Source organism: Chroicocephalus ridibundus, chromosome 6 (assembly GCF_963924245.1).
Source record: "Chroicocephalus ridibundus chromosome 6, bChrRid1.1, whole genome shotgun sequence".
Classification (NCBI taxonomy): domain Eukaryota; kingdom Metazoa; phylum Chordata; class Aves; order Charadriiformes; family Laridae; genus Chroicocephalus; species Chroicocephalus ridibundus.
The window spans coordinates 45,132,914-45,203,679 of NC_086289.1; the positions used below are offsets into that span (position 1 = coordinate 45,132,914).

At 47.6% G+C, this 70,766-nt stretch overlaps 1 protein-coding gene across 4 annotated transcripts; it reads left to right on the plus strand.

Annotated features, from left to right (window-relative positions):
* The first annotated feature begins 9,217 nt into the window (after nt 1-9,217).
* On the plus strand, nt 9,218-59,069 carry IL1RAP (interleukin 1 receptor accessory protein). 4 transcript variants are annotated; one of them, XM_063338549.1, is made up of 11 exons: nt 9,218-9,306; nt 25,570-25,637; nt 38,523-38,808; nt 39,568-39,760; nt 41,580-41,745; nt 42,723-42,794; nt 43,950-44,079; nt 45,031-45,179; nt 47,517-47,666; nt 48,624-48,767; nt 58,059-59,069. In XM_063338549.1, exons 2-11 carry the CDS (start codon nt 25,571-25,573, stop codon nt 58,781-58,783), a joined length of 2,082 nt encoding a protein of 693 aa, XP_063194619.1. In that variant the 5' UTR covers nt 9,218-9,306; nt 25,570; the 3' UTR covers nt 58,784-59,069. The 4 variants fall into 4 exon arrangements, with proteins under 4 accessions (XP_063194619.1, XP_063194618.1, XP_063194617.1 ...); XM_063338548.1 differs by having other exon boundaries at nt 9,223-9,292; XM_063338547.1 differs by lacking the exon at nt 9,218-9,306 and adding an exon at nt 9,495-9,674.
* The last annotated feature ends 11,697 nt before the right edge of the window (nt 59,070-70,766 follow it).

Genomic DNA, 70,766 nt, shown 5'->3' on the forward strand with positions numbered 1-70,766 from the left:
GCTCATGTTTAAACAACAAGTAATTTTTTTTTCTTTTAATTAAGATTTATACAGGTTCCTATCTGTAGACTAAGCAATGAAGTCCTAATGAGCAGAGAGCCTAATTATGATCATTCTGTAATTGAAATAATGGCGTGCCTCAGAATAAGGCTATTATGTTGACAGATAATGGACTAATGAGCTCCAAAGAAGGTCTAACAGAGGTCTGTAAAAGCAGCTGTTATGAGGAGATGCCTACTTGCAAACACCTCCATGTAGTATTCAAACATGTATAATGTGATATATAGCATGACATGTTCAAAGATGTATATCAAGGTGTTGGTAATGGATGAAGTACAAGGGCATGCCTAAAAGCAGTAGAATTATTAATGCAAGATAGAAGAAAATAAGCCAGAGAAGGCTGCATGAAGGAGACAGATTAAAAGTATAAAAAGGGAAGTCAGTGGGAGTCAGGACCGTGAAAACAATCAACATCCGCCACAATATTGGTCGCATCGGCTGAAACCAGCTCCCTCCACACTCTGATTGATGAAATACACTTGAATCCGATATTTTTTCTTGCCTAAATGACCAGCTCTAATCACGAGCTGCACACATTGCCGCTTTCTTCATCGTTCAGCTGGTCAGGAAAGAAAAGATAATTACAGAATGTTTGTTTAGTAATTGTCTGGTTCTATTTTGGAGTTTGCTTCTGGTGCTAACGAATGCGACTCCATTATGTCATTTATCATGTGAACAGTCAGGTTGAGGAACATTTTAAATCAGGAACTATTTTGGTTTGCATGAGAAATAACCCCACAGAACAACTGACAGCATGTGCGAGCAGAAAAATTCCATGCCCGAAAATGATAGGTTAGGTGATTTCACCGGATAGAAACCTTAAGGAAATCTCTTTCCACCAGCAGAGCAGAACGTTCATGGGAAGGGAAGAGTTGCAGCCCCATATTTATCCTCACGAGGACGTCCAGATTGCAAGTGATTTAACTGGCTTGCTAGGAGACATTTGTTTTCTGCTACCTTTTCTAGTATTGCATGGGGGAACTTCTATTTAGATCTTGGCCGTGCTAAAAATTATACTCTAAACCTGACGTAAGTACAGATGAAATAGGTTGGAATTATATCTCAGGTGTGGCAAGAGCAGGAAAGTGGAGCTAACGGGAGGCACCAGACAGATATTATGCAGAGATACATCTGGAAAGTGACAGGGAATCACAGCTCTTGTCCAAACAGCTCCCTCCCCATAAACCCACGTTTGCATCAGAAACATGAAATTCCCCATGTTCTACTGTAGCACCAGGTGCACGACTTTTTCCTGACTTAGTATGGCCCAACTCAATGCACTTCTCTGTTAGGGTGGGATCTCACACATATCCCCCGTCCTATGGACCGGCGTCATTCTTGGGGAACCCAGACATGGTGATTTGGGCTCAGCTGAGATAAATGCGACTGGGAGCACAAAACCATGTGAGAACACACTGGAAATTTCCTCTAAGGGTACTTTCAACCTCAAAATAATTTGCTAAGTGATTGCACAACTGTAGGTTGAGAAACCTGTCTGAAGTGAGTGGTCAAAGAAAAAACATCCATTTAATAGGGTGCCCTCCCAGTAATAGTGGAACAGAAGTTGTTTGACAATACTTTGGGTGCTAACTTGAAGACTGTAGGTGACTAATAATAGCACTGCTTTTTTTCCAGATATATGAAAGTCATAAAAATGATGCTTTAGAGGGACCAAAACTATTTATAAACTGAAGAAGAATTCAGTGAAGAGTTTTGACTAAAAAGGAGTGGAGGGGAGAATTTTAATGTGCTTGAAATAGAAGTCAAATCTTAAAGGAAAAAAAAAAGCAATTTAAAGTATTTTAAATGTTTTTTTAAAAAGTTGAGTGGCTTAAAGATGAAAGGACACCTTTTGTTCCAGATCAGATGAAGATTTTATGTTTCCCAGGATGAGCAACCTTGCTTTGAATCGTCCTCTAACTTCAGCCTTCTGAGGATGGGCAGAAGACTTCAGTTCACCCAGGATCTTTCATCCGTGCTATACACAGAGAAATAATAATACAGAGAAATTTAACTGAAAAAAACAATAAAAGTTCCCAGGAGCATTGACTTCCATCATAGGGTTTATTGTTCATTTCCTTTTGGCCAATTACTCTCTTCAGAAGTTTCCCTGGCATATTACGAAGACTAAGTGTTAAACCTGGGAGGTCGTTTAACTTGCAGCCTGTCGAGCACATCTTTACATTGCTGGTTAACGGCTTGTGAACTTCATTGTCAGATGCTGCTTTGCGACTTTGCATCTCCCAGTTGATGGCTCTCTGCCACGAGCCGAGCAACTGCCGGGGTTCGAGGGTGCCTCTCGCCCTTGTGAAATTCAAGTTCATTCTTTTTCTGCTCCCCTCGCTTTCTCCTTGCAAATTTATGACTTGCTAACAAATGTGTTGCTCTTGATTCCCTCCTCTTCAGTGATCTTTAAGATCTCTCATTTCATAAGGAAGAGGCAGGTGGGTGATCTGCTTCCAAAAAAAAAAGAGTTTCCATAAGCTTGGCTTGTGTCTTAAGGCTGCCTATACATCTACCCAATTTCCGCTGACTTAATTCAGTCTTTTTTTGTCAAACTACATGGCAGTAATTAACTGCCCTAACCAAAGTGTTTTCCTCAAGGTGCCCACATTCCTGTGAGAGCTGTGGGTTGTTGTACCCACACACGCAGGCAGCATCCTTTCATCATTCTTCATACAAATTGAATACTTCCTCTGCCGGCTTTACAGCTGTTCTCCGAATACCAACTGCAATTAATGAAATATTCCTGTGGCTCACTCATTCCTTCAAAAACCTTTGTCCAAGCTTGTTATGCCCTAGGAGGCCAATAAAATTTATTGCACCTTTGCAAATTTTGGCTCGATCCCTCTTCCTGCTACAGGAAAGAAAATAGTCTTAAGGGCTTCTGATTTTCCCTTTAAGATAGATGTGGAAACCCGGGACTAGATGCTACCACGAACACCCCTGAGTCCTGCCCTCTGCTTTCACAGAACTCGTATAAACAATGACATTTATAATCATACTGATTTCCATGTAAAAACTGATCGATCTGTTAGGCTATTTCACCCTTCCTGCATCTGTCAGGAGGCTGCTCCAGGAACTTTCCTCCCTGGTTCTTCAGGAGATAACGATAACGGGGTGGGGCGGACCTTTAGCAGAAGTCACCCGCATCCAAGGAGCACCTCTGCTGCCACAGAGTGCCAGCAAGGCCAGCACATCCCCGTGCTCCTGCCACAGGAGCTGGACCACCGCAGCTGCACGGGGCTGCCTTGCGCTGCTCCGGCACCCGGGAAATCAATAGCCGTCGGGGTGGGAGGAATTAGAGCAGGTTCCTAGTAATTGGGCAGATGCAAATTTATTACTCCAAAGTCTTCTCTGATGTAAATCCAGTGAGGTCAATGGAGTTAGAGCAAAGCCGGCCATTCTGCTTTCTCTGTTATGCTCATTTTTATAATGATGGATAGCAGCTATTGAGAGAAAGGAACTTTCAAATGCCTGGAAATACACTAACCTGGGAAATGAGCTGCAAGGATGCCAGGAATCCCTCCTTGTGCAGATGGGTGTTCTGCCTAACCACAGCGCTCGACATATTGCCAAAAACCTCCACCAGCGCGAACTGCTTCAGCTCCATCAGCGCGAACTGCGACAGCTCCATCAGCAGCGCTGATTAACAGGAGCAGAAGGTCCAGCCCTTTCATTAAAACACACCAGCCTGTTCCGGAGGAATTCCCGATTTTGGCAAGAAACAGCATCTCCCTACATCAAGGCCTTGCTAACCTGCAGCTGCCCTCTCCAAGGATTGTGTAAGGCTTTCTGCAGTTTCTTGAGTTTGCTCCTAAAATCTTCTGTTGCTTGTGTAACCTTTCTAGGAGTTACACAAAAGGATTGTTTTCCTTAAGAAATCCTTAACTTATGCACAGATAAACCGAGAGTCTAAAGGTTAATGTTGCTTCATCACTGATGAAGTGAAATCAAAGATTTAAAAGACCATTCTGCAGAATGATCCTGCACTTTTGGGGAAAACGTAAACTGTTATCGATTAGAGCAATAAGCTTTCGGAATGTGCTAATGGAATTTTTTTTGTTCAACAGACCTGATGTTCTCTTTTCTCCACAACTATTGCAGTTCATCATTGGAGAGATACTCAGAAAAGCTGGATTTTTTCAGAAAAAAAGACTATTGAAAAGACTATTAAAGCATCACAACACCTGTATAAACTTATGTCAAGACAGGGAGAGCTCTTATAATTGGCTAGAATAAAACCATGATGTGTTAAGGCTTTTCCTACTTCCTTAAGATCTTCTAATTGCCTTCATTTACCCAGGAAAGACAGTGTGTTACTTTGGTGCCTTTTCCCTTTTGCAATGGTGTCAGTGAACCATCAGCCGGAGAGGCAAAGTGTCTGAAAACAACTCCAGAGACCACTCCGTGTAGAAATACCCAGCAGCAGGGAATTGCCTGGGTGACCAAGGCTGTACTCAGACTATCCGGCTTTATTAATCCGCTGACAGCCTGCCGCTTCTCCCTGGCATCAGTGAGCAAGCGAGGTACGCTGCAGCTAATTAATGCCCAGGCTAGATGCTTTCTTCAAAGACTGTTTGAGACAGATGCTGGTCTTGCCCAACCTGAACGCCAACCCAATTTGAGCGTCCCAGCAAGCCCCCCGGTCAGGCAGTTTATACAAATTCGGTTTGTTGGAATGTGCTGTGCAGAAGGATGTTCAGGCATCCTAAACGCAACCCGTGTCCAACCTGTGTGTATTTGTGGGTCAGATACCTGCCAGAAGTCGAAGCCTTTAGCAGGATGGGAAGCCATTCCTCTCCATCGCCGATTTGAAATAGTTTCAGCTTTTATGAAACACAAACTCATAGGACTGGAAAATATCTCCAGCCTTAGGCTGTATCAAAACCTTTGTGACAGAGATTTGAATAGACTTAGGTGCAAGTCATGTAAGGTCAAGTTTCCATTTGAGAACTGTTTGCATTAGCAGCCCTACCACCACGGTAACACGGAGGAAGAGACGCTAACGATATTTAGCACATGAACATGGACAACAGCTATTTGCTGCATCCTCAGGAATAAACGTAGATGCACTCACAACGAAGCTGTGCTCCCAATCCCTCCTCGTTCTGCAGGGTTTTTATAGAGGTTCACACAACATGCCGCACCGGGGAGTGAGATGATTTGAGATCTACTTTTGGACATAGTCAACGTGGCAAAGAAGACACGATCTGTGCTGGTCAAGCTCACCTGACACAGGTGCAATTGCAACTCCTCGTGCATTTTGGTGAATGAGCAGTGCGTACCTGTCTGAAAGCACATCCAGGCACAGGATCCTCACTGGAAAATGGTCTCAGCAGGGAATATTCAGCCCTTACACCCGTGAGTGGGTAACCTCAGCTTCCTTGACAGAAGCAGATGGGACGTCCATGTGCTGCTATGTTAGAAATGTCTGTCATTCTCCCATTTATTCCGTGTCCTGTATCTTAGGTTATCAGGCGTGCTCTTCTCAATGCCAGTTAAAACGTAGGTGTAAAACACAGAAGGCACGTTCATTTATAACTACACAGACTATAATTATATGTAGTCTAGGGCTTATTTCCTGAACTAGGAAGGAAGAAAAATGGGTTAGGTGGGTGTGAGTAAAGTAACAAGCAGGAACATGTCTTTTAGAGGTTACGAAACCATCTTGATCTCCCAGTATCGGAAATGCTGGCTAAGAACAAACAAATCAGAAAAAGCTCGTGCAGGCTGAGAGTTGGGACAAATACAAGAGTATTGGGAACTGATGAGGGAATAGTAGCAAGTTTCTCATCCAGCCTGGGAACTTACCATTGCAAGCAAAAATGGAGGAGAAATATGAGGTCACCACTACAGCTTAGCTGCAGAAAGATAAATGCAATATTGGGATTACCAGGTGAGATATTTCAGTGAGAAACGGGGACTTTAATGTCATTGTATGAAGTATCAGCGCGACCTCGTCCCATTTAATACTATAACTACTTTTGGCTATCCATATGCACTTCAAGATTAATTGAAACCGGAGCAGCTGGAGGGAAGAGGTCTGAGGTGAACTGAGAGTCATTTAGGAGAGAAGATTGAAAAGCCAGCCCTGTGTAGCTCAGGGGGGAGAGGAGGCAAAAACCATCTCCACAGAAATACCTGAGGAATGAGCGGTGAGCGAAACAGCTACCGAAATGAGAGACAATGCTGGCGCCAGAACATGTGGTGACGAATAAACTGGTGATGGAAATGACACCAAGGCTCCTGACCACCAGGGACACGGACAGTCAAGGAGAATCTCCCAGAAGGAGCAACAGGCAGAAAATACAAACTTGTTTTAAGTTGGAGCGTGGTCCTCTCATGAAAAGGACCATAAGCAACACTGTGCCTGACATGGCAGAGAACTGGGCTGTACGATCCAGGCTCCTCCTGCGCTTCTAGCTCTAAATTGCCTAACGGGAACAGAACAGCAGCAAACGAAGGCCTTTGGCCACTTGTTACTGGAGCTCTGTGGAATATTTTCGCAGCAGTCGCGGTGCCAGCAGCTCCGGTGTCCTGGCTGAACACCAACACATTCCTCTGCTATTTAAGTCCCCCCCGTGGTTTCACTTAGTAATGCTACTCTTTGCTCCCTGCCCAAAAATTGTGGCACAATGCTGCTTTTTTGTGCTTAAAAAATGTTTTCTATTTACTGAACTGCTCTTCAAACTGTAGTATAATTCACTCTAGGGCGTAACTGTGTTGCATTTTAACCTGCACAGAAATAGCATGTGCAAGTGTGGAGAGAGGATGGGAGAAAAAATAGCAATACAAAAATAATCCTTATGACAGCACTGAGCCCAAGTGAGCAATATTACCCTTATTTTACAGTAGGGAATTGCTGATTCTTTTCATCTGTAAGCAAAAAGGGTTTGAAACCTTTCCCATGAAAACACAATAAGCAGGTGTGGTTTGGGGCCTTGCTATCAGCTGTAGCCTTAGAACAATCTCTGGAAACTTAGTCTTGAACCTTAATTCATGAGCCTTTCAATGAAGTCTCAAGTTGAATTCTGGCTTTCTGGCAAAATCAGAGAAAATTAATGACACTGGCCTAAAGACCCTAATTTGTACTGGCAGGCTAGGATTTTGGAACAGTGTGAATTTCCCAGGGTGTGTGTGTCGATGACTGTTAACCTGCATTACCAGTATTGCAACAGTGCCTGGATCCTCCCAAACAAGGATAATGACATGTCCTATCCCAGATCTGTATCTATGGATGGCAGATATTACGTAGAACAAGGTATCATTATTATTATTATTTAATTCTTGTAACAATCACCAGAGCAGCTGAGCTACTCCCACAGCTGCATTAAATATCACGACTAAAATATGCAATCCTTTTGTTATTTCGTCTTCTATGAGAAAAGTGGACTGTCGTGTTTCAACAGCAGATTTTAAGCACATACTTCTCTTTAAGTATGCTGGAAACTACAGCTCACAAGATGTGCCTTGCTATCCAGTTTTGCCTATATTCAGCGATGCAGACGAGTATACGGATACCTAAAGTAGCTCCAGACAAGATAGTTTGGATCCTGGACCTGTGCAGGTAGCGTGGAGCAAGACACGGACTCATTTGCCCTAAGAGTGGGGTAAATTAGTCTACACAGAGCTCTGCCTTAACAAGTTACTTTAATACTTGGATGGATTTGTGTTAGAAATGGCTTGAGTAGAGCTGACTCTAACCACGAGCCAAGTAGGCAGATTTTCAAGGGCATTCACCACCAGGACATAAAAGCTGCTGAGATAATAACTTTCTGCCTAATTTTGCTGTGCCAGAGCCCTGGGAAGGGAAGGGAAGAGAGGTGCAGGAGGAAGAGTTATTCCTGACAGAGCAGCAGGAACAGTGCTGGCCTCCCATCGCAGCTTCTTCACACCCTGTGGCACAGCCAGGCCACAGCTGCTCTTCTTCGTGGGGGGGGGGGGGGGGGGGGGAACTTCATGTGTGCCCACCTTGATAAGCTGGGGTGGGCTGACAAGGGCAAGGACCCCCTTTCCCAGCAGTAGCAATGGGTGTGCAGTGGTGCCTCACATGGCCCTGCAGAGAGGATGGGGAGATGTGGGCTAGCGGTGGCTGTGAGAGGTTGCGCCAGGTGCCCTGCTCTCTAGGACAGCTTTGTTGCAGAGGAGCTTCATGGGGTGGAGTGAACTTTGGTCTCCTAGATATCCTGGAGCCACCTCCTGGGGATAATGACTGAAATATTGAACTCAGTCCAAGTGTTGTAACCAATAGCGTAAGAAGTGCTGCAGCACTTTGAACCGATAGGAGTTTCCTTACTGCTTAAGGCCTTGTTTCCAGACATACTGCTTTGCTGTCAAGCTGCTGTCACCAAGAGGTGATAAAAGCATGAATAAGGCCAGGTCACTCACCTCCACTATGGAAGAACCTCATGGTCAACCCGAGAGGGGAGAGATCTTTCCTCTCCAACCGGGGCAAGGACGTTCCTGCACTAGGGACTGCGCTCATTATCGCTGGCCACATTCTCCAGGAGAAAGCGACAGCCTAAATTTTTGCAGAATCTTCTTCCGCTCCTCTGCCTCATCCTCATTTCCCTTGGAGTCCGTTTCAGGCATCCACTCCTTGTCCGTCAACAAATTCCGCCTCCTCTGGGCTCATCCGTGGCAGCGACGCAACAAAAAGGTGCCACTTCTCCAGGCCGAGGTGGCATCGCCAGTGCAGGGGACGCTGCGCAGTGCTCTCGCCACCGAGCCCTTCCCTCCCAGCACACCTCGGAGGGGAGAAGGGGAAACTCTGCTTTCCGCGGAGGGGGGCAAGCGACCTGCAGGGAGCGGAGGGAGCTGCAGCAGCCGGCCCGCTGTCTGGTTCGGCAAAGCGGGCTGACTCCAAAGGCTTTACGTGTCCCTCGGCTGGCCGGGGGACGGCTCGCTGACTTGGGGCAGCTGCCTGCCCACCCCCCCCCCCCGCCAGCAGCTTCCAGCCGGCAGGACCGCTCCGGCCAGGAGAGGGAGCCGTGGCCCGCCTCCTCCCAGCAGGACCCCGCAACCTGCCGGAGGGACCCCGCGGCAGCCTCCCACCTCGCAAACCCGCCTCCCCCTCGGATTCCTTCCCCCCGCCCGGCTCCCGGGAGTGACCCCCCCGCCCCCGGTCGGCGGGGCGGAGCCGGGGAGAGGGGGGCGCGGATCGGGGACGTGGAGGAAGAGGAGGAGGAGGAGAGCGCGGCGCGCAGGACGTGGCTGAGCGCGCCCTCCGGTGAGCCCGGCTGGGTAAGGGGTGTGCGGGGTATACGCGTGTTTCTGTCAGCGTGGGCGGCGGGAGGGAGGCGCATCCCCGCGGGGCGGGGGAAGGGGCAGGGGGGAGGTCCGGCCCGCCCCGGCCCTGAACTTCCCCGCACTCGGAGGGAAAGTTTCTGGTGGAGGAGGCGGGTTTCGGGCGGTGCTGGGGCCGGGCCGGGGCAGGGGGGGGAAACGGGAGGCGGGCGGTGGCGGCGCGCAGCCGGCAGCAGCCCCCGCTCGTCGGCCGGCGGGGAGAGAAAGGAGAGGAAGAAGCAGAACCGCTCGGGAGAGCCCGAGGAGCCGCCGCGGCGGCAGCAGCAGCCCCCGGCGTCCCCTGAGCGGAGACCGTGAGAGCGAAGGTGCGCGGCCGCGTCCAGCCCCGCCGGGCCGGGGGGTACCGGGAGCCGAGGGACGGGACGGGGGGGCGGCGAGCGGGGGCTGCGGCGGCTGCCGGAGCCGGGGGAGTCCCTCCGCTGTCCCCCGGGAAAGGACGCGGCTGGTGCGAGGGCAAGTGCGAGCCGAGCTGCGGGACCGCGGGTGCGTGTCCCCGCCGGTGCTGCGGCCGCGCCGCCGGTAGCCGAAATGCGGAGTGGTTTGCCGAAATTCCCTCCTTTTGGGCCAGGGAAATTGGGATATTCCTGGCCTGGAGCTCTACGTGCACTGGCGAATGCAACTTTAATTTTCATCGGCGTTGCAAATGCGTGAGCCTCTGGTACCTGTTCTCTTCTGCTGTCAAACAGATCTTTGAAATGGAAGGGGGGGAGGAAGGGGTCAGACTTAAGCCGCAGCCGGAAAATAAAGTGGAAGAGATGCGTCCAAGAAAACAGCCTGAAAGCGATTAGATGCTGGCAGCAAGATGCCTTTTGCTGGGGACAGCTGCCCCCTTATGCGAAGCATTTTGGGGAGGTATCTGGATGGAAGCTGGATGATGGCAACGCCTTCCTGAAAAGGAAAGGGTGGTGTGGGAAGAGACCGTCAGGGGTCCAGTGCTTCAGGTGGCCCTTTTCTGTGCTGGTGTCACTTCCCTTCATTACAGTGGCAGTGCTTGTCCCTCAGCCTGGGCTGGTTTCTCGGAGTGTGTCCGTACGGTGCTTGGCACAACGGGATCCTGATCTCGGGGCCTCAGGATGTCACTGTAAACTGGTTTATAAATACTCTTTCACATGCACACTCTCTCTTTCCGTGCTAGCCTTTGCTTTGTGAATAACTGGTTATAATGCCTGGATAAAATTCTGGTTTTCTTTACAGATCTTATTTTCCTGTAAAATGATGGCTTTTGTTCTATGTATTTAGTTTTGTTGTCCTAGGAAAGGCTGTTTATTGGGAGATCGCAGCAAGCTCCTTATCACTTTAAAAAAATTATTTGCTATATAATTAAAAAGTACTATTTTCCTGCCACTCCATTTTTAACTGTGGCCCCTCTTGGGTAAGCAGAACTGTCACTGAACTCGCACTTCCATACATAGAAGGATTGTGGGGTATTATTTATTAACTGTGCTGTGGAGAGTCCATATCTCATAACTTAGAGGGCGATTTATAACAGGTTGCTTTTGGCAGCTCCATAAGATTTACTTGCTGTCTTGTGTTCCTCGCAGGAAAAGCCTCTCCTGTTTGCATGGAGAGCATCACTCCAGCCCAAGGGCTTTCTGGTGGGAGGGCTGGCTGCTGGGAAGGGTCCTGTTTTCTGCCTCCATTGCCTGCCTGTGGTGAGCAGGGGAGGGCAAGTGGAGAGGATTAAGCTCTAACACCCAGATACTTTCCTTCCCTGGAAGTAGGTACAGGGTTGTTGCTGTCATTGGGAGCACCTTCTCTGTAGGAGCAGATAAGGATGCAGGATAACAAGGGATGTGGAGAGTAGGGCTGTGAGGACTTGGGGTGGTGGAAGCCCGCAGGGCACTGAAACGATCAGGCAACATTAAGGTGGGAGCCGCTGCATGGAGGTGGAGCAGGGAGCTGTGGGGTGAGAGGTTAGGTTTGTAACGCAATGCTCTGTGCGAGGCAGAGGGCAGGTCTACATGCACGCAGCCCTGTGACTTTCTTTCCGTGTCTCCAGATATGTAGCTTGAGTTTGAAGTGTCTATGTATTACATAGGAGGAGCTGTGCTTGCTTGAGTCTGCCCATGCCTGGTCCCTCCAGAGTCCGCGAAGGAAAGCTTGTGCATTACACACCTCTGGGCTCTTTTCTTCCAGACCTCCAGGGCTCTGCGCAGGTATCCTGCATCTGAGCATTAACAAGCGTGCAGCCGGGACGAGTACTGCGCTGGTCCAGGCTTAAGCAGGCTCATTCCCTGAGTCAGGTAGCGCTACCCCAAAGTGCCTGGCGGGAACACGTGGGTAAGAGAGGCTTCAGAGGGTTGTGAGAGCCGTGTGGCAGCGTGTTGGATGGTGCCAGGATACCTGGGGATATGGGAAGTGCCTCCTTCTTGGTCCCAATGCTGTAATTTTAATCTCTGAAATATGCATATAGGAGGGAGGCAGAGAGAGTTTGTCCCAGCTCTATTCCTTCAAGACCTGCATGTGCCAGATGCCAGGACTGGGGAAGAAGCATTTCATTCCTTCAGAATAAGAGGCCAGAACGTGTTCTTTTATTCCTTCTTCTCACTTATTGTTATGTTTGGATTTTTGTGTTGGTTATTTTGGCAGCTATATGATTCATCTTCCTTTCCCCATCTGTCCTGGGTCCCCCACTGTTGTCAAATGTCCTCCCATTTCAGCAAGACTCTGGCTTGCAAAAACTTGCCACGAAGATAACCCTTTGCAGCTGGCGGTGTGGGAGAGGAGGTGTCCCGGCTTGGCTCTCAAAGCACAGGTTGCACTAGCAAGGTGGACGGTTAGGAAGATTATAACCAGCATGTGAATGCGTTCACATGTGTGTGAGCATCCGTGCTGTCCGGTCTTTCTTTTCATCGTACAGCAACAGGGAATGCTTCGGGAATAAAAATAGATGTATGGAAAAGCCTATATAAGCTGAAATCTGTGAACAGCGCCACGTTATCTGGGAACTGAAACACTTTCTACAGCGGAGCTCGCAGTTCAGACATTGCCTGCTCTCCTCTTTCCTCCCCTGCCTTTCTCTTGACGCAGCTCCTGGATTTCACTGCCCCCGTAAGCAGAGCCAAGAGCCGTCTCCTCTCTGCTGCCGGGCGGACGCAGCCCGGCCGGTAGCATCTCTGTACCCGGGAGGTGAGAGCTGGTCCTCCGGCTGCGGGAGGTGGTCCGGATGCAGAGCAGAAGGATGGCAAAGCTGGCTGTCCCGTTTGCCACGCTTGAGCTGACCCCTTCGCTGGTGCCAGCTCTGCAGCCCAAGTGGAGCTCGGGGGCCCAAGTGCAGGTGGGCTTCTTGCCCTCCACGGTTTGTAACCATTTTGTTCTGCTCTGCCGTCAGCAAAATGTACGGCAGAGATTTGGTCGCTGCTAAACTGGAACAAAACAACTTCTTTTGGGGAGGTATTTTAGGATTTCTCCCCCCTCTCTCAGTGTTTTTGCAAAGCAGAAGGCTAATCTCACGTTTCTCAGCCACAGTTTTGTTACGTGTAGGGCTTTTGCATGCGGCTGAGCCACATGTACTCTCTGAGAGAGTGCAAAAAGGAAACGGATTCAGGGAAATCAGTTCAATTAGTTCAATTCCCAAAAGCCTACACTTTTGGGAATTTTGACCTTAGCCAGTGCATTTGCTACTTTCAACCTCAGAGGTCCCAATGAGACACAGGATATTAATAAATTCAGAGTCTTATGTGACAGAAAATAAAATAGAGGAACAGGAATGTGCAAGCATACATGTTTTATTATAGGGTTCCTTAAAAATAGTTGCTGGTAAAACAGGATTTCTTCTACAAGGGAAGAATCATATCTTTAGTCAGTCCTTTGTTAATTTAGCAACTCTCAGTTTCATCAAATGGGGATTGTATCCCCAGGAATTCCTTTGACACAGGTTTCCCCTGAGTCCGGATGATTATCCAACTACAATTTAAAGAAAATTACAGCAGGATAACTAAAGATAGAAGTCTCTGAGAGTGTTAGGAAAAGAGAAGGAAAAAGCGTGAGAGAGCGAGAGCTTCGCTTTCTCGTGTGAGTAAAACGCAGAGAATTATGCCAGTCCTTAACTTTTGTGGTGAGTGCAGTCACAGTTCCTGGTGTCGGGGCTGGACCTGCTTGCTTTCCTTCCTGCTTGCTTTCCTTCTACTTCTCTCTCTCTTTTTTCTTATGTGCTGATTCTATATTTCCTAGAATCACAGAGTATCTTGAGTTGGAAGGGACCCATAGGGATCATCGAGTCCATCTCCCTAAATATTTATATGAAAAAACATTGATTCTTATGGAGTCTTTTTAGATTTGCATGTGTTAACAAAAAGGATCGTTAACTTAAAAGGTCTGTTCAAGGCAGAGAATTAGAGATTGCCGTGAGCGCCGGGGCTGGGCGAGGGGAGTGGCGGGTGGCTCCTTCTCCTGGGAACACCATTACCTTGGCAATGCCACCCAGAGCGGGGTCACCCCGAGCTGTGGGTCAGCGGGTTGCGTGGGCACAAGCCGGGAGCTCCGTGTTACAGCCTGGAAGTACCACGGTAAAAGGCTGGTTGGTAGCTTGGCGTGAAGCTCCCTGGGCAGTTTTGTTGTGCAACTGAAAGGCAAAGATACACCACAAATCACACACTTGCACAAATACTTTAGAAGCCTCTTTAGCTCTACTAAGCCGAGGTGTTATTAGAATTAGAAGAGGACTTTAAAAAAAGAAAAAAAAATAAGTTTTAATGCCTCTCTGTGTCTTTAACTAGAAGAGCTCTGTGTATTTTTTGTGGATTTTTTTTTTTTTTTTCTCCTGGTTTTGCTTAATTCCTTGCATGACTGAGACAAAAGTGTAGCAAACTATCGTGACTCTCTTAGGCCCGATCCTGGCCACTCACAGGGATGTGATATTTTCAGCTGCTCAGAGGATGATTCTTACATAGTCGATCGACTTGTGTGTAAAAGCTTGCAAAACTGTGACCTAAATGTTTATCCTTAGCGCTGACAGGATGCTGTGGAGCTGTTTAACTATGTATTTATAACAATTATGCTGCTTGGCGAGAAAGACGTGACGTTTTCTTCTCAGAGGGAATTTTTGCTCTTTTTGCCTTTTTCTGCCTGTGATTTGTGGTTATAGTTGCCTTTCTTTATCATTTTACCTTTTGTCCTAGATGTAAATAAAGAGCTAATTACGGTTAATCTCAGTGCAAGGGAATGAAATTTTTAAAGAGTGAAAAATAACTCCCATCTGTTAGATTTTCAGTAGCGTTTTGGGGTTTGCTTCCTCCTCGGAAGGAAGCCAAAACTTATCTTGCTCAATTTAAAGTTTTCCTTGCAATATTTAAACTGGATTTTTAATCATTTAAAAAACAAACAGAAATGGAAATAGCTTTTCAAATTATGTTTGGCCATGTTCTTAATGTGCTGGTTGCTAAAACCTGAAGAGCTCTGTCATATTCCTAACGAAATGAGTAGAAATCCCACTACCAAATTCTATAGGAACAGGTCTGAGACCTTACTCTGGATAAGCATCTATTTTTCATAGTGTTATATTGCGTTTCTGTGTTTCCTGCCTGCTGGGGCTTCATGCGCCCAACCAATCAGCCCCAAAATGACTCGTTCCAAGGGAACTGCTGCTTAAGTAGTTACTATTTAAGACAGGCTCAAAACCCAAGTTTTCCGTGGTGGTTATGTGATACATTTAGCCCCATCAGCTCCAGTGACTGCTGAGCTCAGGGAATTAATCTATACTTTGCACTCACGCGTTATCTTTCATCTCAGCATCTCTAAGCACTTTAGAGACATTAAGATGCACAGCTGTGGTGTGAGGTGGGGAGAGGGCTGTTATAAAAGTGGCTGGGGAAACAGAGGCACAGATTTCAGAAGCTTCTGCTAATGCTCGCGGTTCAGGGGACAGCCGTTCATAAGCTCTCTGAGGCCTGATTATCAGGGAGGCACTGCGATTTTTCATGCGCTACAGTTGGTGATTGATGTCTCTGTAGGCTTCGTGTAGATTAACCAGAAACTCATATTGCTACCCTAAACTAGTTGACTGTTTTGAAATCTTCAACCTTAGACACTTACGGGAGCATAGTAAATGGCAGCAGCAGGAGCCCATATTTCTAGTTATTTTTTTTTTCTGAGCTTAGCCCTGTTGCAAAAAGCAAATCTCGCAAGGAACCAAAAGTAAAACAACCTCACCTCCATCCCACCATAGTAACAACCAGGGCCCCACCTACATAAATTTATCAGCAATCTGTTGATTCAAGGCTCTGGGAACTGTAGAGAATAGTTATTCTGACAGTAAGAGCTGTACAAATTCACCCTAATATAAATAATTGGATTTGTTCTGTTGAGAAATAGCTGCCTCCCCCCTCTTCCTTCAAGCACAGACAACTCCCAGCCCTTGTTTGTAAGGAGGGATCCAGCTAATGGGAGGAGGATGTATGTGTTGCTGCCCAGCGTGGTAACGTTGGCAGGCTATGAAGGGCTTGTTGGGCACCCAACCTCTTTGAGTGAGCACAGATGTGCTGCTGCATCCCAAAACGTGTTGCTCCAGCAAATTGTTCTGGATGCAGTCGAACGGGACAGGGCTGATGGGTTGGGGTGACTGAAGGACGTGGCAAAGCTCAGATTCCACTGGAGTAACATCGCCATGGACTGGGTTGTCTTTCCCTCTCGACCATTTTCCCACAGAAATAAGCGCAGACTCAGCGCATTTACCTTTCTCCACCTTCCTCGTTCTCTCTCATGTTTCCATGTGGGCTCTAGGGAGACTTTGTTTAATTCTGGCTCCCTGGGAGGTTGCACACACACATACACCCCTGACCCAAGGCCACAGAGAGGCAGAAATGCTTTTCTCCAGATTTATTGTGTCCTTCTCTTCTCCCATTGCACAGGAGAGCTGCATCTTGGCTTTTCAGGCCTGGGTTGTGGCTACACAGGAAGGCAATGTTTTACCCTTTCTAAGCTTCCCCCCCGCCTTGTCTGCCAGTGCAATGACACTGTAGTTGTTGACAAGAAGTGTCAAAGAGCAAGAAGGAAACTCAACCCAACTTTCCAAAGATGATCAGTGATTGCTTCCTCTCCATGCCAAGAGGTGAGCCATCCCAGGGCTAGGGTCAGTGCAGATTTGAGAATACCAAGGCATCCGCTTCCTGGCATTGAAAGTGCTCAGAAATGAACATTTTGGAGACTTTTCAGATTTTTGGCCCTTGGCAGCAGGGTTTTAACACATAGTGGTATTTCCTCCTGTCACTGTTCCTTGTAGCCTTTGGAAATGTCAGCGGTGCATATATTGCCTTTTGTTTGTCATTCAGCAGGAGAAAGGAATTCATTGCCCTCGTGAGATCAATCATGTTCTCCCCAAATAATTAATATTGATGACAATCACAGCATACTGCTGCCTGCAGCTCCCTCTCAGCCTTCCTGCTGTGTAGGTGCTGCGGGTCACAGATCGGACCTTCTCGCAGGAGGCTCCTGGACTTGAAAATTCAGGGTGCCATTGTTTGAAGGTTGAATTTAGAGCTGGGCTGATGGGGTTGGTGCAGTCAGAGCCCGAGCAAGTTCCCTGTGGTGGTGCAACCTCATATTTGCAGAAGGACATGTTAGAGACATGGGGAGCAAATGTGATACACATGGCATAGGGAGGATTGTCTCGTTCTGCTTCTCTTTTCCTCCTTTGTTTCTGTCTGTGCCCAGATTTTTCTAGTCCCGTTTGCAGAGTGCCGCTGTGGTGTGCTGATCAGAAAGGGGCAGGTGGGCAGAAGTTGCTGTGATAGTCACCAGGAGGACCAAGTGGGTGGGATGGGGACACGGAAGCCTGTGTGAGGGCTGGAAGGACCTCTGGAGAACTGCTCGTGAGTGGGGTGTTGTCCTGGGAGAGGCAGGTAGCTCCTGGGCTTTCAGTGCCTTTGCTGTTCCTTTTTCTAGTGCTTTAAATTCTGCCCCGGGTTGGTGTGTAAAACACACTTACAGAGCAGCCTGTCTGAGCTGGAGGAGAAGGGATGAAGCATCTTCACACCTTATTCTAGTTTGCTGTTTTTTCTTACAAGGCTAAGTGCAATTACACTAATGTGATTAATGTAAGTGCCAGGTGTGGAAACACTGTGTGGCCCAAATGTGAAAAAGGAAAAACTCAGCTGATTTGCTTTTACCCTTGAATATGTTGCTCATCCCAGGATACCTAGAGTCGCATGAGGAAGTCCTCTTTTTACACTGCAGGGAGAGTTGGAGACGGGGTCTTCACCGCTGGCAGCAGCATGGGTAAAACTGCCGGCGGTGCTGGAGACATCGCGGTCTGCCTGGGGATATTGTGGCAATGGCACGGGGAAAGAGATACTTGGAAAGGGGAGTGAAACACGGTGATGTTGTGCTCCAGAGCACGGTGGTGCTTGGAGGCTTGCTGTGTCCCTCTTTGGGGGAAGAAGAAGGGGAAGATGTTGGTTGAATACGGAGCAGCCATGCTGGGAGTCTGGTCTGCAAGCACTGAGGGCTATCAGGAGAGGAGATGAGGTGAAAGAGCAGGTATGTAGCTGGCAGCAAGGGCTTGAACTTAAGAAAAGAAACTCCTGGAGCAATTTTTGAGACCGAGAACCTGTTGCAGCCCTGGCTGTGAGGATGGGGATGTGCAGTGGGGCTGCAGAGCACTTGCTGTGCCGGGCTGGGCTTGCCAGGAGACACCTCGCCTGGGAAAGCTGCTCTGGGCTTCAGGAGTCCTGTGAAAGGCAGTAATCCGAGCTGATAAACCTGCTCGAGTCGGTATCGTGTTCTCTGGGTTTAGAGATTGAGGTTGAGCTGCCTTGGTATTGCTGCTGTGCAATCTGTTGCACGGTGTGGACGTGCTGTTACGTCCACCGGGACAGTGGGATAACCTCTTAGGGAAGGCAGTGGAGTTGCTTACATCTAAAAGCCATTAAAAAGGTCAGGAGGCAGAATATATAAATTAAATGTTCATTCTCGATGTCTCCAGGTGTTCCACAAGACCTAATCAGGACTTTTCCAGCAAGGGAGGAATCTCAACTCTGTATTCCTTAAGTCTCCTCAGGTCTTTGTGCCATGCTGGTTGCAGATTTCTTTTTGTTGTTGTTGTTGTTGTTTTTTTTTTCCCTGGTGCAAAGATTAGTTTGTCAGTTTACTTTCTGGTAGTGCGATATGTGGGTATTTCTCAGAGCTCTCCTTTCACTATAACATCACCGTCCAAAATAGAAGCATTGTGTCTGGCTTCATGGAAGGTCTGAGCGCTCTTTGAAGCTCTGTTGGAAGCTTTTCATTCCCTGGCTATTCAGACTTAAAAAATAGACTATCTTGGCTGGATATCTTTTGCTTGAGCGCAGAAGTGCTCTTGTAGATTGGTGTTTGAACCGCTTGCTGGCCAGCGTGTATGCATTTGCAATCCATGCTGTTTGACTTCAGAACTGCGGCTCAACCTGCCCCTCTTCAGCCCACTCCGCAGATCTCTGGATGATAGTCCCAGCTGTTTATTTGTCTTGTCCAGGTGTGCATATATTTTGGAGAGGTGACGGCTTGTTGAGCTGGTTTATTTTAAATGTATGAAATGCAGCATGCTCTGCCTGCTAAACAGCTGCCAGAGTAGAATCTGTGGCACCCTGGGCTCCAGCAGAGCAGTGTGCGAGATCTGTAGCATTTGTGCTTTGCCAAGTCCTGAGAGGACCCCAGGAGAACTGAAAAAAGAAAGGAGGGGATGCTGACTTTCTTCAGATGTATTTTCAAGCCTGCCACACTTCTTTCCGTGTGTTCTGTATTGCACTTTTTTCCTTTTCTCCTGAGAAGGGGAGAAATAGCTTCTTCCTCTGAATTCTGATTATTAGTGTTAAATCTGTTGAGCCAAAAGGACACCAGGAGATGGTATCTAAATGCCAATAGCGGATCACAAATTCCCCGCCTGGCATTCGCCTCCGTGTCCCAAACATTGGCACTGGCAGAGGCAAATTTTGCACTACCAAGGAAGCTCCCAGAAATGACTCACTGTTAATGAACGTCTCCCCGCTTTTCCCCAAGCCTCTGAGCTCGGGCTGCTGCCTGCTCTGCCCACGGGAGCTCTTGGTGCTCTGTGAAGGTCAGCCTTGCTCCCGCCGTGTGCGCTGCGGCGTTCAAGGAGAAATAGCTTGGGACCACCGCCTGGCGTGACCCCACAGTGTTCATCCCCGTGTTGGGGATTTAGTAAAATGTAATTATTAAAAAGCCAACAGACTGCAGCCCTTGGCCTGGATGTGCAGTGCCGGAAGCCAGGGAGAGGCAGTGGCAGGTGATGGGCAATGAAGCCACCTTGGATGTTTGGTGTCATGTCCTCAGCTGGCAAAGGGCTGCCTGAGCCACTGACTGAGAAGACTCTTTCCATATTTTTCTTTCTTTTTTTTAATTTTATTTTATTTTTAATTCTTCTGGGTACTTGGTAGAACCTGGGTGTAAAGCTGCGTGTGAGCACTGTAGCTCCGCAATGCCGAGAGCCAATGCTTCCAGGTCCTGTGTGACAGTGGCCAGCTCTGGCCAAGGAAGACAGAAGATACTTTGTGCCAGAGACGGAGACCTCTCACCAGGGCAGGTTTCCACCTAACAACCAATAGTTACTTCCCCCCCCGCCCCCCACCTCTGCAAAAGCAGGGGTTTAATATTTGCTGTGATTCAAGCTGGTGAAAAAGTTTCACTCTGCTCAAATCTAAATGTTTCCTTTGGTTCTGATGATATAAATTGTTTTTATAATAGCAACATTCCAGAACAAAATCTGTTCAGCCCACTCTGTTGTCAGGCAAGTGGTAGCCTGGTGGGTGAAGCTACCCCGGGAAAAGTGAGACTTCAGCACCGATCTCGCAGGTCCCTGCAATGGATGTCACCATTAGATGTGCCGAGTGGGTCACACTGACCGCTCCACGGTATCCCTGACTGCGGGCCAGGCTTCGGCCCTGGCTGATTCCTGCTGAAATGTGCCTGGCTGTTAAGGAGATGCTGCTGCCAAGACAAATCGTGCTCCCTGCCCTTAGGAGAGAAGCGAATGTTTTCCCGGGGGGCAGCGTTGGGGTCCTTTGGTCGGTCAGTGTGCCTGCATTTGGAGTGATGAGTGTGGCGTAGCGGGCACAAGAGCAAGGAGAGTGCTCTGAGCCGCTTATGGCGGTTCATCATCAAATTGCTGCTTGTTTCCTTCCCGTTCTGTTCCTGGAAGCTGTCTGGGAAGGAAAATTTTAATGAACGTGCCGGTTCCTCCTGGGGAGAAAAGGCTGGGCTTCCCAAACCCGTCGCCTGTCTTTCTACCTGGGTCCCCGGAGATTTTGGTGTAAGACTGTGTTGCTGGGGAGGGCTGCCCGCAGGACGGGCCGGCTCGCGGCAGGGGTGGCTCTGCTTCGGGCAGGGACAGGAGTGGAAACGCTGATGCCGCGGCAAAGGGCGGTGCCGCGCGGTGCCCAAATGGCCTCCGGAGGAGAGGCAGGGTCGGAGAGACGCCGTGCGAATCCCGGCTAAGTGGCACCCAGATGGTTTATGCTACAGTAATTTCCCCCCCTTTGTCTGACTTACTCCTGCACATACTGAAAAGCAAAAGTGTTTCCTGGAGGGCTGAAGAGCCTTTTCCCACTTTCCATTAGTGTTTTTTGCTATTGCTTTTCTGCAGCTGCTTTTGCAGGCTGCCCTTTGTCTGCCTTTTGGATTCTTTGAATTTACTCGGACTGTACATCTATTTTCCCCATAAGAAAACCCAGCAAACTCATCGAGCAGCCTTCTCCGGTGCTGCTGTGGGATGATGCTGGGACCCAGGGCTTGTGAATACATGGCAGTGTGGGAGCAGAGGGGCTGTGCCCCACTCCCAAGCGCCAGCCCTGCTCGGCAGCCCATCAGCCTTCGGCCCCAAGTCCACGAGGTGTTGAAGCAAAGCATTTCCCAAGCTAGCCCACCCTGGTTTTTGCTAGCCTTCCTATGTCTGCATCCCTTTTCCCGGGGCCAGTCCTGTGCTTTCACATGCTTTTTGACTCGGAGGGATTTAGGACAGAATTACAGAAAGAAAATAATATGTAAAACCTGCTCTGGCCGGTGTTATTTTTTGCTTCTTTCTGAAACGGCTTTATTTGCAATGCCCTTTCAGCCAGAGCACTTAGTGGCAAAGTTTTGAAGGGTGCTTTTGTTCTGTGTGCTGTAGTGTGGTTTCTCAGTCAAAAGCAAAAAACCTGTCAGCTCTCCCTGGGTGTCTGTGGTTAGGAGGGACAAAGGCATTTTCTTGGGAAATGCAGCATTGTTCTGTAGAATTGGTACAATGTCTTTGAGAATAGGTGTGCAGTAGTTGCTTTGAGTGCAGCTCTCTTCGTTAATTATTTGACATCTGTCTTGGGTTTTATAGTCATTTGGAAAACGCGTAGGCTTTGCAGGGTCCATGCTGCTAAAGGCAGGAGTGAACTAGGTCTGTTTGGGAAGGGTGTTTTCTCTGAAAATATTCATGTTTTTTTCTGACATAAAGGCCAGCATCAAATGAAAAACTAAACCTTTCCGCCACCTCTGCTTTTAAGAGCAGGAGACACCTCCATGGCTGTGTCCCATCCCCGCCCCCCTCCCCCCCCCCGGCTCTTCTGTGCTCCCCGCTACAAAGAAGGTGAAAGTTTGAAGAAGAAAATGCTCAGGAACGAAAAGGAAATGCTTTTTGGTTTGAAACAAAATGAACATTTCAAGTAAGTTCCTTTAAAAAAAAAAAAAAAAATAATTCTAGCAACAGCAGTGATGGATTATTTTTCTCCAACTGCTCTATGAATTATTATTATCAAAATGTTAGTTTATGGAGATGTTAAGAACACCTCAGAGTATGCTGGCCTTGTGAGACGTTCCTGGAGCGCGGAGGATGTATCAGAGCTCTCCAGCCTTCTTCTGGCTGCTCTGATTGCCCGCTTCCTAGCTGCGGTGTGACTTCCGAGCTGCTATGCCCTTCTGCTCGCAGGTTTTACTCCTGGCTCCCTGTAGCGTTTGCTTTTTATTTTATTTGCTTGTGTACGAAAGGTGAGGTTGGTGACCTTTTTGGGTGAATCCCTCCGCTGCAGCCTGGGGTTTGCACTCCCTGACCTTCGGTTCTGCTCCTTTGGTTGCCACCGGAGATGCCGGCGTTTCAGGGCAGTGGCACCAAATTGTGCAAGAAGTTGATTAGGCACCGCTGGAATTGCATCATACACAGGCAAAATGGCAACACGCATTCTGATGCCACGAAACAAGTTGCTGGAAAAGGCTGAGAAACCTCTTCTGTGCCTGGCAAGACCCGGGTGGGTTGTAGTCCTCTGGCGTCAGGTTATTACGGCATTGCAAAACCCACCCTCTCTCCCAGCGGCTGACTGGGTGCAATGTTCTTTTCCTGGCATCGCTGGTGGAATCACATTATCCTCCCCGAAATGGGGGGAAATGATGGCATTGCGTGACGACACAGCTGCTAGGGGAAGACCTTTCTCTTCGGGGTATATCACAGATTTGGGGCCATTTAGAGCAAAGCATCGCAGTGCTAGCAGCACTGGTACACAAGAATTGGTCCCTGCGCTGTGTTAGTAGTACAAACCATCAGATCCTGTAGCATTAATTACTTTTTTTTGTTGTTGTTGTTTGTTTTTTTTTTAATTTTAATAATCATGTGCCACAGGAACGGAGCTGGCCCACAGAAGCCATCCTGCCCTATGGTCCCCTTTATCTTCTTCATTGTGTGTGCGAGCTCTCCATTTCTTTACTAAAGGGGGAGAATCCTCTCCTTTCATCTCAACTGGCGTGGTCAGGGCATCCAAGAGGCCGTGATGACTCCCCTCGACCAGTGACTCAATTCACGTGTCTTCCATGGCCCCTTGTATTTTCTGTAGTGCGAGAGCAGCCAGGACTGTGGTCAACTGAGTCCTGTTCCCGTAATGGAGAAATTGGTGTAGTTTAATCTGACGGGCTCTGGGTCCGTCTGTCTCCGCCGATAAGATCTCTGGAGAGCCTGGAATGAACCAGAAGTAAATCACGCTGGGCAGGGCTTCTTGTTTCTTGCTCTCCCCAGCTATAAAATCAGAATTTTCCTACTAGCAGGCAGAGCATGGAAATCTTAGATACCTTGCTTGTGGGGGAACAGAGACCTGGTGGCTCTTTGAGACAGTTGAAAGGAGCATGTTCCTATGAGCATAGTTAATGGATGTAAATATTAGCTCGCTGCAGGGCTCATGTATCACTGAGTGAAACGTAGTAGTTTATTTTGGCCTCGGGCCACGTAAATGGCCTTGCTCTAAAGGAGGGAAACTCATCCAAAGTCAGTAGTTGTTCCTGCTTGCTCCAGGGCTGAATTCAGTCTGATTTGTGCAAAATGCAGGAAAGAATCACTGGAAAATAAGGGTGAGTTAGGACACACTGTGCATTTATCTAATGACAAATGGAGAGGGAACCGCGAGAGGTCTTTGTTATGGGAATGATCCCCCTCACTTGTTTACGCTCCCTCTCTTCCAGCATCTGAATTCCCAGAAGTTCCTAAATTCCCCCCCAAAGTGCAGCATGTTGGTTCTGTCTGTGCAATCTGATGGCATAAAGACGTTTTATCTTTATTCAGCGCTTCCAGAGGGTAGGAGTACTTAATTTTGTTTTGCTCCCTATGGAGTCTTCTTAAGTGACACTGGAAGATGGTTGTAGATGGCAGTAGAGAAGGATTTGATTAGCAGCTGGCATTTCTGTTTGGATGAGGGTGGCAGGGGACAACCAGCCCTCTCAGCTGGACCCCAGGGAAGAAAACTCACCTTCTTCCTGGCTGCTTGCCCATTTCTGCAGGCTTCTGAGGCAGTCTGCAGCTCTTTGCACGGACCGTGCGGGGAAGAGCAGGCTTGCTCTGGATTTCCTTTGTCTCTTCGAGATCAGCCCAGCAGAGGGAACGCATCGTACAAAGGCTTTTCAGATGCAAGCATTGAAAAGGAAGGATTCAATATCCGCTGCTGGATTTTGAGTAGTACAATTCATGCATCCCATTCTTGTTAATCTCTGCAATCTGTGCAATCTCAGGTGCTCTCTGTTTATGCTTAAGGCCCGTCTGCATAATGTGTGTATCATGGATGGGTTTATGAGGGACATGTTTAAGGGAGCTCTGTGTCTTCTCTCCCCACCCTTTTAGCCCACCCTGATGGAGCAGGTTTCCCTGTCATCTCACGAGCGCGCTCCTGCCAGTATCACCATGCTCATTACCGCGTCTGCCCGGCAGAGCCGAGATGCTTTGATGAAGTTTCAGCCTTTTAACCATCTCTTCTCCCTTTGTGATCTGACAGCACCCAGGAATATCAAATGCAACCTTCGCCCCATTAATGAGAGCATCTAGTAAATGTCAGCTTTCGTGACTACCAGCTTATAAGTTGCATCCTGGAAAACCTTAGGAACACAGGAAAATTAATTCTATTGTGTGAGCAGCTCTGAAAGCCGAATGCCAGATACTGGAGCGGGCAGCAAGTGAAACTCTGGCAGTGTACATTTATCTCAAATTACAGGAAATTGTGCTCCACAGCAGGAACGGAGAAGTCTGGGATTGTTTTCTGCCTATCAAAGTGCTGCTTTGAAAGTATAAACCTTTGTTCAGATCACTTTCGAAAAGTGTCCAAACCTGGCACTTGTTTACTCTTGTGAGGTGGCCGTTCCAAGGAGGGTTTGACTGGAAAAAGCTTGGAGCTTTGTCCTGCCTTAACCTTCCTGCAGGAATGGGGTGAAGCAGTCGGGACTGGCAGCCGGCCTCTTCGCAGGTCACCAGCTGGCAGACCTTGCAAATCTGGACTGCACCGGTGTCGTTGTCATGCCAAACTGTCAGACGCGTGTTCAGTGCAAATGTGCCTCAGCCACCGCTCACCATTGCCAGTGCTTTCTGCTCTCGTTCTTAGAAAGGAGCATGTGTGCTGGCAGAATGAGGTCTTGGCAAAGGACCTTTTGTGTTTTGGGAGTCAAAGCTTGGGATTTCTAGCTTGCAAGCATCTACCTTACTCCTTGTGCTCGTGGACATAGACTATTTCAGTGACTTAAGTCAATAGGCTTGGCTGTTGTCTTCTGAGCCATCACCTCCCAGGCTTGGAGAGCTCACGCAGCTGCCTGCGGGCAGGACAATGCTGCCATGCAGATGCTTTTCTCACAGCATCTTAATGAAATAAAAAAAAGAACATACCAGAATAAAAGGATCGTTGGGTGGGCAGAGGAATAAACACACATACTCAGAGTTAAACAGTTGTCTGCAGTGATGAAATCTTGTAAAATAACCATAAGGTCTGTGTGTGTGCTTTGTCTCTGCAGGATGAAGATGGTGGGTGCCCTGCTGATGACGCTCTGGCTGTGCACGGTCGCCCTCGGCAGCGGCTCTGGTAAGGATGTAGCACGCGATGGGTCTGCCCGGTTATCGCGGGAAGAGCTGATCTGAAGCCGGAGGAAGAAAACTGGCTGCAGTGATTTTAAGCTTTTACAGTATTCCTGGATGAAATGGCCGTGTGTATAATACTTGAGCAAAACGCACGAGCACGGTGTTAGCTCTGGGTGGGTATTGTGGAACGTTCACCTATAGAGGCTACCAGCATTGTGCAAATGGGTGCTTAAGCCAATAACAATAAGCACCATCTCAACCTAAAAGTGCTTTGTAAATTCAAGCTGCCCACTTGGTCAATTTTGTTATTCCCCTTCTGCGAGGGGTGACATCAGGGCTCGGCACGTGGCGCTGGCTTGTTACCGCGTTGCAAGCAGGACCCGGGCTTGAACCTGAACTCTGCTATTCCCGGTTGGATCCGGAGGGGGTTGAAATTGTGCCTCTCGGATTCTGACTCATGCCTCAGCAACGCAAGGGGAGAGGGGAACTTCTCGAGTAAGAGGAGCTCTCATACCCATCTCACTGAGTCACTTTCCTGACAGGAAATATGTTGTCATGCTCGCAGCTCCTCTGGCACGCGTTCAGCCCGGCTCTGGTGAAGAGGCAGATTGTGTGCGTCTCGGCTCCGGACTTCCTATTTGGGGGTGGAAGGGAGACAGCATGATTTGCAGGAGGCGAGTGGAGAGGGGGAGGGAGGAAAGAACAGGCGCTGGCTTTATAGGGGGAAATATTCAGAAATAAAGGCTGTGCAGGGGATCGAGCAAATCCCTCCCCTGCCCATGAGCCCTCGCCCCTCTGCAGCGCTGGCAAACAAGTGGTTATAATACCCTGGGCAGATGAACAGTTCTTGTTTTGTTGTCTCTTGGACCGTGCTGAATTATTGGGGCCAGGTTCACAACTCACACCTCGGCAAGGTTCATCTCAGTGCAGGACTCATCGCAGAGGCCGAAAGTTTGGGAGGCTTTTCTCCTTGGGTTGCCCAAGGGCTGCAGACATTCACAGTAGGGTGTAGCCTTCAGTAGGGGATGTCCCATCCTGGCTAACGGAGGCCCGGTGGAACCGGTGAGCAATGGGGAAACAGTAAAGGAGTAAAATGATGATCAGAGGGCTGGAGCACCTCTCCTATGACAGCTGTGGTGGTTCAGCCTGGAGAAGAGACAGCTCTGGGGAGACCTTATAGCAGCCTTCTAGCACCTGAAAAGGTAGGGGGTCCCTGGGGAGGGGCTGTTTGCAAAAGCATGTAGCGATAGGGCAAGGCGCAATGGTTTTAAACTAGAGCAGGGCAGGTTTAGATTAGACATTAGGAAGAAGTTCTTTACAATGAAGGTGGTGAGACACTGGCACAGGTTGCCCAGAGAGGTGGTGGAGGCCCCATCCCTGGAGACATTCAAGGCCAGGCTTGATGAGGCTCTGAGCAACCTGATCTAGTTGAAGATGTCCCTGCTCACTGCAGGGGGGTTGGACTAGATGGCCTTTCGAGGTCCCTTCCAACCCAACGCATTCTATGATTCCATGGAAGAATATATGTCTCAGGTCTCTTTGGCTAAGTGGTAGGTATTAGGAGTGCTTGGGGAAGGAGGGACCCAGCGGCATGAGTTGCTGCTGCTCGCTGGGAAAATCCCTGCTTTGCGTGTGCTTCTGGATGTGCTGTTCTGCTCTCCACCAACGCAACATCCTCCTCCTGCTGAGGCAGCCTTACGACACCCCACGTGCAGTCATCTCGGGCCTTTTCAGAAATGGGAGGGAGGTGCAGTTGAATCAGGATTGCCCGGGAAATGTTAGAGCAACTCTGAACGCTGAGGCTGCCAGCTGGGAGCAGTGAAATGAGCACCCTGGCGTTTGGGTCACACAGCCTCCTGACAATTGATCTGGCAGAACCCTCCAGGCATTTCTGCGAGGTATTTAGTGCTTTTTAAATATTCCTCCTTTAGCAGAGGTTTTCTCTACGGGGTGGTTAGAGCCCTTGTAGAGTGCTGCAAGAACATAATTGTCAAAGGGTGATGCATGGGACACATGATCAGTTAAAAAATATTTCTTCTGCAAATCCACTGTAGCGTATGCGTTTAATTTTCTGCAGGTCCGTGGGTGCCAGACTTGCCCTTCAGTTCAGAGCTCCGTTTTTGTTCCATGGACATCATAAACCACTTTGGGCTGTCAAAACGTCTTTTGTTATTTATGACGGGCTTGGATGGCTGTTTGTACTTGGATGGAGGGGCAGCCGTCTGTGCAGCCCTCTGTTACACTGCGGGGTTTCTTGGGACTGGCACCAAGAGGCAACTGGAGCTCGTTTCACCCTTGCAAAGTCGTAAATACAGAGCAGTGTGGGAGACCGAACATGCTCTCCTAATGTTACAGCATTTGGGCTTGCTTTTTTTTTCTTTTTTTTTTTTTTTTTTTCTTCTTCTCCTCAGAGTGGGGAGCGTAGGTGGGGGGAACAGAGCAGAGGTTATCCGGAGCAAACGCAGAAGGGCTGCGCACAGCCTGCAGCTGCCCCACTGGTCTCCTGACACCAAGCGAGGCCATGGAGACGGGTAGCTCTCACTGGGGAGGGCAGCCTGGCTTCTGGGATATTTAAGATGGGTAACTTGGGATTTGTCGCTTCAGCTGGATCTTTTTCTGTGTTTTGCTATAATAGTCATGTAATGCTGTATTGTCGGGACCAGCTCTCTCTCCAGCCCAGGCTGACAGGGGGCTGGGAAGGCTGGAGGCAGGAGTCCTGTTGTGGTTTGCTGCTGCTTTTCCTGCCTGCTCCTGCAGCCCTTCCTGGGGGAGCAGCATGGTCAGCAACCCCGACCGGGACTGCCCCAGCCAGGGGTACCGGCTCTGCTGAGTCCCAGGCTCTCTGGGCTTATAGAGGGGATGAGGAGACAACACTTATTAAATTTCAGGTATAAACCACCAGCACTGCTTCGGCCTTTCCATCCAGTTCAGCCATTATGGCTGACACTCTCCCTGGCGGTGTGTCAGAAAGCTTCAGCATTGTGCTTCTCCCTATGTCTGTCTTACTCTTTTCCCAAATTTTGCCAACAGCAATGTGGCTCTAAACATCTGTTTTTGGGCTCTGCTGTTTCTGCTGTGTATGAAGGCTGGTGCTGGAACAAAATCATTTGCTGAAGGGGAGCTGCGAGCTGGAAGAGGAAAGAAACGTGATCTGAGTAGCGTAGAGTAAAAGACTTGGAGTCTGAGACTGAATTTGTGCCTGAGTCTGCTACTCGCTCATGCCGCGTGCGTGGGCAAATCTCTTCTGGTCTTGAGAATATACATGATGTGTAGTGCCTGGGTTTGAATTCCTTGCTTGTGACCTTTGGGACATTGTTTGCAATGGTATTTGGGGTCTTCTGCTTTCCTTGCCTCAGCGAGGCATCCTTAGATCTCTGCGCTTGTGTTGTAGGATGCTTAATGAACCCAGATGCTCTGATATCCAGAGAAGGATAGCAAAAACCAATGAACCCAGTTTTGGTCTTACAATGATTTCTTTGGCACTACTGAGGTCATATAAATATACACTGGCTTAAAAGAGATGAAAAAACAGTCGGACAAAGAACATAACAGCCAGTGTGAATACTGAATAATGTTATCTTCTTGTTTCCAAACAAACCTGACCCATGTTAGATACCAACTTATTTAAAGATGCAGTTGTAGCTGTGCTCCTTGTTCCGTTTTTGTCTCTCTGCTAACCAGGCTGCTTTCTCATTCTCCAAGAGCTCCCAGATTTCATGGGGCGAGGGCTGCAGGGAGGATCGGGTTTAGGAGTATTGTCTTGGAGCATCAGAAAAGCAGGAGGATATTGCTGCCAGGGGAGGAGGAGCAGCCTCACGCCGGTTATCTAGAAGACCCGCCTAGTGTGAACAGGTAGTTGCTGAGCATAAATAGCCATTTGGTGGGAGGAAATATCGTGTTTGCCTAAGAAACTGCTCTGACAGCTCCCCTGGGGGCTATCAGACAGGCTGCGTGGTGGGATGAGCCCAGGACTGGGGCCAGCTTCTGCCTGGAGTGACACCCCAGCATGGCAGGCAGTGGTTGTGAGGCAGCCAGGAGCCTCTGTCCTAGGAGTTTTATTTCGGGCTTTGCTGTTATTTGCTGGATTGTGAGCGTGCATTTTACGCTCTCCCGTACCGGGGGTTCTCAGGCACTGGTTTTGTCCCCTCTGAAGTCAGACGTCACCAGTGCTTCTGGATTCAGGTGGTGGCTGAGGCAGTGGAGTTCTGACCCTGGCGAGGCAGACACGGCGGTGGGGTCTGGCCGTCAGAGCTGCCGCCTGCACCGTCTCTTCTGAGTGCTGATCTGCGCTGCATGTGTCTCTCTCACTTAGCGGAGAGGCAGAGTAGTTACTTATGGCTAGGGGAAATTTGCAGATTAATAAATTACTGTCTGTAAAACACTTTGAAGATGGAAAGCCCTGTGCAGCTCCTCAGGATTATTACTATATAGCTCTTATTCTACTGATAGGGTTCCAGTGGCCTTATTTGCCTTATGATTTGAGACAGGCCCAGAAGCTGAGAAGCTTATTTTAGTGTGTAAAGTCAAAAGAAAAATAGATTAAACTGCATTATTGTTTTCTAAAGAGACTAAATCCCTCCCCCATCATCTTCTCTTGGGATTTCCTGACTTCCTCCTACTCTTCCAATCTCAGCTTCTTGCCGTCCTAATTTAGGAAGTGATTTTATAACCATCCATACCCATCTGTGAGTTATTGTGGTTGTAGAAGTTTATGGCGCTTGGGGGCATGTGAAGTTATTCGACACCGAGGGTGTTGAGAGGCGCACAGCCCTGAAGTGGATGGAGATAAAACCCGCAGAGCGGAGCTGGCCTGGCTGCAGACGCAGAGACGCGGCCGCCCTCTGCACCAGCTGGAGTCGTGCCCGCCGGCGAGATCGGCCCTCGCGTCTGCTTCTTGTCAGCTGAGGAAATAGGTTGTGAGGGGCGAGCCTTGTGCAGGGCGTCAATGCGATGTGACCCGTCTGCGTTGAAGCGCAGAAACGCGTGGAGGAAAGCAGCCCGTTTTGGGCGTGCTGCTGATGGGATATCGGACTGTCGCTTTGGCTCCCCGTGTGTATCACATAGGGCGTTGGGGGACACCGAGGACCTGTCTCCTACCCTCCTTATCCACCGCGTCTGCCTGCTGCAGCCACACAGTTGTGCGCTCAGTCTCATACGCTTTATTGCACACAAGTGATTTCTGCCAGGCTCATAGACCCTTTCGGTGCATTTTACTGCCTGCTGCATTTTTTCAGTTCCCATGCTCATCCGAGGACAACTGCTGTAGCATTTTATTTATTTATTTATTTAACGCAGACATCCCCGCGGAGGTCTGGTGGGCAGTGCGGAACCGTGGACTGTATTTTAAAGCAGGCAACAGAGACCCTGGCTACGTGCATAAGGAGGCGGCATGGCTTTAACTAAGCCAGCCCGTGGCACTGCGATGTCCCGAGCGCACAGAAGAGCCCCTGCCAGCTTAAGCACAGCTCTAGGCTGGTGCTATTCGGGTAAATCTCCCTTTCATGCTGTCTCTCCTACAGCTGATTTTGCAATGGGCTGCTCTGTTTCCTCTCTGTGTCTCTCCTCCTCCCGTGCTGCTCTGCTTCGCTCCACGCAGCGATTTCCTCAATGAAGTGGGACGGAAAGTAGCCATTTGCTCTTTTTCTCCTTCAGGCTTTGAAGCAGTTCATACCCCTACCTTTATCGTTTTGATCTCAATTTTTAAAAAAGCCTCCAGGAAAACACGTCAAGCTTGCTAGAGAAAACCGGATATTTTTGGGTTGGGTTTTGTTTTTTTTTTTGGCCCAGTTGCTGGAGGTAACCAAAATACTCTTTGCCACATGCAGTAAACACAGGCTTTGCGCACAGGTAGAGAGTGAAGGCATGGACCTCACTGTGGAGGAGTTTTAAAAGACACAAACAACAACTACCCCTCTCCATGTTACAGGCTGTGCTTGCTTAGGTAAGGAAACTCTGAGTCAGGAGCTATGGGCTCCCTTACAGAATCATTGTTTTTTGGATGTTGTACCTTGGCTGCTTCATCTGAAGCCAACAGAAGTTTAAGCAGTCAGCTTGGCTTTTGTGAATTTGTCAGAGGCAGACCGTCACACCTGTTTAAACTAGACTTTCAGGATCTAAGTTAAACAACCACAATGCGTGAGTGCTTTTGGAAATGATGAACTGCTCTGCAACAGAAAGTCCTTTTCCTTCTTCCTTTCTCAGCTTTCGTATCTATTCAAATGATAAAAGTGGTTGGGGAGGGAGAGACACACTCCATCCTCATGTGCAGCATCCAGTGGAGCTGCTTCCATTGCAGCTCGGTGGCAACACAGGAAGAATATGGTGAGACTTGGGAGAAGCATAAAACCACGTTGCCGGTGCCATGGCAGCAGAACCCTGTGGATGGGGCTGGGCTGTGTGCTGTGCATCGGAGCCGGTCACGGGGAGGTCTGTGCCAGGACCACTTCCACTTATTTGCTCTGGTGGAGGGGCTGTGGGAGGAAGGCAATGAGGTTGTGACAGGCCCTTTTGATGACTGGAAGTCAGAGTTCATGCAGCTTCCAGGCTGAGCCTCCAAGGCAGCGTTGAGCTGTGACCAGTTTTTCAGCATCCTCTGACCACTATCACTACTGTGGAAGTAGTGGGAGCAAATCACAGAATGGTAGGGGTTGGAAGGGACCTCTGGAGATCATCTAGTCCAATCCCCTGCCAGAGCAGGGTCACCCAGAGCAGGTCACACAGGAACGTGTCCAGGCGGGTTTTGAATGTCTCCAGAGACTGAGACTCCACCACCTCTCTGGGCAGCCTGTGCCAGGGCTCTGCCACCCTCAGGGTAAAGAAGTTCCTCCTCATGTTGAGATGGAACTTCCTATGCTCAACTTTGTGCCTATCACGTCTTGTCCTGGTGAGAGCCAGCTGATCTCGGCTAGGGCTAATCCAAGTTCTCTGTCATTCCCACCAATTTCAGCGTGTTTGCGTCTGCGCCTTTTCTCTCAGTCCAGGGAAGGTGTTCTCGTTTGGTTTTTTTCCATGTTGTACAGTCAGATGGGATACAGATGGCTTGGGAAGCACTGCCCTACCACGCAGCCTAATTGCTCCGTTGCTGAGCAAAGTACAGAGCAAGGGAGCATGGGGTGGTCTTGTGCTGGGTGCGCGCGTGAAAGGGAAAACGCAGGCGTGGTGGGAGAGTGGGTGCTCCTGGCACCAGCGTAAATGGGAAGCTCACCCACGCGTGGCTGCTGGCCACAGCTGGTACCTCCTATGCTCACAACTCCGCCATTCCGCCCACCTTCCTCTGCGTCCTTCTCACTGACTGCTCCGACTTTGAAAGAGGGTGGGGAAATTTTTTTTTTTTTAAGGTAGTAATGATTAATTCTCGCTTAATCATTTTGCGTGACCAGCTTTTTTCTGCCTTATTGATGCTGATTCTTGCCTCAAACTGACCGCTGGCCTGGCCGCGCTCCCTGGGTGGAGGTTGACTCATATCAGCTTTATACATATACATATCTGCTTTAAGATAATGCAGCCGGGGTGGCCGAAGAAAGTAGGAAGCTGTTGAGATAGTGCAGCCCCGTCTGCTGCTGCTGCCGCTGAAACGGCGTGGGGACACATGCCATGTCATCCATGCGGTGGCTTCGGGTCCTGCCACCGCTGCACAGTCCTAGTCTGCATGCGAGACAGGCCCCCTCCCAAAATGAGAAATGATTAAGACGGGCGCATCGATTTGGCAAATAGCAGGGTAATTTGTGCTGGCATGATAGACGGCCTCTCGTGAGGATGGCTCTTCATTATTTCTTCACAGAACTTTTAGCTAGGGGAAGCCCTTGGTTGTAGCCCCAGGGGAGGCAAGAGGTGGAAGTGGCATGGAGCTGGTAGGGTTTTGGTGGTTGAGATTTTTTTTTTTTTTTTTTTTTTTAAAATGGAGGTACCATTTTTTGAATGGAGGTACCATGACTGCATAGAAATGCCAAACTGTGGACAAAATGGGACAGCATTTCTTGATGTGGCCTTACTGTGTTTTTCTTTTTTGATCCACGGGTTAAGCAGTTTGTCTCTTCTTGAAAAATCCAAAATAATTGCACCAATTTCATTCCTGTTTTGGCTGTGTGGGTGCTTGTAATGGGTGCTGCAGATGCATCTCAGGGAGCATTTCAGGTGTGTGTACTCAGAGCTCTGTTCCCATGGGGGTAAATCAGTGCAATAAGTGAAAGGCTGGGAAAGGTTTCCAGAAATGTCTGTTTTCACCTTTATGTAGCTGAACAATGCCATTATTATTTTTTTTCCTCTCCCTTCATTTTCTACTTTGCATCTGGAGAAACCGCTTTCTTCAGCTTTGTTTGGCTCCTGAGGAGTCTGTTTTTGGGATACCTGGTGTTATAAGGGTGTTGTAGATTCAGAATCAGAAATGGGACAGATCTGACTATTTCTGTAACAGGAGAGGTTTCTGTCCCTTGTATCAGTAGTAGAGATCCCTATGAACACGGATTGCAACATACAGTCCAAGCATTTGGAGTTAACTTTGCCAGTTCACCCAGTTCTGACCGTGCACCGCGGAGGAGCAGCAGTGCAGCAGCCCGCTCTTATCTTTATCTCAAGGCACATGAAATCAAGATGAGCATCCTCGCCCTGACCTTTCTGTCTTGTGCTTTCTCTTCCAATGCTGGAGGTGGCTGTTTCCTTCTACCATGCAGCCTCCCTCCAGCCTGCATAATCCTCCTCCCTTTTTCCCAAGCAGGGCCGTTTTTTTGCCTTTTTTCCTCCTGCATTGTCGGTCACAGGTAGGTATTATGGGTCACCGACTGCCCTGCTGTGTGATTACAGAGCACCCGGCAGTAAGACGGGTCAGCTTGAGGCACCTGCAGTACCCCTCATCGGTAATGAGGAAAAAATGGCTTCTTTCAAAAGTGTTCCGCAGAGGCGTTTCTGGGAAGATGCGTTTGTGGGATGGTGGGTTTTTAGGGAATTTTATTGTATCCCTCAGTTACGTGTGTAGTGCTCTGTTTGCTGCGGCGTGGAAGGGACCATGGAGTAGCGTATCGCTCCCCCATCTCTTGACTGGTGTCCGTTTGTTACCGAGCCACGGAAGTCAGAGCATGAATGCTGATCCCACTCAATTTAATCAGAAGCTGCGCTTAATTCCAATGGCTGTTTTGTGCAGGAAATGTTTCAAGAGAGAAGAAACTCACTTCCTAGGCTTAGCCAGTGGAAACAGGTGCGAGTTGCTGCAAATGGGCACAGCACTTTACAAGTTAGTGCTGTTTCTCACAATTAGAACTGGGTTCTTGCATCTCCTTTCTGCAATGCCCCCTCAAATATTGTTACAAGAGTAAGGATATATCAATGTATGTGTGTGTGTCTGTGTATATATATATATATATTTTTTTTTTTCATACTGGGAGCTGCTTTATGCCAGTGAGGATCAAGTGCGAAGGCATGCCATTTTTACAGCCTGTCTCCAGTTTGTGCTGACACCCAAGTAGCTGCATACTGGTGTTAGCAGCAAATAGGCTCTAAATATCCCACAACGGTTAAAATAGCAGAAGGGGTACAAAATGTTGCAGGGAGCTGTGGGATGCAAATGAAATCATAACACTAATAATAGAATCATATAATCTTCGTGGTTGGAAAGGACCTTTGAGGTCATCGAGTCCAACTATACGCACACAAAGAAACCCCCTACAATCTCTGTCACTAGAGCGTGCCCTGAAGTGCCACATCTACACGTTTCTTAAATACCTCTAGGGGCATCCCCCTCCGCTTTATGCGTGTGTGAGGAATGCAGCCGGCTGTCTGGGCTCGACCCACCCACTGGGGTCTGCTGCCAAAGTGCCACCGTGGCAAAGGGTGTTGTGGCTTGGCCACCTCACAGCCGAGGAGGAAGAGGCTTACGAAGGTGTGTATGAGGGATGCCCTGCGGTCCCCTCACATGCCATGTCAGGCAAACCCCAGCTTATCTCAGGCATGAGAACACCCCAAAAAATCAAAATAGCAGTACTGTGGTCGGCGTGGCACGGGGAGGAGGGAAGTTGCGCGAAGTGCCACAACTGTCCTCAGTGTTTTATGCGTGAAGGAGGTCTCGCTCCAGCCCGTGGTGTTTCTGCCATCCCTGCTGTGGGCGATGGGCTGTGGCTCTGCCCCCTGAGCCCTGGGGGCCGTGCTGGGCTGGCTTTGCCCTGGCAGCCAGGAGTCCTTGCCAGCAGGGTGGCGAGCACAGCCTGCTGTCTCAAGCGGCACGGCCGCTCCTGTGGCCTCTGGCGTAGCTGCTGGTTACCAGCACGGTGACGTCCTGTGTTCGGGGTCCGGCTCAGAGCACGCAGCACCCCAAGGCAGGACGCGCGTGGGGAGCCTTAGGACAAGCCGTTCGGTGTGACAGTGTTCCTGAAGTCAGGCGCATTAGCCAGCTCTGAGACAAAATCTCCAGCTACAGCTCCTATACTAAAGAACAATAACAGTTGCATCTTCCCCAGACAAGAAGAGAAGGCTTTTGAGTAATCTAGGAAGAAAAAATTAAAATAGTTGCATTTCTTTTCAATAACTCATTCAGGTAGAACGGGTAAGTAGTTTTACAATGCTGATTTATGAGCTGTTGCAAAATGCAAGAGCTGTTCATGATTGCAAATTTCATTGATCCTGACTCCAACAATTTCAGTACTGTAATGTTTTATATAGTTTTCTTCCTCTCCACTCCTGCCATTTGAAGTAATAAGGACAATTTGCCTTTATGCAGCCCAACAGGAGACAGCAAAGTCAGGTGCTGGGAAAAGAACCTGTGTGTCTTGATGTACAGACCCAGGTCTGCCCCTTTCAGAGGGAAAGCCTTTCTTTATAAAAACAAATGCCTCCCCTCCAGGAATAGTAATCAGTGCTTTATCATGCAATTAGCAGGCAGTCTCTGGCAGGCTCATTTGTCTCATTTACTCCTCTGTGGAAACTTGACCGTGCCTAATCCAGTAGCTCGACCCCACCAGCATAAAGGAGCATACTGGTTCCACTTGGCCTTGACCACAGTGGTGACCGTGCACCTTCCCGTGGTATATGGCTTCCAATAGTGGTTTGGTCTTTCAAAATGAGCCTTGGCGCTGGCTACGGTAGTAGCCATACCGGATGATGCTGTGCAGTTTTGAAAGAAATACCTATATGTTTCTTAGACGACGAGTGATGGCACTGTCCAGCCATTTGGGTTTGGGGTTCCTACTAGTAAATACTTGTACTCTGGGTAGCTACACTGCCTCTTCCTAGCCCAGTTCACTCTCTTCCTCCATAAGTAGCATCCTCTCATACAGGTGTTTGGTATCCCACAGGAGGAGCAGTGCAGTTTGCACTTACATTTATGTGTAAACCCACCAGAAAACATTTCTATTCTTACTGGCCCAGATTCCTCCTCACTGTGACTAACCATTGCTGAGCCACAGGAGTTAGCACTGCTGCCTTTAAGCGCTCTGGGCCTGTCTTCTCAACGGTTTATCTTTTTGCTTTTTTTAATTAAGTATGAATTTGGGGCCAAGCTACATCCCACTGTCTATTTAAGGAAGATAAAATGCGAGAACTCCTGCTCTGGGCCTGTGAAGTCAGTTCAGAAGAACTGGGCTCAAAGAGCATATTGTATTCTGTTTTTTCCTCTCGGTTCGAGCTCTTCTAATATCTGCAAACCAGAGAGGCTTTGCAGTGTCGTCTCTGGTGTGCCTGTGATACGCTGAGACATCGCTCCCGGGGACCACTGCGGGCAGCACACCCCTCTCCCACTCATTTTGGGCTCTCAGATGTCAGGCTGCCCTAGCAGATGCCTCCCAGCAGCTAGAAGGGATGCGCTGGGAAGCGTGCCCTGCCACGCTCTGCCCCGTCGGCACGGGGAGGCAGGAGATGCAGTGACAGCAGCTTCTCCCTGTGTCTTGGCTGGTGCAGGTTGCTCTCAGGTTTGCTGACACCTTGGTGCCGTGCTTTGCTTGCACCGAGTCCCTTCATGACTGGGCATCCTGATGGGTGGGAGGAATGGAGTGGAAAGGAGCTCTCGGAAGAGAAACAGGTTTTGACTGTGCTGTTTGTTCAGAAACTCTTCACTAATGACAAGTATAAAATAAAAAAAAAAAAAGGAGGTACTGAACAGCTTTTTTTCATGCTGCCCCGTTTCTATGTCAGCCCGAGTCTACAGTGAGCCATGCTGAGCCTTTGGATTGCGCTTGAGGAATGCACCTGAGGGCTGCCTGGGGGTCCCCAAGATAACATGCTGCCACCTCCTCCGTGCTCTTTCTTTTGCTCCTCAGCCTCCCTTCCCAAAGTTCGCTATAAACAGTCGCTACATGTCGTCTGTACTCTGTGTTATCATAGCATGCACAGGCGTTGTGTGAATCCATCACAGGAAAGACAGTCCTTGTTACTAGGACCCACAGTCCAGCTGCTTCTGGCAGGGACAATGGTGCATAGCTCTAGGGGAAGGTTGATGTTTGCAGTCTTGGTTTGTTGTTGTTTTGTTTGTTTGTTTTTTCCCCCCTTCTTCCAGCACCTCTATTTCCATCCTCCCTATCACTGTGCGTGGATGCACACACATCTCTGGCATTGTTTTCATCCAAATTTTATCTTTCCACACTGGTTATTTTTAGGGTTGAATTTTCTTGGAGCTCTCTAGGAAGCCTGGTGTTAGGCAGGAATATCTTATCCTATTGTATTGTCCTGATGAGGGATAAATAGCTTGAAAGGAGATGTACAAATGAAAGCAGAGTTTTTAAGGTTCTCTAGAAATGAACACGGTATTTGTGCTCTGCTTTATGAAAGCCTAGTTTGCTTCTACTGAAAACGCTATATTTTTCCCTCTTATTTTAATGGGGACAAGACCGAGGGCTGTGGGGAATGTGGGCAGAACTGTGTTTCTGCTGCAGACTTGCAAGCTAAGGTACCTTGTTCTTCCTGGCTGCAGAACGCTGTGATGACTGGGGTGTGGACACCATGAAGCAGATCCAGATTTACGATGGGGAGCCTGCCAAGATCAAATGCCCGCTTTTCGAGACCTTCTTGAAGTACAACTACAGCACAGCCCATTCTGCTGGCTTAACCCTCATCTGGTACAGGATCGGGCAGGACCGGGATCTGGAGGAGCCCATTAATTTTCGTCTCCCTGACAATCACATCAGTAAGGAGAAAGACACCCTTTGGTTCTGGCCTGCTCTTCTCAATGACACTGGGAATTATACCTGCATGCTCAGGTAGGTTGTGTGGTGCAGCTTCTCTATGTCTTCAGCGTAATCGAAGGACTTTCATGGAAGCGGGAAAATTATGCTGTTAGCACCAGATCTTTCTGAAGGGAGGAGACCATTTACATAAGCATTAATGGGAAAAGGATGTTACAATTATAAGACTGCTCAGTGCTGAGCCAATTTACATTGTAATAATGCTCGGAGCCTTGGAAACATTAATGAACATGCCTCTCCTTTCTAGCTGCAAGTGTCCATGAAAATATTATTGCTGAGCCCATGGCAAAATCCACAGGCACTCACCATTAAGAAGTGATCTGTATGTCTAGAGTAAAAATAGCTGCGGATGCAGGGGTAATGTTTTGGCTGCATGCTAATTTGGCAAAGATTCATGAGATTCAGACTTCTAGGAAATTAAAAGTGCCTCTGAGTGTGGTATAAAATGAACATAGCATCTGCTATGCACTGAGCATATGAGCTCTTTTTGACCTTCCTCGCATTGTCTCTTGTTCACCGTGTCTTTGACCCTATTATCTGCTTTACCAGCAGGGGAGTGGATGTTGCTTGTTAGTCATCTTTATAGGCTTTTCTGAGCTAGTGTGGCCATCTCTGATGGTGTTTTCTTTCCCATTTATAAATGAGTCAACTAAGGCTGTATGTACCTCATCAGCGCTATGATGCTCGTTATTGCAGATGTGATTTTTATTTCATTCCGCTGCTATAGGAGTAAACAAGTTTCAACTAATCAGCTCTATCCTCCTGTGTCCTTAGAAATACAACCTACTGCAGCAAAGTTGCGTTTCCCTTGGAGGTTGTTCCAAAAGACCAACACTCTTGTGTGAGCCATTCAATGAAACCTGTTGAGGAGATGTTCTATTTGGAGCATGCCAATGAGAAGATCGTATGTCCAGATATCGATGGATTTTACCCTGCTAGTGTAACACCAACCATCAAGTGGTACTTGGTAAGAAGGACTTACTTGGGCAGTGGGGTAATACAGTGTTGTATCTGAAAAAGCAATGGTTGGCATCAGAATCGTGGAGCTATGTTTCAGAGTCTCCCCCGTGACGAAGGTGTTAATGAAGCTTTACGAATTTTAAGAGTTTTGTTTCCATTGAGTTCGAGGGTAAAACTGCTCTTGGAAGGGAATTGAAAGCTAACACTGAAACTTTTTTGACCGGCATTGTCAAATGGAGGTCAAATCAAGTGGAGAATACTCTAGCAGGGATTTAGGAGCCTCAGTTCAGCTGCGGGCAGTATACCTGACCTGCTGGGTGAGCCAGTCACTGCGTCTGTAAAGGAACCTGTGATTCATATTCCCTCTTCTGTGGGGGGAAAAAAACCCAACCAAACAAAAAAAAAACAAACCCAAAACCCAAAACAAATCCCAAACCACTGCTAATGAAAATAGCATCCTTTCCAAAATCCTTTGAGGTCAGGAAATGAAGTTGTACATCAGGCCCCTGCAAGAACCATGGGTGCCCTGTTTGACGCAATTTAGCAAACCTCTTTTCTGAAGATTCAGACATCCCTACCCCACCCTCCATACTGCTCTGATAATTAGGCTGGCTCCAGTCATCCTCAGGCTTTTGCCTAAAGAATTATTCTCAATTTTATTAAATTTTGACCTCAGTGTTTTCTCTAGGTGGATGCCTTTAGTCAAGAGAGAATAAGAATTCTCAGGGGATGTGCAGCCGGGAGGGTTATGGGACTGAGTTCTCTAACTGCTTATAAAGTGCTTTTGGATTTCTAGATAGAAGGTTCTGTATGAGTGAATTTAATAATAAAGTAAGTTGGTAACAAATGTATCTGCTGATTTAAAAAAAAAAAAAAAAAAAAAAAATTAAAAAAAATCCTCCCAAAAAAACCCTGACTCTAAAACCCTTCAGGAAAATTTACTTTCATATCCAAGAGGAGCAGTTTCACTCCAAGAGTTGAAATGCTTTACTTGTACCATTCATTGAAATTCACATCTCAACAATCAATTAGGAGAATGAAACAAAAAGCCCCATGGAAGTAATTTTTCAGGCAGCAAGTCATCCCATGCCTAATAAAAATCATTAAAAATGGTATATGACCCCTGTCTTAAACTGCCCCATTAGGATGTATCTGATTTGGAAATGTACCATTCAGAAATAATCTCTTAGAAAATGTGCACATCTCTAGGTTTTATGACAATCAAGATGTCATCTGCATAACCCCTTTCTGAAAAGGGATCTCTAGCTTGGTACTTGGCAGAGGTTTCCTGCCTCGCCTGACAGAAAGAGAAGAGTTATTAAGGTTTCTGTACTACAGATTCTCATTTGCCAGTTGCCAATTTTGGGGCCTCATCCTCAGATGAAGTCGGTCAGGGTACTTTGATTAGTCCCGCAAGAGTTAGACATGCTGACATCAACAGGGGACATGTCCTTTAGTCTTAGTATCCATTTGTGAATACATCATCATTTTCTTCCTTCCTGTCTCTTTTTACTTTCATTCTTCGCTCTGCTGAGGTGCTCAGCTTGATTGCAAATGTACTTCTGGATCAGAGATCTCTCTTTTATAAAATTGTCTGTATTTAAGGTGGGATAAAACTTAGGGTCATCTGCTTCATCACCTCATTTTCAAGGTGAACATACCAGTTTCTATTCCAACATGCTCAAAGTTCATGATGTTTAGGTCTGACCTACATCACAATCCCAATATCATATTCATAGTTGAAAAACACATCTTTGAAGTAGCATTTAAACCAGTATCTTTACTTTTGAATCACAAAACTCACTTGTTTTTCTGCCTGACTCCAGGACTGCAACTTGATCAATGGCTTCTATGAGCGGTACCCCCAAGGGCCCAGGCTTGTCATCGGCATTGTCCGCAGTGCGTATAAAGGGAATTACACCTGTATTGTGACATTCAAGGACCATGGAAGAACCTATAATCTCACCAGAACCATAAAGATGAAGGTGGTGGGTAAGAATGACTTTAAAATGTGTAAAATGCAGGTGGATAGTTGCAGAAATGGTGAAAACAGCTAGAAGAGTCTGTCACAGGATCCATCTGTGGTTGTGCTCAATCTACATTACCCAACTGACCTGGTATATTTTTGCTTGCTGGGGTCAGCCTCGCATGACTGCCCAGGACATGTTCCACTGGAGGTCCTACCCACTGTCATGTTAAATGCCCCAAACACCACAAGGGTGACCAGGCTTAGGCTGGTCAGGTACAGCCCATGAGATGGCCAGGGGTACCCTCTGCTGGCATGTGAATGCATAACCCTGTCACTCTTATTTTTGTCTCCAGTGCCCTTTGCTGGTCATTATTTGTAGGATTGTCCCGTTATAGCCAATTTACCTTGGTCTTCTTGCAATCTCAAAGCCCTGCGTGCTGAGGCTGAGACTGTTAATCAGCCAGGCAGGGCTCCAGTTACCCAGCCTAGTGCTTGGACAGGTCCATCACAGTCACAAGGGCTCAGTCTACCTGCCAGGGAATTGTAGACAGACCTTAAAAAACTAGTGAACAGTAGAGCACATGCTGAGTCCCATGGCAACTGCTGCTTTAAGAATGGAATTAAATACTTGCAAGGGGAAATGATGTTTTATTTTGTTTTTTAGAAGCAGCAATAAAAAAAACCTGGTACAGGTTGTGCCCTGTGGGAGATGTTGAGTAGGAGATGAGAGGGATAAGGAGTTGTTCTGATGTGAGAGGCCCAAAAACTTGTACCTATATTTACCTAAACTTTGGAGAAGCATCAAAATCTGGGTCTGGCCCTGAGTTTGGGGACTAGGATTAGATTTTCTCTTTGCATGGGACCCTGCAGCAGGACTGTATCACAAGTTAGATTGGGGCATGTGCAGTGGGGGGTGAGGGCATCATGAGCGAGGCTGCAAGGACCCCAAGTTCTCCTGAAGCCCACGTCCCCACAGAGGGCTCTCTGTTTTCTCCTGCAGGATCTCCTAACAAGGCCTTGCCACCACAGTTCACCTCTCCAAATGAGAAAGTTGTCTATGAAGTGGAAGCAGGTAAATTGCAACGCTCGCTGCCTGCTGTTGCTGCCCTGGCAGCCTGCCGGCCGGGACAGGAGGACCCAACCAGGCTCAGAAGTTCTCCCGCTGTGTCTCCGGTGCTTTCCCTCACAGAGCACACGAGCTGCCACAAGTTGCCTGGCAGACTGCGTGGGGTGCCAGTTCTCCATGCCAGAATAAGAGAGCGCAGCTTTAAAAGTTTGTTTTTGCAAGCACAAGTAAAGATAGATGTTCAGCCCCGGGGATGCAGGACTGCAGCTGCAGAAGAGGAGGAAACGGAGACCCTCAGCTGCTTAGAGAAATTGCTGTAGGACCTTGCCTCAGCCCTGTCCCTGGCTGTGGTTTGCTCCAACCCTCCCTCATTCAGCCCCTTGGTAGCTTCAGCCTTCTGGCCACTTCTTGCTCATGTCCTCTTCCTTTTTGGCTGATTACTTCCTAATTAATGACAGCTCTTCTTTTGCTGGCCTTACAGCACTGTGTAGTGGGGTACCACGCCCCTTCCCCCACCCCATCTGTTTAGACTGATAGCTCTTTGGAGCAATTCCCTATATTGAATGGATCGTGTCCCATTACATTGCTGTGATAAATGTGATGCCAATGATGAGGATTAACAGCAGAGTCTTCACTTTAAAGCACAGCATTTTTTTTGGCTTAGAAGGTCAGGCTTCTTCCATAGTTACTCTATAAGATAAAATCACTTACGGGCTGATCACAAAGATATTCACACTCCCAAGCCTGATCTTGAGGGGAAGTTAGATGCCTGAACAAGTGTTCCCACACCAAAATGCTTTTGTGGAGCTGGATCCTTTGCTTTATGGCATGTATATCCTGTGCAGTGGGGATGATTAACACTTCCCAGCTTTCCAAGGAAGTGGTCGGCATGGAGCATCTCCCTTTGGGTGGGTCATTTGGTGGAGTCAAGGAATTTGTAATACATTTGAGAAGCCAGGATATTTTTTCCTATTTATTTGTCTGTCATAAATCAACCTGTCCGGGGTGTTAAACTCTTATCAGATGTCTGAAGGCAGATGCTGGCCTCATTCCCTCCTGAAGGGAGGCAGAGCTTAGGCTGGTATGATCACTGGAAAGCACAAAAGTCAGGGTGATGCTGTTTCCGCTTTGCGATACCTCACCGTGGTCCTTTCTTCCCAGGAGATGACCTTGTTCTGTCCTGTGAGGTCTTCTTCACCTTCTTGAAGGACTCACGGACCGAGGTGTGGTGGACCATCGATGGGAAAAACACAGATGACATCATGGACCCCAAGATAAAAGTCACACAAAGGTAACATTGTAATGTGAACCTTAATTTGCATCTAATTCTCTCTTGGGTCTTGCAGAGAGGTGTGGGTTACAGACATGCAACCGTCCTGCTTTCCCTGGGAAGGGAGTGTGGAGTCCCCCACTTTCCTGTTAATCAGAAACCCCGGTGTCTGCACCATGCTGCGATGAGCTCCAGGGAGGAGGCCTCCAGACCTGGACAGTGTCTTGTCAGAAGGATTTGAGTGAGCTTTGTTTACTAGTTCACATCATCACTTCTTCAGGTCCTGGTAGTGGTGCCAACAGCTGGTGCTATTGTGGGACTTCTAAAACAGGGGCAGACACAATTTTGTTTAGAGGAATGTTCCTAAATAGCATGAGTGATAAAAACGTTTAAAAAAGAGGCTGAAAATGAAAAAGTAGTATTATACATAGTATTGATTAGGAGGAACAGAGATTCAATTACATTAAGAACCCAAATGAGGTTGAGTTTGCTCAGTGCTGAGTTACACGTGGAAGGCAGTCGCTGCCCCAATCGGTTTGCAAACCTACATGGAAAAAGGAAAGGCAAAAGGAAATACTGTTCCATTTTGTAGATGATCAACTCGGGCAAAGAGAGACAAAGTGACTCACCCAGGATTGCACAGAGAATGTGACGTGGGCTCTGAATCCTGAGTTCATAAGATCTCGTTGCTTTGTAGGCAAGAACTTCCTTTGCCTCTAAAATACAATGTGACATGGCTGCAATGAGAAAATTATGAGTGGCAAAATAAATATTAAGGAAAATCAGATAAAGGAGCAGCTGCAGCTGTATGAAAAACTGAAGTGTGTATCAATTTATAAATATCAGTTTAGGTGTTGTTTTTTTTTTTTAAAAAAAGAAAGGGTTTGGTTATGTCAGGGAAAGGAGTATTTGTCACTAAGAACTGGCTCCAGTTTCACATATGTAATGCTCTATTTTTTTTTTCTCTTACAGTGAAATTACTAGAGATTTTGAAGACAAAACTGTCATAAGGACTCTAACAGTTGCAAAAGCCACACCAGAGGACTTGAAACGGAATTACACGTGCTATGCCAGAAATGCCAAAGGCGAGGACCGTAGCCAGGCCATAGTGCGCATGAAAGGTAAAATACTTGCAGAGCACGGGTGAGAAATGAGGCATGCTCGGAGAGGGCTGACGGTCCTGCCTTGAGCCTTGCCCTGCAAAACAGTAGGGGAACAAATAATTCCATTGAGCTTTTCCCCAACACACACTGTTCTGTATGCACCACTGTATTATTGCTGTCATACTGCAACGCTTCTTGGAGACAGGGAGCAAAAATGTCACATATACCTTGCCACAGTCAAGTGACTGTGGAGAGAAGAGGGGTGGATAGACCTGTTGTTCTCATCCCATCCATGTACCACAACTGAAGCAGACCTGAGGGGATGGGCTGCTTGAAATGATTTCAGGTTACTTGGTTGAATGAGGGTTTTGTGTGATGCAATAGCTACCAGTTGGCATCCTCCATTAGGCAGACTGCGCTCCTTGACCTTGCTCAGGGAGCGAGACAGTCTAACCACAACACTCTGTGGTTTTACTCCTTGCTGTGGTGATGCTCCAGTCTAGATAGAGCCATCTCGGCAAGGATAGTATGGGCTGATCCAGCTCTGTTTAGTGGGGTTTTTTTTCTTACATCTTTCTTTCTTCCAAGATTTTGTTCTTGTTTCCCAGACTTGCTTCTCAGTAACAAGAATTGAGCGTTCGCTATAGGTATGTGAGATTTCCTGGTTAAGGTGTATATTTCTGCCTCCTTATCAACCTCATCCAGAGCTTCAACGCCTGCTTGCTGTAGGTTGGACCTGCCCTTTCCCATAAGGGATGTTGCCCTGCCTTGTGTAGCTCATGCCAGACACCTTCTTCCCCTCACTCTGCCCTATTAGCATGGCTCACAGAGGTCTTTACTGGAAGAGTTCTTTCTCTTCCTTCTTGGTACTTGTTCTCCTTCCTTTTAGTCCCGTTCCTTTGAGATGAAGCTTTTCTGCATCATTAGGAAGGAACGATAGACCAAACACACAACTGAGAAAGGCTTGAAACCATCTGCCAGTGTGTTCATCCTACATACATAATGCTTCTGGAATTATAACGTTTGTACACATAGCAGAAGCGAATCTAAAATGTCCAGATCCTTTCTCTATACAGTGGTGGGCAAATGCTGTTCTCTAGTGGACTGATCTGTCCTATACTCTTTCTTCCTCCCCCATCTGCTCCTGGGCAGTTGAGTGGGTTTGCTCTGCAGACCTGGTTGCTCACCACCCCTGCTTTCTGCTCTGTTCCACGGCGAAACCCAAGAACCACCCCCAGCCACTGCTGGCAGAGCAAAACTTAAGCGAAGCTCACTGCAGGCCATCTCACTGCACATAGGAACATCAAGCATGCCAGAACCAAACCCCTCAGCACTGGTCTTCCAGTTTTTAGCAAGTAGCTACATATTTTGGCTCCAACTCTTTCGTTACATTAGGTTATGTATGTTTCCTGCTTTTTCTGGATGATTTCCCTGTCCTCCTCGTGTACTTCCGCTGCCCAACACCTAGTGAAAGTTGTTAAGTTTCTTCCATTTTCTTTTTTGTAATTAAGTTTCTAACTAAACTTGTTAAATTTTGGAAATTGTTGATGTTTCCACTCACTGGTGTTCTTTTATCGTGCAGTTTGCCAGTGTGCATGTCAGCTGCCACCGGAATCGCCATAAAAATGGAGCTGCCCAGGGATACAGTTAAAACAGTTATTTTCTGTCCTTAGTACAAAGAAGCAGCAGTGGTGTGACAGACACTGTATGAGCTGGAGGGGGGCCTGTGATGTTCTGGCTTGATCTCTACAGGTTGTCCTGTTTGTTTGCAAGCACTTCAGCTTTTCTGTGATGAACTGTGATTCTTCTTTCCTGGTAGAAAACGATCACAAAACAATGGCTAGTTACATCCATGCTGTCAGTCTGGGACAAGCCACAAGAACTGTATGTGTTTAATGGGGAGGGAAAATGGTGGCCAATGCCTCTATTTTGCTGCAGGTGAGCTTTGGCTGGCTCTAGTAGAAGTAAGTGCTGTTGTGTTGTCCCCGGAGTTTGTGTATACTGCTGAGAAGGTCACATTCATGAGCTGGCTTTGGATCGTGCGGGTGGTTTCCATCAACAAGTCATTCTACCATCTGGTTACTCCCAGGGTCTCGCTCAGAGACAGAAGTCCAGCCTGTGCTTTGACTTCCTCTGCCAGCTCAACCAGACCTAGTAACCCAGAATGGGGACTCCAGAGTCACGAGCCATCATGCGTCCTGCCAGAAAAGCCTTGGCTTGGCCACCTTCCTCTGAAAAGAAAGCCAGCTTGGCTCTTGGCTGTTCCTACGTGGTGTTTGACACAAGTTTGTTTCTGCTTAGCTGAAGGCTCAAACTCTTCTGTAAACCAGACCTCCTCTTTCTTTTTGAACCCAGTTGTAGCACCGAAGTACACCGTGGAGCTGGCCTGTGGACTGGGAGCAACCATCCTGCTCGTTGTGGTGCTGATAGTCGTCTATCATGTTTATTGGCTTGAAATGGTCCTCTTCTATCGGGCTCATTTTGGAACAGATGAAACCATTCTAGGTAAGTAGTCAAAGGGCTTACATTTATTTTATCCTGCTGTGGGACAGACCCTTCATTTTTTTTAATGTGAATTTTCATATAACCTATTTTTAACCCTCTTCACAGCATAATGACATTTTGACCTTCCATTTCTATGCATGCATTCAGTCATGTGGGTCATTTTAGAGCAAGAGGAGTCAGGCTTGGGTGAGGGGAAAGGAGAGAGAAGTCTTCTTTATTCTCTGCAGAGGTGAAGCATGGATGTGTCAGGCTCCCTGCGGCACTGCCCTGCTGATGGCTGGCTGTTTCATCTGATCTAGGTGGTCAAGATAAGTCAGCAAGTTTCAGTATGTCCCTGGTTTCTCTGGTGACTCTATGTTAAGGATTCAGGAATCCAGGGTGATTTGCTTTAAAATGTGGGAAGGCGTCCAAAAGGATGGGTCTGGAAATCACCCTTCTGTCCTCAGTTCTTCCACAGCTTCCCTGTGTTACTGGGAGTTTGCCTCTTGGGACTTGGAGCTGAGATTTCTTCCTCTGCAAGATGAGGAGGGTGTTCGAGCCCTCGCAGCTTGTGGTGTGAACCTGCCGAGGGGGTGCGACGGCTCTCGGAGGGTGTAGGCAGGGTGCAAGTCTCTGTCTGGTGGGACTGCTCATGCAGATAGACAGCAATGAGAGGCAGCAACATCAGAGATGTCAAAAGGACCCTAGACAGAAAGGGTTGGTCTCATGGCCTGCTGTGGTCTCATGGCCTCAGCAACCCAGCAGTGTCTGAATACCTGCACGCTCAGGCTGGGTAATCAGAGAGGCAGCGCTGCTGTCTTGTAACTATGGAAATCAATGTGCCTTAACCTGCGGTGTCCGGGCTGAAAGCAAGCCTTCGTTCCTGCTTTTCCCATGAAGGAAGTCAAAGGCTCAGCATGTGCAGTATCACAAGTGTCTCTTCTGCCGTTTGTGTTTCTCTATGCTCCCAACGCACAGATGGGAAGGAGTACGATGTGTACGTGTCTTACGCGCGCAACGCGGAGGAGGAGGAGTTTGTGCTGCTGACGCTGCGGGGAGTCTTGGAGAATGAGTTTGGGTACAAGCTGTGTATCTTCGACCGAGACAGCCTCCCTGGGGGGAGTGAGTATTTCACAGGGGGCTGTGCTCCATGCGCATCCTCTGTTTATTGTTCTTTGAGGTGCTGATAATAGGTAGGCGCTGGCCTATCCAGATTAACTTTATCCTTTATTTTTTTCCCTGTCTCCATTAATGATCTCTTGTTGGTATCTTCTAATGTTTTTGCTTCACGTGACAATGTCGCAGATGGTCCGGGCCACCAAATAGCTGCTGTGGGCAAGTGGTGGTTGTTGGTCATTTCAGTTACTCTCCCCAGGAGCGATTAATCTATCAACATGAGGGAGTCGGATCACTGACCTTCATGCAAACCCTCTGAGCTGTCTTAAAAATGGGGATAAAGTCAAGGCTAGAAAGAAAAGAGACGCGGGGAGTGTGGTACTGGACCTGATTGGTAGCTCACAGAGGGTAATGGTGAGTGTCTGCTTCAGGGAGGTGAGGAGACCACCATACCAACATCAGTGAGAAGATAACGTGCCCTCCCAGAAGGCCTCCCACTCACCCTCATTAATTAGAAAGCCCGTGTCTAACACGGCATACAATTAAGTTGTTATGATCAAGAGTACTTTGTTGCAGGTAGTGAGACTCATCTCTTCGCTAAGATGTAGATTTTTTTTTTTTTTTTTTTCAGTTTCAAGTTAAATCATGCAAGATTCTGGACACCGTGTCCACTGGAGGGATGCAGGGAATCACCAAGAACAGAGTTTGTGAAACTCTGCAGATAGGTATAGAGTCACACAGGTGCCACAGCAAGGGGACAAATCTAGCCAACACTCTGTTTCCAGTGTCCTGGGGGCTGAGTTGGCTCGGTGATCCCTGATGCCTACTAAAAGTTCAAAGCCTGAACTTCTGCTAGTCCAAACCAGCCCACTTTGGATTCATGGGCTTTGGGTTGGGAGCCCACTGATGGCAGGACCTGTGCTGATAAAGACCATTGGGGTCCCTTTCAGGTAGGACAGGAGGGACTGCTGGAGTCCCAGCCCAGCTGTGTGACAGAGGGAGCAGAATCAGTCTGGGATATTTATCTCCTAAATTGTTGTCAGGACACAGCACCTCTAAGTTTGAGGGCAAATGAATATATGTGTCTGAGGGGACAGAGAGACAGCTGCAATCCTGGTTCTGTTTCTTCTAGAGAGAGAGCCTGCATGACATGGCAGGGCACCCCCCAGGCTTTATTTGCTTGAAGGCAGTGCCAGGCTCAGAGCAGGTTTGCTCTGAGCTGTTCTCATCAGTTATTCCTCAAGACATGCATCTCCCTCCTGTTCCCTCTGCTGCTTCTTGCCATCCTTTCCCTTTGGAGGGTCTCATTTTGTTCGCAGCGTGGCTCTCCTGGGCTCCCTGCCCTTCACCCGAAGCGCTCCCGTCCCTGCTCACCCTGGCAGTCACTACAGGCCTCAATCCAGCGCCAGCCCTCACCGCTGCTGGGGTGGCTCCTCATTGCACTGCCGTTGGCAACACTGCTGGGGCTTCCCTGTTGCTTCTTAGCTGGGATTTGACTAATCTTCTTCTTGGGGAGGCACGGCAGGCCAGGAAATAGCTTTTTGGCAGCTGGTGTCATGCCTCCAGAATGTGCATCTGTGTCACGGGTAGAGAGTTATGTTGTCCTTGATGAAGAAACAGTGGGAGATGGATTATCCTGTGAGTCTGCTGACAGGAACTAATCAAACGTGCATGACAGCTAAATGAAGTTGCCTGTCAGCGTTATTTTATTCTCCGTTGTATTTTCTGACCAGTCAAGAGCGTTCCCTTGTCAATGAAGTATGGGAGATCCTGCAGCAGAGAGTGCAAGCACCGGGATTCACACTTACAAGGAATTTTCACATTAATTACAGAAAGTTGCTTAAGGACAGTCTACCTGCAGATGTTAGAAAATCAAAGAGGATCCACAGTTACCATGACATGTCTCCAGCTCAAAGGGTGCCGCTTTTGGGACACTTCATTAAAAGCCCTCAGAGCAGTTTACCTGTCACTTCTAGAAACACTCAAATCCACTTTTATCGATGACAACACCAGGAACAGCTGGATGAGTAACAGGAATTAGGATGGTAGTATTTCCAAAGCAGATTAGCCCATGAGGACACTCAGGGAGGGTGTAGGTACCTATTGTGTGTATTTGGTGGGGGGAACCTGGGGCAAGAGGAGTGAAGGGATTACCTAGAGTCATTCCGGACATCTGCCAGAGGAGGATGTAAGTGTATGCATTCAGGCTTCCCTGCGCCTCTGAGTCTTTTCCTTGAGGTCTTGTGTTGTCCAGCTGGCAGTTTTCCTGCTTTGCTCCAGAGAGTCTCTTTTTCCGCTCTCACTAGAAGAAAGCTAAATCCAAGCCTACCAGAGCAGCCCTCTTGACCACATGGCATCCTCATAGCATTGGGTGGTGTCACTGCCACATGGTACAGTGCCTTTTAGATGTACAGACCTCAGGCATCTCTGTGTAGCGTGGGGAGGAGGAAACACATCTGTAGGCAGCCTGGGGCTGGGAGTAGATGTCAGTGTATGGGGCAGTGGGTACCATCCAGGGTGTAGGAGGCCCTACATGGTTGGGAAGCATCAGTGTAGTCTCTAGAGAAGGCCTTCAAGGGATTTTGTTGTCCCCTTCAAGAGACACCTGGTGTCTCACTAGCAGATCAGCAGCATGTTCTTGGCCATCACTAACCACCTCAATGTTTCTTTCTCCCAGTTGTCACAGACGAAACCCTGAGCTTCATCCAGAAAAGCCGACGTCTACTTGTTGTACTGAGCCCCAACTACGTCTTGCAGGGGACACAGGCCCTGCTGGAGCTCAAGGCTGGTCTAGAGAATATGGCCTCCAAGGGCAACATCAAAGTCATTCTAGTGCAGTACAAAGCCATCAAGAAGAGCAAAGTGAAGGAGCTGAAGCAGGCCAAGGCGGCCTTGACTGTCATTAAATGGAAAGGCGAGAAATCCAAGTTCCCAAAGGGCAGGTTCTGGAAGCAGCTGCAGGTGGAAATGCCAGTGAAAAAAATCAGCAGGAGTTTGAGCCTCGACGGGCTCATACGTATCCCTGAAAAATGTTTGACACCATCAGAAAACAAATCCCCCCAAAGCCACAAGTTAGGCCAAGGAGTAGGAAGGAACTCAGGGTTTTTGCCATGAAGGACTGTGTCCTAAGCATTTCAGTCGTGCCTCCCTGCAGCTTTTCTACTGCCCTGGCAGTAGAGAGACCAAAGATGCATACACCTCCTCTCTGCAAGTGCACATCCTTATCGTCGACCACACAAGCTCTGGGATTGAGGTCTATAAATTTGGGCTATCCAGGTGGGAATGCAGCCATCACCTTGTGATGGTGTGTTATTTGTATAGGCCGGTACTCCTAGACCTAGGTGCTATGGGACCTGTGTTAGCATCCAGGACAGAGCTCCTTTCCTCTCCTAAGCGCCTTCCTCTGTCCTGGCCATTGGTCCCTGTTGCAGAGACTGGGGAACAGTTTGAAAGGTGGTTCCAGTATAGAGCCTTTCATATGTGTCCTCATCCTGTGGGATCACAGATTTCTGCTTCACTGGGGGGAGCATAGTCTCTTGAGGTTCCTCATCTTTGCTCCCCACATTTCTGTAGGAACAGGTACATTCAGATAGCTTGGCAATGCGAAATGGCTGGTACAAAAGCATTTTTTATTTTCTATTTTTTAAATTCTGCTAGGTGATACTGTATTGTAGCATTTCTACTAATAAGTGATCGGTGTCTGGGACTCTGCAGTCTTCCGAGTACCCCAGATCCTTCAGGGCTGTAATGCTCATAATCCAGGGGAAATCTCTCATTTGTACAGGCCATGGAGCATGTCTGAGAGATGCTTCTTTGTAGACTAAACTCAGGGACTTCACAAGCACTGCAAGGAACCCCAATTTACTACTGAACCCACCTACTGTGTCTGTGCTGCTGGCTGGGGAAAAGCATCATGCAAGGTGCTGCCAAGGCCTCTGGGATGACACTGGATTTATGTCCAGATCCCCAGGAGACCCTACAAACTTATTTGAACTTACTAAAAACTACTGGCTCTGTCCAGCTGGGTAAGACTGGGGGGAAAGGCTGGGAGAGATGGGGTTGTTCAGCTTTTAGTAGGGCCTGTTGCAATAGGACAACGGGGAATGTTTTTAAACTAAAAGAGGGTAGATTCAGACTAGATTAAAGGAAGAAATTTTTTACGATGAGGGTGGTGAAACACTGGCCCAGGTTGCCCAGAGAGGTGGTAGATGCCCCATCCCTGGAAACATTCAAGGTCAGGTTGGACGGGGCTCTGAGCAACCTGACCTAGTTGAAGGTGTCCCTGCTCATTGCAGGGGGGTTGGACTAGATGATCTTTAAAGATCCCTTCCAACCCAAATTGTTCTATGATTTTATGAAGGTGCAGTGTTCTCTGCCTGGCTATGAACAACATCACATTTGTAATTCATGGCTCAGGTTTAAACTAGCCTTGGCTTTCCAAAGCAAGCCTGCACCCATCATGTTTCCAGCCCAGAGTTGCAGAACAGAGGATGTATCTCAGCTTCTGCAACCATCGCGCATATTGGAAGTATAAAAAACCACTGAGTACCAGTCCTTGCTTCAATGGGAGGCAGCAGGCGCAGGGGAGGACCCTGGTGAGTTAACCCCCAAGTAGACAGGCTTTTCAGACTGAGAAGGGGAGTGTCCCTTCCCTTGTAGGACAGACCAAAGCACAGCGGGACCCTGGCATTGATTGGTACTGTTGTTCACAATGTTTTCACGTGGAACTAGAAGCTCTGGGGGTGTGCCCATGCTCCTGTAGCTCCCAGTGCAAGGGCCTGCCACTTAATTGTGGAATTCAGTATTACGCACACTAAGTACGTGCTTCTTTTTTCTCGATAATGGTTGCTCCTGAGTCAGCTCTGACTCATGCTTTCGCTCGGTTGGTGTCCAGCGGGCGAAGCAGAGCCATTCATAATGGCGTTAAAAAAGCACTACAATTTGGAGTCTATGCACTATTCGCCCAGCTGAGCGGGGAGGTTCGAGGGCGTCCCAGTAACCAGCCCAGCCTTAAAGGTGTGGGGATGACTCCCGGCGCCGGCAAAGCCCCTGGCTCTTAGCATCTTACGATTAATAAATGTTATTCCAGGGCAGCGGGGAGCCGCAGACACCCGTGCCATTGGGCAGGTACTGTACAAAAGTAGAACAAATAGAACTACTTTCTCACCTTCCTCTTCGTTCTCCCTCCCCCCAGGTAAGCTCTGCTTTAAGCAGGTAAAATTGCAGTCCGCTTCACTGAAGGCAGTGGAGCTCCTCAGTGGCTCAGAGGGGCTTGAAAGCTTTGCTGCTACAAGCTTTTCTACTGTGGCTGTCTGTGGAGGGGCAGAGCTCCTTCCCACACTCCAGAAAGCTTCGTTTGTATGAGATAGCACCCAAAACCATGCTCAGCTTCACGCAAAGCTATTGCAACCCCATCATTTTGCCCAGCTTCACCTTTTTGTTTGTGTTTTCAGCATCCCTGTAATCGGCTGCCAGATCTGCAGGCAGAGGGAAGGCCCTGAGGCCAAAGCAGAACTGTGTTAGATTCCAATTTAATTTCTAAAAAATTGTCTCAAAAATACGCATAAATTCAATTAACATCCCAGACCTCACCACATCCCATCTCACTTTTGGCTGAAGTACCAAGAGAACTTCTGCTGATGTTTTAGTCTGATTATTTTCAGAAGTTAAATCCACCTCATTTATTGTGCTGGTTTTATTCAAAGAGTTTTCCAAATAAACAACAGACCAGGACTTTCTCTGGCGTTACATGGCAGTGGCCCTTGGCACCATTGCGACCCCAGAACAGGATTACTGAGAGACATCAGCAGAGCACCCACAAGGCAGGAGGTGCGATGGTCTGAAGGGGTCCAGCATGGGAAGGAATAGCACTGGAGCAGGCTCTGTTCCTTCCTGGAGCTTTACCACTGGCGCTGCTGGGAGCTGTCAGGCCAGGGGTAAAGCCCAGTCCCAGCTGTAATGCAGATCTGCAAAGCACCTCAGATACGCCTGCCATTTCATCCTATGCCACACGTGGTTTCCATTACGGGATTCTGTCACAGCGTCTGTCTAGTTCAGTTGATTCATTTGGGTTTCTGTGTTCTAACCTAACATTTACCAATATGCAGCTCCTACGGAGTTCCTCATTGTTATTTCATGGGGAAACAGCATGGCACAAATTGGAAAAAAATGTCTTCCCCCCCTGTGCCATTTGATGGTGTACAGCTGTTCCAGAGTTTTCCCTTCTCTTTTCTGTATGTTTTTGCCTTTGTGTTATTTGGTCTGTGAAGCGTCAGTATTATTTTATTTTGCTTTTCAATAAAACATTTTCACTTTTGCATTTCAGTCCTTGTGCATTTCTCATAAGTGTCATTTTCCTCCCCATTACGTCTGCGAAAGGCTGTTAAAGAAAGATGACTGCAGTCCCAGCCTCAGGATCTTTGGGGGACACATCCTTAGAGGGGGGCATTTTCCTGGCAGTTTTATGGTGTGCCTGCAGAGATCCCAGGGTACCATCACTGCTACCAGGGCCATGAAAGCAGAAACACAGTGACATGCAGCATTCAGATGTCACCCAGCAGCGGACATGCACACACGCAAAGTCTCTGACCTGAAGAGTACTCACTCGTCAATCACACGATAGAAGGATGGGAAGGAAACACCATCCCTTTCCTTGAGAGACCGAGCCAGAATGTCGAACAGAAATCTTGGAAATCTGCCCAAACCACAGAAATAAAACTGACTTTTAGGCTGCTTTGCCCATCACCTTCCAGGTAGTTGGGTAGAAAAGGTTCATTCAGCTTCCTATTTTCTCATCCAAGCCATTTTATTGGCTTTTTCCCTTGTTTGCATGCTAGCAGGTAAGTCAAGAGGGAGACTAGCACTTCCAGACCACTAGCAAAATGAATACTTGCGACAATGTGTGGATTTAGGGTCTATGGGGTATGGGATCTATGCCCCTCCCCAGCTTTTATTGTGCTGGGACAAACATATGGCTCTCATAACACTGTTATATCTCTAGGGTGCATTAGGGGAGACACAAGTAAACCAACAAAAATATGCGGGCTCCTTCATAATTGTGTAGTAAAGATGGAAGTTTTTTTTAGTATAAAGCAGTTATCTGAGAGTATCAAATTCCCAGCTCTGTTGGTACCCAAACCCTGCAGCCTTATTGCTGCCTGTCCCATCCTGTGCCGTTGGTGTCACTGGAAAGGACCATCCTGCCTGCCCACTGTGAAGTGGCCGCTCGGGATTTTTCGTGAGCTGGGATTACGTTGTAAACTGAACATCCCAAGGTATCCTGGCCAGCCAAGTCTAAATGCCTCCCGTTCTCAGAAACAAAATCTATCTTTGGGAATTGGAGCATTTTCCCTGCCAAAAAAATGTCGCGTCTCAGAAAGTGTTTAAAATTGATAAAAGAAAACCATCACTGTCAGCTCAATCAAAACATTTCATTTCAGCAGTGTTGGAATCATTCACATTAATTGAACCTGTGCTTTTCGAGCAGGCAGGTAGAAAAGGTGACCTCCCAGGGGCTGCTCCTGCCTACGTTTTGCTGTGCTGCCGTGATTCCAGTTTCAAAAAGAAAGACCTTTCAAACCAGCACAGGAGCTTTTTCTTACACAAAAAGTTGAAGCTTGGCTGATTTCAAAATAGATCTCAATTGGTTATAGAAAGGTTTGAATGAGGTCTGGACTCAGCAAATTGGGAGATTGCTGCCAATTCTTTGTGCCTTTGAAATAGGGTGGTAAGAACGTTTCATGGCGTTAAGTGGCAATTCTGACAGGACTGACTTTATCATCTGCTTTTGCTTTCAGTGAGTCCATGTTTTCCTGTGTGTTTCGGGGGGGGGGGGGGAGGGAGGAAATCCCCCCAAACCTTGTATACAAGAAAAAAATACTGCAAATAGTTTGTTTTAAATTCCAGTATTACATTAAAGAACCAAACAGTGCCTTATGTTCTCTCTTAGGAGATTATTGTTCAATCCTTTTTCTGATCACAAGTTCTTGGTCCCCATCTAATCTAGTGACAATGAGTTTTAGAGCTAGTCACGTATCTTTGAAAAAAAAAAGTGTTGCTCTGTACGATATTAAAATACGATGCATCCAGGTGCAACACGGTGCACCTTCTGCTGTGAGATAAGGAAAGAGACAGCCAGGTGCTGGGAGAATAAGAGGCATTGCCATTGCAGGGAAGGTACAGTATTTTTATATTAAATATTTTTATATATTTTATATAAAAGACCATTGTCACACTGACAGGGAGGGACGGGAGTCTCCAGACTGAGGAATCAAGGCTTTAGCTGCGTGAAAGGCGATGGAAGCAGCAGGTAGCTCCTCTCCTCAGAACAGGGGGGGTTTTCTCTCTGAGTATGCAAGAGTTCTTGCTCCAATGATCCCTGCTCTGCTTGAACACCACATTGTCCTCAGGTCCCCCCCATCTCAGGCATCAGTACTCAGTGAGTGAGTGTTTTTTTTAAAGTTTTTACAGTTCTATTAATTAGCTTGGGTTAATTTGCTAAGTGCCACAGCCCTATTAATTCTCATCCTTTCCACTGCTCACCCATTAGCCATGACGCCTTCAATATGCTTACTGTATCCCAAGCCATGGATAGAAGTCCAAGGACATCCTTCAGGTTTGCTGCTTTTCAACATTCATAATAAAAGAGATGCTGCCCTTGCCTGGCACCCTTCCAGCTAAGCATCTTGCTGAGCTTTACAAACTGAAATTAATCCCAAGAAATGCTTTGAAGGACAGTATTCCCCCCCGCCGCCCCCCGTCATGGCTAGGGGAATTGATGGAGAGGTTTACGGCTGACATTTTTGCTTTCTAGGTTTGGAGGCTTCCATTGCTAGATGAGGGGGAGGGAGGTGGATCTTAGCCTCGGCAGTGTGAGCTGTGGCATGGTGATGTGATGACTTCACTTTGTTCACCCCAAGCAAAAGGCTGCCAGAGCTGTGGGCAGGTGGTTCCTGAACACAACCTGCCCTTTCCCAAACGCCTGCGCTTCCCTGGGCAGGAGTGATGCCGTGCAGTGGAGAAGTCAGAGTATGGTCTTGGCTTATCCTGCCATCCTGGCTTCTCGTTTACCACTTCAGCCTTCTCAAAAACCCACTGCAAAGCAAAAATGCTGCTATTGCTCCTGTAGTCCCTGCCAGCAGGAGCGTGGGCAAGTTGAAAGTCACTGGGCTTGTGCCAGGTTTCCCTCTGTGGGAGGGGGGATCTGTGCAGGTATGCCACCAAACAGCTTCCTTCAGCTTTTCTCTCCCCGCTCCCTCCCCCTTGTGCACCCCAATTCCTCTGCTCTTACACTCTTAGATACCACTGAAGCCGTGTTCGACTTCATCCAGAGGAGTCGCAGGATGATCGTTGTCCTGAGTCCCGATTACTTGACGGAGAAGAGCATCAGCCTCCTGGAGTTCAAGCTGGGCATCATGTGCCAGAACGCCATCGCCACCAAGCTCATTGTGGTGGAGTACAGGCCGCTGCAGTGCACTCACCCCAGCATCCTCCAGCTGAAGGAGTCCGTCTCCTTCGTCACCTGGAAGGGGGAGAAGTCCAAGCGCTCCGGCTCCCAGTTCTGGAAGGCGTTGCGGCTCGCCCTGCCGCTGCGCAGCCTCAGCGCCGGCTCCGGCTGGAACGAGAGCTGCTCCTCCCAGTCGGACATCAGCCTGGACCCTGTCCAGAGGAGAAGGAGCCGGTTGAAAGGGCAGCCCGACCCACGGGGCGCCACGGCGGGGACTCTCACTCCCGGAGGGACAGCCTTGACCCCTGAGTCAAAGGCCAAACACCGAGCCAAGCACTTCTTGACGTGCCGGTGTTGTGGGACCTATTGCAATGGCAGCAGTAGACTCAAGCGCAAGCACCAGGCTGTGGCCGAGCCCAGGTGGGACACTCATCTCTGCAAGCCGGGCTCGGGCAGGCCCGCGGCGCAGGGGGTTCAGGGCAGAAGTCGACCCGAGCCCCCGCCGGCACAGGCTCCCGCTCTCGCCCTCTGCCATTACAGCGACCTGTCCAACAACAACGACTTCTACGTGCTCTAGCCAAGAGGCTGACGGCACCGTGGGTGCTGGGCCGGCCAAATAAACTCACTGCAGCCTCAGCTAAGATGTTTTTATGATATCGCAGGCTGACGCGGTGTCGTTCGCCGTCAGTCCCGTGCCAGCACGGAGGACTGCAGCAATACCACCGGTGTCGGTGATCTGAGCCAGGGACCTGCAGCCACACGCAGAGCAGTGGCTGGGGGCTGCCTGCCCGGGTCCTTCTCCTTAATTTAAATTGCGAAGTGGAGCCAAAAATGCATTTCTCTGTCATTGCTTTTCCCCAGCTGTGGTCTCAGGGCTGCTGCTGGGGTCGGGTGCGGGAGGGCAGGTCCCCAGATGGGGGTCGGGAGGGAGGGAGGGGGGAGAAGCCGTGCTCCTGGCAGTAACCTCTGGAGAAGGGGGAGCAAACCTGCATTTTGCAAAGGGTAAAACTTTGCTAATGAGGGCAACGGGAGCCCTGGCCAGTGCAGCAACATGCCATGCAGTATGGTGCGTTATCCACTGTGGTTTAAAAGAACTCGGTCAAAAGTTTTAAGAGAAGTCCCTTCTCTCTAAATAAAACTGATTTCTTTAACCTGCTGTTGTTACAAGTGCCGTGGGAACTGGTAAATGCCAGAGCCTTGTTCACCAAGCGGTGCCTGGGGATGTGGTTTGCTCAAGCTGGCTGAGGTCCCCTCCTGTTCCCAGTGCTTCCAGTGGGCTCCTGGGCTTGGTTCGTCTCCCAGCTTCACCATATGATGAATTTGTTCTGTCAGTTGCGTGGCCTTTCACACAGCGAGAAAGAAAACCATTACAAATCTAGGGAAATATGATTTAAAAAATTCTCTGAGTAGTCAATGAGCTCAGGGATAGGAGCGAGACCTGAAACACTCACAGAAAACCTCAGGCACTGAAGCTGAGGGGTCAAAACTCAACCACACTTCATTAGATAACCGAAAGAACCTTTGAAGAGTCTCCCTGGGGCTGCTGTTTCATCAGCCCGTTGAGCTGGCTGTCAGTAGATTTTCTCGCTCTTCATCCACGACGAAAACTTCATTTACCTCATTCCGTCTTGTGTAACGACTCCTTTCCCCGCTGAGGAAGTGTGTTGGGTGCTAAGCTTGGGAGTCGGCCGCTCGCTCTTAGCGACTGGGTGATACACGGCATTTGTTTTCTTTGCCTGAGACAAAAAAAAACCCACTGGTGGTTCACCACTCTGGTCAGTCTAGTTGTTACCTCTCTGTTTGGCAAGTAATTATTTTTCTTCTGCCTTGGAAATATAACTGAGCCCTTGAGGTAGAGGGTCTGTGGCCTGGGACAGACCCTTATCTGATGTCCTCCAGGTGCAGCCCTGTGAGGGAGGAAGGGGCCACATCTCCCCCATTTTAAGAACGCGGAAGCCCAGTTATAATTCACACATCGCTTTTCTTGCCTCAGCGGCTCCTCTTCCCCAGTATTGCCCTGACTTTTTTGATCCTCTCCTTCTGAGATCGAGCACAGCTGATGGCTCTCCTGTTACAAGTCTCTGTGAGCTGAATCCTAACAACCCTGCTGCAACAGACCGAGAAAATAGAAACGAAAAAACCTGGTGCTGAGTCAATCTAAATAAAATAAGGGCAAAAATACCCCCTACCAGCTCACGGGAATTAGAAATTCAGACTCCAGAGAACTCTCCAAGCATTAATTTCTCTGTAATTTCAAGCAGATACATTGTAAATGTCTCAGAAAAGTTTTATCCATACACGGCCATTCTCAGTGATCAAAGAGGAGCAGGAATGAGATATTTGGAAAGCAAGCTGATTGATAAATTGCAAAATGCTTAGTGAGAAGCAATCAAAATACCATTAAATGGTTAAATGGTTCCAGTTGCTTACAACTAGGTGTGGGATGGTACTGTCTATAAGTTTGGTAGAGCTGAAAACACAAGCTACAAAATACAAATAATTTGCAATCAGTCAACCTCCAGAGTCAGCATATTTGTTATTTGTTGGAATTTAAACAGCTTTTATTTAGAGACTTTGCCCTTATTTGACCGTGGTGTTCTCTCAGTCAAATACAGCAATCCAAAGATGCAGGAGACCACAGCTGTGGCTTTTAGCAGATGTACAAAATGGCCAGCTCCAGCCCTTTTTGGGCAAACCGTCACCTCTTCACGAAAAAACAACTGCAAATTGGTAAGGACCATTGCTTGTCCTGTTGCTTCCACAGAGCTGGTGCAATTTTTGGTTACTACGCACCAAACCCAGGGTTTTGGTTGCTCTTGTAACCAATACTGAGCCGTGGTGGATTTCAGTGCGTGCAGAGCCTTTGCCCCCTGAGGCCAGGCTCCCAGAGCCTGAAGGCATGATGTGGTGGATGGGGTGTCTCAGCAAGGACACAGAGACTAAACCCTAGAACCAATTTCGGTTGTATCTGTTGCTTGTTGCATTGGAAATACCAAGGTCTGTTGCTTGGAAGTACCCCCAAGCATCAGTGCAAGCACTGGTCGTGCTGTGGAGACGTTGCTGCTTAAAAAGAAATAATAAATGCACCTCTCAGGCCCCTTTTGTAAAGATGTTAATGAGACACATAAATGTTGCAGAATGGTTTGTAGAAGAATATGACTTTAATTCTTCATAATACCAGACACGGTAATGGCCAGACACAGGGTACACAACATTTACACTGTTATGCCTGTAATCAGGCTAATGATTTTTACTTTACTAAAACGTATGGGCCACAAAGTCATTTGGCTCGAAAACATCAAAGAGTTTTCCAACTCATCAGTATTTGTTCAAGTGAATAATCAGCCTCACACTTAATATCATGCCTGATTGTTGTTTTGCCTGGGTTTTGCTTCCAGGCAGGGTCCTCGTTCTACCTTAATCTGCTGCAGCAGATTCTCAGGGATTTTTCTGTCCATGGGGGTATTTGCACACTGTTGCCAAATTATGTGGCAATCCGTTGCCCGTGAGAGTTTTGTTCTCAAGTTTTCCAAAAGGTTTTCTACCTTTTCTTTGTTGTTTAATCATTTTCAGACATGGGTTACAGAGACATCTCTCCTGTTGCTTGGGCTGCGCAAGGAGGTGAAGTTCCTGACCCGCGGTTATTCACCGCTTCCCACTGACTCTTTCCTTCACATCCTTCCTTTTCCACCACATCTCAGTGGGAAACCAGACTTCATCGCTCATCCACTCCAACACCTTTTCCAAGGAGGTGTTATGGCTGAGGTGCCCCCCTCCGGCACTCCATCGGCATGATCTTAGATGAATTTTTTTGTTATGCTGCACTGTATCTGCTTGGGGCCAGTTCATCAGGCAAGCCAGATCACGTTGCGTGCTTGGTGAAGCGGGAAATAACGATGACAGACAATCTTTGTGCCATCTGCCACGGTTATTAGCAAATGATGTTTTATTTATCTCCAGATCATCCATGAAGCCACTGACTCCCATTAGAAACACGCTCAATGACAAGTTCTCATCTTTTGAGATCTGTAGGTTAATGGATGAAGGACCAGAAACCGCTGTTAATGTGCGCAGAGTGGTGCTTACAAAACCCTACCACACCTATGTACCCACAGTTACCAGCTAAGCTGGAAATACCAGTGATGAAAAAAGGTCATTTGGGAATATCTGCTCCCATAGAGCCATGACCACTCGCTACTAATTAATTACACTGACACCTTGAAATTCCATATGTGGGCAATTCCATATTGACTAGTCTGCGAATGAGCCTGCAGTGGCCCATACAGATTTGCAAAGAATTTGAGTTTGCCGTTCACAGGAAATCCCATTGTTTAGGGGGTTTTTTTGTCTCCTCTCCTGTCATCAAAAAGAGCACAAATAGCACAAGATGACATAAAATTTTTCCACAAAATTTTCTTGGCAATCTATATCTATAGCAAATGGAAAATATTTGATTCCCATTTTAATCTCTATTTTCTTTAACATAAGCATGTTTTGAAAAGTTTTTTAAACAAATCCCAAAATGTGCTATGCCGAGAGTGTCAAAAACATGTTGGTATTTCAATTCTGTTTTGCTTGCAGCATGTTTTGTTAAGACTAGTCCCTTTTAAAACATTTCAACTTAAATGAAAACAGTGTTTTCCTTTGAAAATTGGCTTCCATTATAAACACACCATCAGATCTGCATTGGTTATCAAACTTGCCCTTTTCTGCATATTAGCCCAGCATTCTCAGTTTTCGGTATTTTCAGTTTCCCAGTCTTCTAAGATTTATTAAAGAATTAGGTCAGTGATGCCATGAGCTCCTCAACCAACCCTCTAGCAATTGAAAAGCCTCCAACTGTATTCTTACAGCTAGCTGGAAAAAATCAACATGTTTGCATACCAGATCGTATCAGCTCCTCAGATCTCACTCATGTTTGTGTATCAGGTCCAAGAACTTGGCTGTGGATGATGCCTCACTACCTCTTTCCTCCTATATACTGCCAACACAAATGGAGATGTCTCTGAAGACAGCAATCCATGCCTTCTGCTTTGCTCGCACTCTTTCAATGCACGCTGTTGCCAGTGAAAGAAAATTCTGATCCATTCATGCTTACGTATAAATTGCATGCTCCTTTCTGGAGGCAGGCAAGAGTAACATCTATCATTTTTTTTTTCACACCTCTGCCTCAAAAGCATCTCCTCCCCTTGCGGTGGTGCACGAGAGAGCAGCCTGTTTGCTCCCATTCAGTATCAGCCTCGCTGGCACGTGTTCTTTTACCTGCATTTAACGTCCTGACGGCGTCGGACAGCATTTCAAACTCACTCACTACACCCTTCAGATTTGCACACATGAAAAAAGTAAAAATCAAACATCTGGCTATTGTCCCCTAATATCCGCATCTATTTTAGCTGGTTTCATGCGCTCTAGCAGCACAATCCCGCCAGAGTCCTGGTTCACCCAAACAGCAGTAAATGCTCAGTTTGGTCTACTTTTGCTCAGCATTTGGCACAAAGCTGGACCTGAATGGAGAAAAGTGAGAGCACCTGGGCTATGTCAACACCTACCACCCAGCTTCTCAAATAACCACCAGACCCCATACAGGGCTGCTCTAGTAATGCTGGGTGCTAGTTTTCTTCTTGCCTGGCTCCCATTTCCCGTGAGGTCTTCAAGGATACAGTTTAATAAATGCCAATGGTTTCAGACAGAATCCATTCATATCGCTCTAATTTTAAGCATTTGTTATTGCTTCTTTTGGGAAATATGGAAATAGACACTGGAAAATTAACCAAGCTGAGTTATCCTTTTCCCTGGGGACACCTTGCACGTCTGTTTTGCTTTGTTCTTATCAGTGAGCCAGACCTCTCCCACACGCCCCCTCTCACCCTGCCAAGCTCCTACGCACAGACACCATGGAAAAGATGCTCAGAGCTCACTCCAAACCTAACACTTTGCTCAGTCCAGCTCAAGTGCACGCAACTCCTCTTACATGAATTTTAGGCCAAGGGGTGACCCAAGGTCGCCACCTCGTAAACTAGATCAAGATGATTTGCCTTCCCATCCTCATTTCTAATTTAGTTACCTATCTTTCTTGCCTGTCTGTATCTGAAGCTTCCTGATAACCACTGTCATGCACACAAGCAGCATCCAAATATTTCCAGCTGCTCTGCACACCAGCCTGACTAGTGGAGGGAGACAGATTTAGCAGGTGGCTGGGACTCACTGTCTGGCTGTACTCCAGCCTACCTGCCTGCTTTCTTCCTCTCACTTATTCCTCACTGAAATACAGCAGCTTGCCTCCTGCCCTTACACCCCTGCTATAACAGTATCTGGACAATTCAGTCTCTAGCATGCTCTTTCTCTCCATCCTCCACGGGTAAGGAAGTGTGTACCAGATGCTACACAGATGTCAGGGGACACCTCCTGCTCTAAAGAGGCTCTGCTCTTATTTTGTGCAATCCCAGCTGCCATACATAGCCTGGCGGTAAACTTCCTGAAGGTGCACTAAGTCTCCCCGGTTTGGCCCTGCCCACAGCAAAGAGGTCAACACAACAGATGCTTTTGAGCAGTGACTTCATCAGCAAGCGTGTTCCAAATCTGCGTGCAGACGTCTGTCTGCCAGTTACTAGCGTAATGCCGGAGCATCCAGATCCGAGCAGCCTGCAGGGTGTCACCTCCTGTCACCGGCTGTTTCAGTTTGGTGGGTAGCTTACATTTAGTCTCTAGTAGGTGATGTTATGAAAGGAGATGGAACAAGGAAAGATGTGGCAGAGAAAATAGGTCACATCATTCCAATTAAAAAAATTTACTCGTCCTGGCATTTTCAGTTGTACTTTTATTTATGGTAGAGTTAGTGGGTTTGTGGGTTGGGTTTTTTTTTTTAAATACAACATTTGGCAGGCAAATAGCAGCTCTCCATTGTAATACTCAAAGTGAATCTGTGTCCGCTCACTTCACGGAATAAAGGTAACCTTTATTATTCTCTGTTTAGCCAATGCTTTTACTGAAATACTAGAATAAGAAGAGCAACTTGTCCAAAAGCAAGCTCTGGGGCTGTTGTTGAGAAGTCACAGCTGCCTGGCTGGCACCTTAGCAGCATTCCCCATTAGCTGCTGTCACCTTTATGGCTCAATTGGAATAACTACTGCATTATTTGATTTTCACTGCTTTCCTCTCGGGTTGGCATTTGGCCTGTCTTTTTAAATACCATATGCTGTAACCTCCCTCCCCTTATTACTAGGGATAGTTAGAAGTTCTTGCTACCTCTCATGCCTGGCTGCAAAAGCTGAGCAGACAGGATTAATACTAGACAGTAGTTACATTAATATTTTCCTTCATTTTTGAAAGATAGAGAGCACCAAATAATTAAGTAACTTTTCTAGCAAGTGGCAGGGAGAATCCTTGCAACAAGTTCCACCTGCTGCAACTCCTTTACTGCCTCAAGCAACTCCCTTAAGGGTCACCCCATTAACTAATCAGTCAATGCTTATTAATTACATCAGCTGTATCTGAGGAATATAGCTAGGCAAGCTAGCCCTCACAAAAATGACTGAGAAGCAGGGCTTTGTTTAGGTATGCTACTCTATGCCTGCTTTGGAATCTGGAGGGGGAAGTGGGAGTCCCTAGAGATCACTTTTCCTACAGCTCACAATGGTAAAGTATGACTTCTTATCTCCCTTAAGACAAAACACTGAGAGGTGGATATCTGAGGACTTCCGGGTACCTTACTCTAGATAAGTCCCTGTGGTTACGTAGAGGCTTCATTGTAGAGTCGAGAGATTAACTTTGCGTCTATTAAGCTTAGCTCGTTCAGTTGAAATACAGCTTCTGCATTGTCTCCATAGAAATACTGAAGGCAAACGTGCTGGTGCTTCCCTGCTACTTTCAAAATGAACTCCTTTGAGTTTTGCGTGTCCAGATTCCCAGTACTTCTAGAGCTGACTAGACAAGATTGCTCTCTTCTATGTATCCTTACGTTCTGTTACATGCCAAATGGATGTTTTAAATAGTGAACTTAATGGTCTTTAGTGCTCTCTACCCCTCTTCATGTTTTTTGTCAAGTTAGCCCCTTTAATCAAGTTCCCCTAGACCAGTTGTTGCAATGCACAGCCTATTCTAAGCAATCCCAGTCTGGATTAACCTGAAGCATGTTTTTTTTTTCCTCCTGATTCCTCCTTCTCCCCCCCCCCCCCCGCCCCCCACACCCCCCCGCCCCCCACACCCCCCCCGACTAGTTATTGCTCCTTCTCTGCTGGTGCATTCATTTGAAGAGACACACACAGAATCTTGGGAAAACCTGACATTCTGTCCATGACTTGCTCTGCCCAGTAGTCAGATAATCAGCAATGATAAATACGTGTGAAATCCATAACTAGTTTGTACCTTTCCCACTGTGCCATCAGCTGTAGCTAGTACAGGCTGACTAACACACCGGGACTGTATCGCACCTTTCTGAAGGGCCTGTGGAGTGTGTGTGGGTGAAATGCGAGTAGGTTATTTTGTCCCGATCTGCATTTTTAGAGGTGTTTGGACTTCTAATACATGGCTTTGTATACAAGTGTGAAGGGTTCACTTTTTTCCTTGTAGCTGGAGCATTCTAGCAGCTGTGCTTCCCTGTTAACCTCTGCTGTGTTTCCGTGGACAATCATCTGCAGAGATTAGTGGTGTTTGCTATAGATGGAGCCAGACAGTGGCCTTCAGGTGCAGCCGAAAAGGCAGGTTATCCTCATAGGAAATGCAACCAGCAGTTTGTGCTTCCCTCTGCGTTAAGCGCACACCAGAAAGGCTGGTAGATGGCTGGCAGGGGCCCCTCGGAGAGGATGGCAGCAGGGGGCTTGGCTGTGGATCGCCCTGCTCAGAGCACTTGTGCTGGCATCCACCTCTTGTGGGCACTGGGTTCATTTGCATTTCTACCACAGGACTACACACCTTGCCACTCCGATGAGGCAGCTCTTTTGAGACATCTTGCTTGTTCTGGACACTCTTGCATGGAGGCGTCAGTTCCTATTGCGTTAACGTGCGTATCAGGAGTGCTGTGATATTTGCTCTGCGCTCAGGATGGGAGCTCTTCTAGCTTCTCCCACCTACTTCACACCCAGATACACACACTTCAAGCTGTCCAGCGTATCTCAAGAGAGCAGAAAGTATTTGCTAAAAATATTTATGCTGAAGTTATTTATGGCCTGGCCCACATCAACCCTGTGGCAGCCGTTACACAATGCCGCACAAAGAAGCCCTTATCTGGAGGAGCACACAGCCAGTTTTACAGCCTACAAGTTACCAAGAGGCAATCCTACTGGCTTTTCAATCATATCCTAGGAATTTGAGGCCTGGACATTCAATTTAGATGTCAAATCTTGTCAAGCAGGCTCTGCCAAGCTGCTTTCTAATGCCTCCCAATTCGAAGGGAGCTCTGGTAGAGAGGATCAGAATATGCTGCACCACCCTGAGGAATGGGACCTTTCCCTGAAAAAAGTGGGGATAGGCAAAGAATGTCTCCCCAGCTGGAGTGTAGTTCAAGATTATGATTATATTCTCTCTCTCAACGTTGCAGCAAGCAGCAATAGCCTACAGAATGGGAAGGAGACTTATCCCTCCGCTGACACTGGGCACAGAAATCAGATCTGGCTCACAACGTACTTCACCGTTAGAGTGCATATCTAGCCTAGATGGCTTTTGGCTCAAACACTAATAAAGCTACGGGGATTTTATAAAACCATTATTTTTTTAATCGATGTCTATGTTTGAAGAACAAAAAAGATACAAAATTCAGTGCAAGAGAGATCCAGCCTTTTGTTCAGCACTATCTCAACCTTCATGTAACTCTTCTGATTACATTTATGGTCTGCAGTGGCCTCACAGGTGCTGATCTTTAAAGGTCTGTACCAAAAACTTCCAGCCTCATCTGTTATGGTGAGAACATGAGAAATGAGCTTACGCAGGTAAGAAAGCAGAAGATACTCTTGATATAGTGACACTGGTGGGATGAAAATGTATTAGAGGAATGACAGGAATATTAGCACTTCCCTGCCCAGCTGCTCAGTACCAGTGCCCATGAGTCAGCGGTGGTTAAAGCCTAATTCCTCAGCTCACTTATGAGATGGCAGAGGGAAAAAGCATTGAAATCCTTACTGCTCTCAAGCTAGGGTTGCACGCATCAGTTTCCCCTTCTCCATCAGGTCACTCGCCTTCTCAAGGAATTCAGATTGGTTTCACAGGCTCGTTCTCATCAAATCCCTGGTGGCAGGTCCTTATCATCTCATTATCCATTCGGTACTAATGACTCAGTAATCACTCGCGTGTCCTGGCTCCTGGAAAGGCTAATCCCCAGAGCCCCTCTCTGCCCTCTTTTTAAGGCAAGTATTGCACTTGCCCTTTTCCGCTCCTTTGGGACCTCTGCTGTCATCTTTGCCCCCTCGAATGCAATCACTAATGGTACAGAGGTTTAGTTCAGCTAATTCTTTAAGCGCTCTAGGGGGAATTTCGGCAGCCCTTGCCAGCTTGAATACATGGGTTGGTGGTTGGTTTTTTGTTGTTTTCTTTGTTGTTTGGGTTTTTTTTTTTAAGTCTGGTTATTTCTTTAAGTAAGTCATTCTTCCACTATGCTCCTTCAGAGTAACCTATTCCCTTAATACAATTAATCATCTTAATTGCTTGGTTAGAATTTACTCGTTTGTGAAAAACAGAACAAGATTAATTTTGAATACTTCAGCTTTGACGTGCTTTTTCTCCTGTCTGCTCTTTTTCCCCACTTAGTAATGGGCTGGTAGTATCTTTTGTCAGAGCCTGTTGCTCTTTCCCTTGCAGCTCCACCTCCCTTCTTGTAGATGGTTCTGTGTGTTATCTGAGTTCCCCAGGTTGAGGAGAATGGCATCCTTGGAGGTCCCACCATGGAGCCAGAGCAGCCTCATGCTGCCTCAGCTGTGTCCAAGCCTGCTCTGCAGAGCTGGAACTGCCCAGCCGTACGCATGTTTTTGCCACTGAGGAAACATCTTTACATGAAATGGGCATGAAACCGGCTCATTTAGATACATATATGGAAACTCAGAGGAGAACTGATTCTGATCAACCCTTTCTATTTCTTCCTGGTATTCCTGAGTTGCTCTGTGGGATGGCTCCAGCTGACACTGTTCAGAAAAGAACATCAAATTTCTTTTCATGATGCTTTTCTACCTCTTGCAGCTCTCAAGAAGAGCTAAGGAAAATGATCCATGGAAAATCAAGTGATTTTTGTTCTAGTTTTCTAGGTTTAAATCAGTTATGAGCTACTAAGATCAGTACTAAACTAATGTGCAATAACAAACTAACGTGCAAGAGACTATCAAACATCCGCTGCTGTGGTTTTCCTTCCTGTGAAGCACTTAGTTATTATCAGAAGCAAGATCTCGAACACTTGGTTATGGGTCGGGGAACAATCACTCTGATGTCTCCAAAGGGTCAAAAAAAAACAGGAAGAAAGTTTTAAAAGCCTCAAAATCATTGCTTTAGCCAATCAGCATTTTCAGGCTGATCTGATTTTTTGGAAGGACTGTCTGCATTACTTTATAGTCCTTGGGGATGGCAAAGCTAAGTGTGGATGGGCACCCGCGTGCACTGTAGTTGACAGTGAATGCAGGTAAACAGAATTTACTCATATCGTACAGATAACTTCTGGCTGCATCTACCCATTTTTAAAGCTAACTTAGCCAAGAGCAGGGTGATGCCCAAACTGGGCCCTCGCTAGGAAAGCCCATTAGGAAACAATCTGTGGAAGTGAATTCTGTGTAGAAAAACACAGAAAAGGAGCATCCTTTAGAAAAAACCAAAACCAACAGATGTTGATGTGAAGCTCTGGGTATCCAGCATGGATACGGAGATGATAGCCAGGTGGCAGTTTCAAACACGGTTAGAGACTTTGTGTGAGTCTTTCCCAGTTTCTTCCAAATCCTTCTGCAGTAGGTCTAACGGATTGAGCAAGTGGAGCCAAACATTTCTCCTCTACTAACAGTATCCCATTGGATGACACAGATTTGCAGAAAATCCTAATTAAGACTAAGTTCTTAGGTGCAATTGTAGGTGCTGTAATACCCAAATGAAAAATATGCTTCGAAATAGACAACTGAGCAAGTCATTTAGGAAGCCTCTCTTCTTTTATTCATGAATTAGTTGAGAGAGACACTGATTTTTACTGAGTCTAGTGAATGGTGTGAGAGAATGGCTTCTAGCCTCCCTGGAATATCCCTGTTAATCTTTGCACAAAATTCATGACTATTTCTGGGCTGAAGTTTTCCACTAAAATTCATTTAAGGCCACTAAACCAAGTGGTTTTTGGTTTAGAGAACATTAGTATTCAAAGTGTCTTTTTTTTTTTAATGTTCTTGTCTGAGAATTTGAGAAAACACAAATATTTACTGAACAAAATCTCTAGATTGAGTATGCTTCAATAAAATTGCTGTTTTATATATAAAACCACACAAAAAGGTATTTTTCATTGCATGATCATAACCCTGTTTTCTGACCACCAGAATTTGTATGAGAATTTCCAGATGGAAATTTGATTTCTTTGCATTTCTGTGATACTAAGGAATCTAACTATATTT

Coding starts and splice junctions, on each gene's coding strand:
- IL1RAP (XM_063338549.1), top strand. CDS start 25,571: ATGAAGATGGTGGGTGCCCTGCTGATGACGCTCTGGCTGTGCACGGTC. Junction 25,638..38,522: donor CGCCCTCGGCAGCGGCTCTG/GTAAGGATGTAG, acceptor TCCTGGCTGCAG/AACGCTGTGATGACTGGGGT. Junction 38,809..39,567: donor AATTATACCTGCATGCTCAG/GTAGGTTGTGTG, acceptor CTGTGTCCTTAG/AAATACAACCTACTGCAGCA.